We start from the raw sequence: 72,089 nt of genomic DNA on the forward strand, positions 1-72,089 counted from the left end.
AACTTTCAATCCAATTAATTTTTCGAGTGCTACCTCTTTACTGATATTAATTACTTTCAGTTCCTCATTTTTACAAGTCCCTTGGTCCCCTTGTATTTCTGGTAGATTTTCTCTATCTTCTTCCATGAAGACAGACAAAAAAATATTGTTTAGTTTCTCTCTCACTTTATGTCTCTCCCTCTGTATCTCTCAGTGCTCTCTCTCCCTGTCTGTATCTTTCAGTGCTTTCTCTGTCTGAATCCCTCTATGTTTTTCTCTCTCAGTGTCTCACTTTCTCTGTCACAGAGTGATACAGCACTGAAACAGGCCCTTCGGCCCACCGAGTCTGTGCTGACCATCAACCACCCATTTATACTAATCCTACATTAATCCCATATTCCCTACCACATCCCCTCAATTCTCCTGTCACCAACCTACACTAGGGGCAATTTACAATGGCCAATTTACCTATCAACCTGCAAGTCTTTGGCTGTGGGAGGAAACTGGAGCACCCGGCGGAAACGCACGCGGTCACAGGGAGAACTTGCAAACTCTGCAGGCAGTACCCAGAACTGAACCCGGGTTGCTGGAGCTGTGAGGCTGCGGTGCTAACCACTGCGCCACTGTGCCCTGTCACTCTCAGTGTATCCCTCTCTCTCTCTCTCTCAGTGTCTCCCTCTCTTTGTCTGTCTCTGTCAGTGTCTCTCTCTTTCTCTCACTGTCTCCCTCTCTCTCTCTCTCTGTGTCTCTCTGTGTCTCTCTCTCTGCCTCTCTCAGTGTGTGTGTCTCTCTTTCTCACTGTCTCCTTCTCGCTGTCTGTCTCTCTCAGTCTCTCTCCCTCTCTCTCTCTCTCTCAGTGTCTCCCTCTCTCTCTGTATCTCTGTGTATCTCTCTCTGCCTCTCTCAGTTTGTGTGTTTTTCTCTCTCTCAGTGTCTCCCTCTCTGTCTCTCTCACTGTCTCCCTCTCTCTCTCACTGTCTCCCTCTCTCTCTCTCTCTGTACCTCTGTGTGTCTCTCTCTGAATCTTTCAGTTTGTGTGTTTCTCTCTCTCTCAGTGTCTCCCTCTCTCCATCTCTCTCAGTCTCTCTCTCTCTGTATCCCTCAGTCTCTCTCTCACTGTCTCCCTCTCTCTGTCTGTCTCTCTGTCTCTCTCTCAGTGTCTCCCTCTCTCTCACTGTCTCCCTCTCTTTGTATCTCTCTCTCACTGTCTCCCTCTCTCTGTCTGTCTCTCTCAGTCTCTCTCTCACTGTCTCCCTCTCTCTCTGTATCTCTGTGTGTCTCTCTCTGCCTTTCTCAGTTTGTATGTTTCTCTCTCTCTCACTGTCTCCCTCTCTCTGTATCTCTGTGTGTCTCTCTCTCTGTATCTCTCTCTCTCTCTCACTGTCTCGCTCTCTCAGTCTCTCTCTCTCAACGGGTGCTCTGGTTTCCTCCCACATGTCAAAGACTTGCAGGTTGATAGGTAAATTGGCCATTATAAATTGCCCCTAGTATAGGTAGGTGGTAGGGAAATATAGGGACAGGTTGGGATGTGAGAGGGAAATGGGATTAATGTAGGGTTAGTATAAATGGGTGGTTGATGGTCGGCACAGACTCGGTGGGCCGAAGGGCCTGTTTCAGTGCTGTATGACTCTATGAATCTCTGTCTCTCTGCCTCTCTCAGTCTCACTGTCTCTCTCAGTCTCTCTCAGCCTCTCAGTCTCTCCGTCTGTCTCTCTCAGTGTCTCTCTCTCTCTCTCTGTCTCTCTCTCTTTCTCTCTGCCTCTCTCAGTCTCTCTCTCAGTGTCTCTTTTTCTTTGTATCTCTCTCCAGTCTCTCTCTCAATCTCCCTCTCTCACTGTCTCCCTCTCTCTCTGTCTCTCTCAGTCTCTCTCTCTCTGTATCTCTCAGTCTCTCTCTCTTTCTCTCACTGTCTCCCTCTCTCTCAGTCTCCCTCTCCGTCTCTCTGCCTCTCTCAGTGTCTCTCATCTCTCTCTCTCTCCCCCTCTCTCTCTTTCTCTCTCAGTCTCTCTCTCTCTCTCACTGTCTCCCTCTCTCTCTGCCTCTCTCTGCCTCTCTCTCTCTGTCTCTCTTTCTCTCAGTCTCTCTGTCTCTCTCTCTGCCTCTCTGTCTCTCTCTTTCTCCCTCTCTCAAAGTCTCTCTTCCTCTCTCTCTGTATCCCTCAGTCTCTCTCTCTCTCTCTGCCTGTCTCAGTCTCTCTCTCTGCCTCTCTGTCTCTCTCTGCCTCTCTCCCTCTCTCTCTCAGTCTCCCTCTCTCTCTCTCTGTATCCCTCAGTTTCCCTCCCTCTCTCTGTATCTCTCAGTCTCCCTCTCTCTCTCTCTCTGCCTGTCTCAGTCTCTCTCTCTCTGTCTCTCTGCCTCTCTCCCTCTCAGTCTTCCTCTCTCTCTCTCTGTATCTCTCAGTCTCTCTCTGCCTCTCTCTCTCTCTCAGTCTCCCTCTCTCTCTGTATCTCTCAGTCTCCCTCTCTCTCTCTCTCTGCCTGTCTCAGTCTCTCTCTCTGTCTCTCTGCCTCTCTCCCTCTCAGTCTTCCTCTCTCTCTCTCTGTATCTCTGTCTCTCTCTGCCTCTCTCTCTCTGTGTCTCTCAGTGTCTCTCCCTCTCTCTGTATCTCTCAGTGTCTCTCCCTCTCTCTCTCTGTATCTCTCAGTGTCTCTCCCTCTCTCTCTCTGTATCCTTCAGTCTCCCTCTCTCTGCCTCTCTCTCTTCCTCTCTCTCTGTATCCTTCAGTCTCCCTCTCTCTCTCTCAGTCTCCCTCTCTCTCTGTATCTCTCAGTGTCTCTCCCTCTCTCTCTGTATCCTTCAGTCTCCCTCTCTCTCTCTCTCTCTCTCTCAGTCTCCCTCTCTCTCTCTGTATCTCTCAGTGTCTCTCCCTCTCTCTCTCTCTGTATCCTTCAGTCTCCCTCTCTCTCTGTATTTCTCAGTGTCCCTCTCTCTCTCTCTCTCTCAGTCTCCCTCTCTCTCTCTGTATCTCTCAGTGTCCCTCTCTCTCTCTCTCTCTCAGTCTCCCTCTCTCTCTGTATCTCTCAGTGTCCCTCTCTCTCTCTCTCTCAGTCTCCCTCTCTCTCTCTGTATCTCTCAGTGTCTCTCCCTCTCTCTCTCTCTGTATCCTTCAGTCTCCCTCTCTCTCTGTATCTCTTAGTGTCCCTCTCTCTCTCTCTCTCTCTCAGTCTCCCTCTCTCTCTGTATCTCTCAGTGTCCCTCTCTCTCTCTCTCTCTCTCTCTCAGTCTCCCTCTCTCTCTCTGTATCTCTCAGTGTCCCTCTCTCTCTCTCTCTCTCAGTCTCCCTCTCTCTCTGTATCTCTTAGTGTCCCTCTCTCTCTCTCTCTCAGTCTCCCTCTCTCTCTCTCTGTCTCTCCCTCTCTCTCTCTCTGTATCCCTCAGTCTCCCTCTCTCTCCCTCTCTCTCTTCCTCTCTCTCTGTATCCCTCAGTCTCCCTCTCTCTCTGTATCTCTCAGTGTCCCTCTCTCTCTCTCTCTCTCAGTGTCCCTCTCTCTCTCTCTTCAAAAAATGCTTCAAAGAAGAACAAAGAACAAAGAAAATTACAGCACAGGAACAGGCCCTTTGGCCCTCCAAGCCTGCGCCGATCCAGATCCTCTATCTAAACATGTTGCCTATTTTCTAAGGGTCTGTATCTCTTTTCTTCCTGCCTATTCATGTATCTGTCCAGATACATCTTAAAAGACGCTATCGTGCCCGCGTCTACCACCTCCGCTGGCAACGTGTTCCAGGCACCCACCACCCTCTGCGTAAAGAACTTTCCACGCATTTCCCCCCTAAACTTTTCCCCTCTCACTTTGAACTCGTGACCCCTAGTAATTGAATCCCCCACTCTGGGAAAAAGCTTCTTGCTATCCACCCTGTCTATACCTCTCATGATTTTGTACACCTCAATCAGGTCCCCCCTCAACCTCCGCCTTTCTAATGAAAATAATCCTAATCTGCTCAACCTCTCTTCATAGCTAGCGCCCTCCGTACCAGGCAACATCCTGGTGAACCTCCTCTGCACCCTCTCCAAAGCATCTACATCCTTTTGGTAATGTGGCGACCAGAACTGTACGCAGTATTCCAAATGTGGCCAAACCAAAGTCTTATACAACTGTAACATGACCTGCCAACCCTTGTACTCAATACCCCGTCCGATGAAGGAAAGCATGCCGTATGCCTTCTTGACCACTCTATTGACCTGCATTGCCACCTTCAGGGAACAATGGACCTGAACACCCAAATCTCTCTGTACATCAATTTTCCCCAGGACTTTGGGGCGGCACAGTGGCGCAGTGGTTAGCACCGCAGCCTCACAGCTCCAGGGACCCGGGTTCGATTCCGGGTACTGCCTGTGTGGAGTTTGCAAGTTCTCCCTGTGTCTGCGTGGGTTTTCTCCGGGTGCTCCGGTTTCCTCCCACAAGCCAAAAGACTTGCAGGTTGATAGGTAAATTGGCCATTATAAATTGTCACTAGTATAGGTAGGTGGTAGGGAAATATAGGGACAGGGTGGGGATGTTTGGTAGGAATATGGGATTAGTGTAGGATTAGTATAAATGGGTGGTTGATGTTCGGCACAGACTCGGTGGGCCGAAGGGCCTATTTCAGTGCTGTATCTCTAATCTAATCTAATCTAATCTTTTCCATTTACTGTATGGTTCACTCTTGAATTGGATCTTCCAAAATGCATCACCTCGCATTTGCCCTGATTGAACTCCATCTGCCATTTCTCTGCCCAACTCTCCAATCTATCTATATTCTGCTGTATTCTCTGACAGTCCCCTTCACTATCTGCTACTCCACCAATCTTAGTGTCGTCTGCAAACTTGCTAATCAGACCACCAATACTTTCCTCCAAATCATTAATGTATATCACAAACAACAGTGGTCCCAGCACGGATCCCTGTGGAACACCACTGGTCACACGTCTCCATTTTGAGAAACTCCCTTCCACTGCTACTCTCTGTCTCCTGTTGCCCAGCCAGTTCTTTATCCATCTAGCTAGTACACCTTGGACCCCATGCGACTTCACTTTCTCCATCAGCCTACCATGGGGAACCTTATCAAACGCCTTACTGAAGTCCATGTATATGACATCTACAGCCCTTCCCTCATCAATCAACTTTGTCACTTCCTCAAAGAATTCTATTAAGTTGGTAAGACATGACCTTCCCTGCACAAAACCATGTTGCCTATCACTGATAAGCCCATTTTCTTCCAAATGGGAATAGATCCTATCCCTCAGTATCTTCTCCAGCAGCTTCCCTACCACTGACGTCAGGCTCACCAGTCTATAATTACCTGGATTATCCCTGCTACCCTTCTTAAACAAGGGGACAACATTAGCAATTCTCCAGTCCTCCGGGACCTCACCCGTGTTTAAGGATGCTGCAAAGATATCTGTTAAGGCCCCAGCTATTTCCTCTCTCGCTTCCCTCAGTAACCTGGGATAGATCCCATCCGGACCTGGGGACTTGTCCACCTTAATGCCTTTTAGAATACCCAACACTTCCTCCCTCCTTATGCCGACTTGACCTAGAGTAATCAAACATCTCTCCCTAACCTCAACATCCGTCATGTCCCTCTCCTCGGTGAATACCGATGCAAAGTACTCGTTTAGAATCTCACCCATTTTCTCTGACTCCACGCATAACTTTCCTCCTTTGTCCTTGAGTGGGCCGATCCTTTCTCTAGTTACCCTCTTGCTCCTTATATATGAATAAAAGGCTTTGGGATTTCCCTTAACCCTGTTTGCTAAAGATATTTCATGACCCCTTTTAGCCCTCTTAATTCCTCGTTTCAGATTGGTCCTACATTCCCGATATTCTTTCAAAGCTTCGTCTTTCTTCAGCCGCCTAGACCTTATGTATGCTTCCTTTTTCCTCTTAGCCAATCTCACTATTTCACCTGTCATCCATGGTTCCCTAATCTTGCCATTTCTATCCCTCATTTTCACAGGAACATGTCTCTCCTGCACGCTAATCAACCTCTCTTTAAAAGCCTCCCACATATCAAATGTGGATTTACCTTCAAACAGCTGCTCCCAATCTACATTTCCCAGCTCCTGCCGAATTTTGGTATAGTTGGCCTTCCCCCAATTTAGCACTCTTCCTTTAGGACCACTCTCGTCTTTGTCCATGAGTATTCTAAAACTTACAGAATTGTGATCACTATTCCCAAAGTAGTCCCCTACTGAAACTTCAACCACCTGGCCGGGCTCATTCCCCAACACCAGGTCCAGGATGGCCCCTTCCCGAGTTGGACTATTTACATACTGCTCTAGAAAACCCTCCTGGATGCTCCTTACAAATTCTGCTCCATCTAGACCTCTAACACTAAGTGAATCCCAGTCAATGTTGGGAAAATTAAAATCTCCTATCACCACCACCCTGTTGCTCCTACATCTTTCCATAATCTGTGTACATATTTGTACCTCTATCTCACGCTCGCTGTGGGAAGCCTGTAGTACAGCCCCAACATTGTTACCGCACCCTTCCTATTTCTGAGTTCTGTCCATATTGCCTCACTGCTCGAGTCCTCCATAGTGCCCTCCTTCAACACAGCTGTGATATCCTCTTTGACAAGTAATGCAACTCCTCCACCCCTTTTACCTCCCTCTCTATCCCACCTGAAACATCGATATCCTGGAATATTTAGTTGCCAATCATGCCCTTCCCTCAACCAAGTCTCAGTAATAGCAATAACATCAGCCTCCCAGGTACTAATCCAAGCCCTAAGTTCATCTGCCTTACCTACTGCACTTCTTGCATTAAAACAAATGCACCTCAGACCACCGTCCCTTTACATTCATCATCTGCTCCCTGCCTACTCTTCCCCTTAGTCACGCTGACTTCATTATCTAGTTCCTTACATTGGCTGTGAAGCACTTTGGGACAACCTGTGGTGGTTAAAGGCGCTAGAGAAATGCAAAGTTCTTCCGTCTGCCAGTCTGTTGTCTGGCACCTTTGAGGAAATAATTCCAAGAATGGAAAGGAGTGTTTCGGAAACTGCAGCAATTGTTCTGCACAAGCACAACTGTAACCGGTCAGTATCGACAGTTCCTGCACCATCACACCTTGGTACAGTAGTCCACAGGAGGAGGCCATTCAGCCCATCGTACCTGTGCCAGCTGAAAAACTAGCTGCCCAATCTGATCCCACCTTCCAGCACCTGGTCCGTAGCCTTGCAGGGTTCCAGCACTTCAGGTGCATGTCCAGGTACCTTTTCAAAGAATTGAGGGTTTCTGCCTCCACCACCGATCCGGGAAGTGAATTCCAGGCACTCACCACCCTCTGGGTGAAAATGTTTTTCCTCCTGTCCCCTCTAATCCTTCTACCAATCACCTTAAATCTGTGCCCCCTGGTAATTGACCTCTCCGCCAGGGGAAACAGGTCCTTCCTGCCTACTCTATCCTGGCCCCTCATAACTTTGTAGACCTCAGTTAAGTCACCCCCTCAGCCTCCTCTGTTCTAAGGAAAACAACCCGAGCCTATCCAATCTTTCCTCACAGCTGCAACTTTCGAGCCCTGGTAACATTCTTGTAAATCTCCTCTGTACTCTCTCCAGAACAATTATGTCCTTCCTGTAATGTGGTGACCAGAACTGTACACAATACTCCAGCTGTGTCCTAACCAGTGTTTGATACAGTTCCAGCATTACATCCCTGCTTTTGTATTCTATACCTCGGTCAATAAAGGAAATCATTCCATGTGCCTTCTTCACCACTCTATCTACCTGTCCTGCCACCTTCAGGGACCTGTGGACATGTACCCCAAGGTCTCTCACTTCTTCTACCCCTCTCAATATCCTCCCGTTTATTGTCTATTCCCTCGCTTTATTTGCCCTCCCCAAATGCATTACCTCACACTTTTCTGGATTGAATTCTATTTGCCACTTTTCCGCCCACTCAACCAAACCATTGATTTCATTCTGGAATCTACAGCTATCCTCTTCACTATCAACTACACGGACAATTTTTGTGCCATCAGCAAATTTCCCAATCATACCTCCCACATTTAAGTCCAAAATATTAATATATACCACAAACAGCAAGGGACCCAACACTGAGCCTTGTGGAACACCACTGGAAACAGCTTTCCATTCACAAAACATCCATCGATTACTACCCTTTGTTTCTTGTCACTGAGCCAATGTTGGATCCAACTTGCCACATTCCCCTGTATCCCACTGGCTTTCATTTTCCTGACCAGTCTGCCATGTGGGACCTTGTCAAATGCCTTACTAAAATCCATGTAGACCACATCCACTACACTACCCTCATCAATCCTCCTTGTTACTTCCTCAAAAACCTCCATTAAGTTAGTAAGACATGACCTTTCCTTAACAAATACATGCTGACTATCCCTGATTAATCCCCCTCTCGTTGGGCTTGTTACGTGTGAGCTAAAAAAGTTCTCTTGAATGCAGTTCAAGAATTATGTGCCCTCTGTGCCCTTCACACTGTTTGTATCCCAGTTGCTATTGGGGTAGTTGAAATCCCCAACTATTATTGCCCTGTAGTTTTTGCACTCAGAAATGTGCCTACATGTTTGTTCCTCTACCTGCCTCTCACTATTTGACGGTCTATAGTACACTCCTAGTACTGTGGCTTCCCCCTTTTAAATTTTGATCTCCACCGATATGGCCTCATTTGATGACTCATTTTGCATTTCATCCCTCCTCACAGCTGTTATTGATTTCTTACCCAATAATGTTACAGCCTCTCCTTTTGTTGATCCCCCTCTCTATCCTGCCGGAAAACTCTATATCCAGGGATGTTGAGCTGCCATTCTAGACCCACTTTAAGCCAAGTTTCTTTGATAACAATATCGTGTTGCCATGTGTCTATCTGTGCCCTCAGCTCATCGACTTTGTTTACTATACTCCTTGCATTTAAATAAATATCCTTGAACACTGCCAAATTCCTGTGCTGCACACTTTTTAACCTTTGCTTCTTCTGTCTTTCAGAGTCACTCGCTAATTTTCTGCCTCCCGTTCCCTGCCGTGAAATTGTCCTATCTGAAACTGCCCTCGGGTTCACATCCCCCTGTCAAACTAGTTTAAACCATCCCCAACAGCACGAGCGACCCTTCCTGCAAGGATATTTGTCCCAGTCCTGTTCAGGTGCAGACATCCGGCTTGTACAGGTCCCACCTTCCCCAGAACCGGTCCCAGTGCCCCAGAAATCTGAAGCCCTCCCTCCTGCACCATCTCTCCAGCCACGCATTCATATGGTGTATTCTCCGAATTCAATACTCACTAGCACATGGCCTTGGGAGTAATCCGGAGATTACTACCTTTGACGTCCTGCTTGCTAATCTCCTTCCTAACTCCCTAAACTCAGCCTGCAGGACCTCATCCCTCTTTCTTCCTCTATCGTCGATTCCCCTTCCAGTATTTCTCCAATTCCCCCCTTTTGAAAGTTACTATTGAATCTGCTTCCACCGCCCTTTCAGGCAGCGCGTTCCAGATCACAACAACTCACTGCATCAAAAAAATTCTCCTCTTCTCCCCCCCCCCCCCCCCCCACCCTCTGGTTCTTTTACCCATTATCCTCAATCTGTGTCCCTCTGGTTACCGACCCTCCTACCACTGGGAACTGTTTCTCCTCATTTACTCCATCAAAACCCCCTCATGATTTTGAACGCCTCGATTAAATCTCCCCCTTAACCTTCTCTGCTCTAAGGAGAACAATCCCAGCTTCTCCCAGTCTCTCCACATTAACTGAAGTCCCTCATCCCTGGGACTATTCCAGTTAAACCTCCCTCCGCACCCTCTCCCAGGACTCGGCGCCCGTCCTAAAGTGTGTGGCGACCGGAATCGGACGCAGTTCTCCAGCTGGGGACTGACCGGTGGTTTGTGCAGGGTTTAGCAACACGACCGGGATCATTCTGGTAAGAGCCAGACCTAATGATCCAGTGTAAAAAAAAACACTTTGAATCCCCAACGGGGCATTCTGAGAATTTAGAATTCGGTTTGAAAAAAAGCTGGTCTCAGTAAAAGTATGAGGATGTCATTCTCAGAAAAACCTCAACGAGCTCAGTAATGCCCCTTTAGGGGAGAAGAGCTGCCTTCTTTGCCCGGTCTGGGCCTAAGTGACCCAGGCATGAACTACCCGCAGAAGTGGCCTCTCATTTTGCATCAAAACTAGCGGTTCAAGAAGACGGCTCACCGCCACCTTCTCAAGGGCAATGAGGGACGGGTAACAAATGCCGGGCCTAGTCAGCGGAACCCACATCCCGGGAATGAATGGAATAAATAATAGGCTCCGGTCTTGGCATCGTTCAGGAGCCCCAGATATTGTTTTAAGCTCAGGATTTGGGAACTGCTAAATCTTCAGGAATTGCCCAGAGAATTTGGGAATTTAAATTCAATCTTCAGAACAGTAGAGCCAATGAGAGATCACCGAGGCTCAGTAAACGGTAACGTACCGCTTCAAGCTGGATAGACTTTGAGGGAAGCGGTCATTGGTCCAACATCCGGAACACGTCCAAACAGAGTTGGCGACTCTCTCAGGACCTCAAATTAAAGAGGTAAAGGGTTTCAGCCAATCAGGTTTGACATTCCAGTGACTCAGTAATGGGTTTGAGTCACAATCCAGAGACTGGAGCAGGAAATCTGGGCCGACACTCCCAGTTGCAGTACTGAGGGAGTGCCGCACTGTCAGAGGGTCAGTACTGAGGGAGTGCCGCACTGTCGGAGGGTCAGTACTGAGGGAGTGCCGCACTGTCGGAGGGTCAGTACTGAGGGAGTGCCGCACTGTCGGAGGGTCAGTACTGAGGGAGTGCCGCACTGTCAGAGGGTCAGTACTGAGGGAGTGCCGCACTGTCAGAGGGTCAGTACTGAGGGAGTGCCGCACTGTCGGAGGGTCAGTACTGAGGGAGTGCTGCACTGTCAGAGGGTCAGTACTGAGGGAGCGCCGCACTGTCGGAGGTGCCGTCTTTCAGATGAGTCATTAAACCGAGGCCCCCCGTCTACCCTCTCGGGTGGGTGTAAAAGATCCCACGGCCACTATTTGGAAGAAGAGCGGGGGGTGGGGGGGTGGGGGGAGTTCTCCCCGGTGTCCTGGGAACAATATTTATCCCTCAACCAACATCACTAAAAAAAAAACAGACGATCTGGGTCATTATCGCATCGCTGTTTGTGGGATCTTGCTGTGCACAAATCGGCTGCCGCGTTCCCTAGATTACCACAGTGAGCACACTTCATGGGCTGTGGGGCTCTTGGGGACGTGCTGAGGTGGGGAAAGGCGGGAGTGAAATGCACATCTTTTATTTGCTTGCACCCGGTGATCTGAAATAGGGTTGCCCCTGGTTACCTGTGACAAAGTGAGGGCAGGTAACATTATTGTTCTATTCTAAACAAATGTTTTTACAGCAGTACAGGGTGTTAATTCATCTCCGTCACTCCTCAATTCCTACAAGATTAAAGTCATTGATCAAACAAACAGCACCCGGAAGAGCTGTATCTCTGTCAAAGCCCCCGTGATGTTTGAGCTGATCAGAATGTTAACTCCATCTCCCCGCCTTGGTTCTGTAACCCTTAATCCCCTCACCCAGCAAAAATCCATCAATCTCAGGTTTGAAATTTCCAATTGACCCCCGGCCTCGAGAGCTTTTTTGGGGGGAGAGAGTTCCAGATTCCCACTCCCCTTTGTGTGAAGAAGTGATTCCTGACATCGCCCCTGAACGGCCTGGCTCCGATATTAAGGTTCTGCCCCCTTGTTCTGGACTCCCCCTCCCCCCACCAGAGGAAATAGTTTCTCTCTATCGACCCGATCGAATCCTTTAATCATCTCAAACCCCCCTCGATTCGATCACCCCCTTAATCTTCTACACTCGAGGGGAGAGAAGCCCAGTCTGTGCAACCCGTCCTCGTAATTTCACCCTTTCCGCCCCGGAGTCATTCTGGTGAATGTGCACTGCACCCCGCCACCAGGGACAGTATATCCTTCCTGAGGGGCAGGGGACCCGGAACTGAATGCGGTCATTCCAGATGGTGAATGGACCAGAATAATCCTGGGAATTGAGCCCATCAGCAGGAGGGGCTGAGGGGGCTGGATGAGCTTTAACGGGTCAGCTCTGGAAATGTTTGATTTAATCTTGTGGAAAGACCGCTTTTCAAAGTCTTCATGTGCGGCGCTTAGAGAGTGTTCACGTGGCTAAGGGGCAGGGAGGGAAGGGTTGGTGGGGGGGGAGGTGGAGTGTGGGGGGGGGAGGGACAAACGGCCCCAAGGCAGTATGCGTTGCAAATCATACTGCCTTGCGGCTGTCCGTCTGGTCTAACCAAGGTATATGGAGACTGGAACTGTGCACAGTGCTCCGAGTGTGGTCTAACCAAGGTGTATGGAGACTGGAACTGTGCACAGTGCTCCGAGTGTGGTCTAACCAAGGTATATGGAGACTGGAACTGTGCACAGAGCTGCAAGTGTGGTCTAACCAAGGTATATGGAGACCAGAACTGTACACAGTGCTCCAGGTGTGATCTAACCAAGGTATATGGAGACCAGAACTGTACACTGTGCTCCAGGTGTGATCTAACCAAGGTATATGGAGACCAGAACTGTGTACAGAGCTCCGAGTGTGGTCTAACCATGGCATATGGAGACCGGAACTGTACACAGTGCTCCAGGTGTGATCTAACCAAGGTATATGGAGACCAGAACTGTGCACAGTGCTCCAGGTGTGGTCTAACCAAGGTATGTGGAGACCGGAACTGTGCACAGAGCTCCGAGTGTGGTCTAACCAAGGTATATGGAGACCAGAACTGTGCACAGTGCTCCAGGTGTGGTCTAACCAAGATATATGGAGACCGGAACTGTGCACAGAGCTCGGAGTGTGGTCTAACCAAGGGATATGGAGACCGGAACTGTGCACCGTGCTCCGAGAGTGGTTTAACTGAGGAGATTAAATGTGTGAGGTTAAATCCACGAGAGACAAGAACGTACAATGGGTTTGAAGGGCTGCATGGTCTTGTCTCATCCCATGATGCCCCCAGTTAGACAACAGAGAGAGAGGGGGAGAAAGAGTGGAGAATGAGGGAGAGAGAGAGAGAAAGAGAGTGAATGCAACTTCAGACTGAGAGCTGGATTATCTGTTCAGTGATACGTCTCTCACTCGACCTGTTGAGAGTGCGAGAGAGAGAGAGAGAGACAGAGAGAGCTACCCTCACAGACTGCCTGGCCCGTGGGAACGAGATCGTGCGGCAATTTCACAGATTAATTTAAATGTAAACATTGCGTATGGATAATGAGATAACATAACATTGCCTGCTCGTGTGTTTTTGTGGAAACCGGGAAAATGATTATGTAATAGTGTGAGCAATGTTGCAATTTGTGTTGCTCCCTGTGTATCTGTAATGCTGTATGACATGAATTTAATAAAAAGCCCTGTTGACTTTCGTGTGACAATAACTCTTCATTGTTGATTACAGCAGAGGATTGATAAGTGTCTATTAATTCCCCTTTGGCCATATATTAATACTGCCTGCACATCAGTTTCACATGGGATGATGACTGTCTCCTGAACCGAGTTGCTTCTTGTGTTGTTTAGTTGTGTTTAGATGTGCCCTGCGGGTCCTTCGACACGTCGGGCTGCTTGATCGATTTGCATTCCTGTCGTGCGGTCGCTGTTGCAATGCGGGAAACACGACCACCCATTTTGCAGATCCGCCAGGATTACGCGAACGAGCGGGACTTGAGCAGCCGCACTCCCTCCAATCCCGGCCTCTCTCCCGTTCCCCCCCGATTCCCATCGCTCCACCATTGGCGGCCGTGCCTTCAGCTGCCTGGGGGGGCCCTTGAGCTCTGGAATTCCCTCCCTCAACCTCTCCGCCTCTCTCTCTCTCTCTCTCTCTCTCCTCCTTTCAGACACTCCTTAAAAAGCACAATAAATTGCCAGATTAAAAAGCAATAAAGTTTGGCATTTCACATCATTAAAGCAACTGGAAAGGTGTGCGGTACTGCAGGTCTCACAAAAAAAAAGCTGATATGCAAGTTACTGTTTGAGAAAGTATTTGTGTTTGACTTGCCAGCTGTCATTGTTATCTTTGGCACTTATTAATATTTACTCATTTTAGTGCTGGGGAGGTGGGGTTAGATAACGATTCGGTTCGACAGCGATTAAGTTAGACTTCCATTAACAATCTATAATTATTGGCACTCCATGCTTTAAGCAGGGCAATTGTTTGTGGAACCCAGCAAAGCAAGATCCCAAACACCCGTCCCTCTTCTTTTTGTCGCGTCTCTCTCTCTCTCTCTCTTCGATTTGTACGTACTCACTCTCTCCCCGTCCTCGACCTTCCTCGCTAAGATATTCCTTGCTCAAGGTAATAGATCTCTGACCCAGAAAACAACAGGGTCCACACTTTCGAAAGGCACATACTCGGCGTGAAGGTCTTTAGGACAACCTAGGAGAGGCAATAAGGTGTAATGTCAAATTTATCTTCGTTCCTCCCTTCCATCCATCCTTGGAGTGGGCACAATGCTTCGTAGCATGGAGTTACAGTGAATCTCCAGCACAGAAACAGGCCATTTGGCCCATCTGCTCCATGCTCCACATGAACCTCCTCCCACCCCCTCTCTCCACCTCACCCTATCACCATATCCTTCTATTCCTTTCTCCCTCATGTGTTTATCCAGCTTCCCCCTTAAATACATCGATACTGTTCACCTCGACCACTCCCTGTGGGAGCGAGTTCCACATTCTCACCACTCTCTGGGGAAAGAGGTTTCTCCGGAATTCCCCATCGGATTTATCAGTGACTGTCTTATATTGATGGCCCCGATATTTTGAATGAACCGCAATTGAAAGATGATTCATAAACACTCGTGATTGCAAACTCAAGAGGGGCAAAGGTCAAACTATACAAGGAACTCACCTGCAATAGGACCATTCTCCAAATATGGGTGCAACAGCCCTGTAGGCAAATCCTGAATAATGTAATGTTTACTTAAGGTCACTGATGCAAATAGAGAAGTAATTGTTGAGGGAGCTCGGGGAGCAGAGACAATCAAAAGACATTTTCTGCAACCAGGCAGTCATCAGCTGTAATCTAATCTGTTAATGATAAGGGTATCATTGGGGCTGTTTGAGTATCCAGAGCCTCGACAAACTGTCAGTGTAGAAATCGAGAGCAAGCTCGGAGACCAGCACAGCCTCATTGCTGGAGGGATGGAGTCGCAAAGCAGGGACGTCACCTGGAACTTGTATCGGACATTGTCTGGGCCACACCTGGAGCACTGTGCACAGTTCCAGTCTCCACATACCTTGGTTAGACCACACTCGGAGCACTGTGCACAGTTCCGGTCTCCACATACCATGGTTAGACCACACTCGGAGCACTGTGCACAGTTCCGGTCTCCATATACCTTGGCTAGACCACACTCGGAGCACTGTGCACAGTTCCGGTCTCCACACACCTTGGTTAGACCACACTCGGAGCACTGTGCACAGTTCCGGTCTCCACATACCTTGGTTAGACCACACTCGGAGCACTGTGCACAGTTCCGGTCTCCATATACCTTGGTTAGACCACACTCGGAGCACTGTGCACAGTTCCGGTCTCCATATACCTTGGTTAGACCACACTCGGAGCACTGTGCACAGTTCCGGTCTCCATATACCTTGGTTAGACCACATTCGGAGCACTGTGCACAGTTCCGGTCTCCATATACCTTGGTTAGACCACACTTGGAGCACTGTGCACAGTTCCAGTCTCCATATACCTTGGTTAGACCACACTCGGAGCACTGTGCACAGTTCCGGTCTCCATATACCTTGGTTAGACCACACTTGGAGCACTGTGCACAGTTCCGGTCTCCATATACCTTGGTTAGACCACACTTGGAGCACTGTGCACAGTTCTGGTCTCCATATACCTTGGTTAGACCACACTTGGAGCACTGTGCACAGTTCCAGTCTCCATATATCTTTGGTTAGACCACACTCGGAGCACTGTGCACAGTTCCGGTCTCCATATACTTTGGTTAGACCACACTTGGAGCACTGTGCACAGTTCCAGTCTCCATATACCTTGGTTAGACCACACTCGGACCACTGTGCACAGTTCCAGTCTCCATATACCTTGGTTAGACCACACTCGGACCACTGTGCACAGTTCCAGTCTCCATATATCTTTGGTTAGACCACACTCGGAGCACTGTGCACAGTTCCAGTCTCCATATACCTTGGTGAGACCACACTTGGAGCACTGTCCACAGTTCCGGTCTCCATATACCTTGGTGAGACCACACTTGGAGCACTGTGCACAGTTCCAGTCTCCATATACCTTGGTTAGACCACACTCGGAGCACTGTGCACAGTTCCGGTCTCCATATACCTTGGTTAGACCACACTTGGAGCACTGTACACAGTTCCGGTCTCCATATACCTTGGTTAGACCACACTCGGAGCACTGTGCACTGTTCCGGTCTCCATATACCTTGGTTAGACCACACTCGGAGCACTGTGCACAGTTCCGGTCTCCATGTACCTTGGTTAGACCACACTCGGAGCACTGTGCACTGTTCCGGTCTCCATATACCTTGGTTAGACCACACCCGGAGCACTGTGCACAGTTCCGGTCCCCATAAACCTTGATTAGACCACACTCGGAGCACTGTGCACAGTTCCGGTCTCCATAATACCTCGGTTAGACCACACTCGGAGCACTGTGCACAGTTCCAGTCTCCATATACCTTGGTTAGACCACACTCGGACCACTGTGCACAGTTCCAGTCTCCATATATCTTTGGTTAGACCACACTCGGAGCACTGTGCACAGTTCCAGTCTCCATATACCTTGGTGAGACCACACTTGGAGCACTGTCCACAGTTCCGGTCCCCATAAACCTTGATTAGACCACACTCGGAGCACTGTGCACAGTTCCGGTCTCCATAATACCTCGGTTAGACCACACTCGGAGCACTGTGCACAGTTCCGGTCTCCATATACCTCGGTTAGACCACACTTGGAGCACTGTGTACAGTTCCGGTCTCCATATACCTTGGTTAGACCACACTTGGAGCACTGTGCACAGTTCCAGTCTCCATATACCTCGGTTAGACCACACTTGGAGCACTGTGTACAGTTCCAGTCTCCATATACCTTGGTTAGACCACACTTGGAGCACTGTGTACAGTTCCGGTCTCCATATACCTTGGTTAGACCACACTTGGAGCACTGTGCACAGTTCCGGTCTCCATATACCTTGGTCAGACCACACTTGGAGCACTGTGCACAGTTCCGGTCTCCATATACCTTGGTTAGACCACACTTGGAGCACTGTGCACAGTTCCAGTTTCCATATACCTTGGTCAGACCACACTTGGAGCACTGTGCACAGTTCCAGTCTCCATATACTTTGGTTAGACCACACTTGGAGCACTGTGCACAGTTCCAGTTTCCATGTACCTTGGTCAGACCACACTTGGAGCGCTGTGCACAGTTCCGGTCTCCATATACCTTGGTTAGACCACACTTGGAGCACTGTACACAGTTCCGGTCTCCATATACCTTGGTTAGACCACACTTGGAGCACTGTGTACAGTTCCGGTCTCCTTATACCTTGGTTAGACCACACTTGGAGCACTGTGTACAGTTCCAGTCTCCATATACCTTGGTTAGACCACACTTGGAGCACTGTGTACAGTTCCGGTCTCCATATACCTTGGTTAGACCACACTTGGAGCACTGTGCACATTTCCGGTCTCCATATACCTTGGTCAGACCACACTTGGAGCACTGTGCACAGTTCCGGTCTCCATATACCTTGGTTAGACCACACTTGGAGCACTGTGCACAGTTCCAGTTTCCATATACCTTGGTCAGACCACACTTGGAGCACTGTGCACAGTTCCAGTCTCCATATACTTTGGTTAGACCACACTTGGAGCACTGTGCACAGTTCCAGTTTCCATGTACCTTGGTCAGACCACACTTGGAGCGCTGTGCACAGTTCCGGTCTCCATATACCTTGGTTAGACCACACTTGGAGCACTGTACACAGTTCCGGTCTCCATATACCTTGGTTAGACCACACTTGGAGCACTGTGTACAGTTCCGGTCTCCTTATACCTTGGTTAGACCACACTTGGAGCACTGTGTACAGTTCCGGTCTCCTTATACCTTGGTTAGACCACACTTGGAGCACTGTGCACAGTTCCGGTCTCCGTATACCTTGGTTAGACCACACTCGGAGCATTGAGCACAGTTCCAGTTTCCATATTATAAAAAGGATGTAGTGGTATTTGAGAGGCAGCACAGTGGCGCAGTGGTTAGCACCGCAGCCTCACAGCTCCAGCGACCCGGGTTCAATTCCGGGTACTGCCTGGGCGGAGTTTGCAAGTTCTCCCTGTGACCGAGTGGGTTTCCTCCGGGTGCTCTGGTTTCCTCCCTCAGCCAAAGACTTGCCGGTTGATATGTAAATTGGCCATTGTAAATTGTCTCTAGTATAGGTTGGTGGTAGGAGAATTGAGGGAAGATGGGGATGTGGTAGGGAAGATGGGGATGTGGTAGGGAAGATGGGGATGTGGTAGGGAATATGGGATTAATGCAGGGTTCGAATAAATGGGTGGTTGATGGTTGGCACAGAGTCGATGGGCCGAAGGGCCTGTTTCAGTGCTGTAACTCTCTAAGAGTCTCGAAGTTGCAAAAACAATGTACAAGGATGATCCCAGAACTGAGAGATTATAACTATCAGGAAAGACTGAACAATCTGGGGGTCTTTTCTCTAGAAAAGAGAAGGCTGAGGGGTGACCTGATTGAGGTCTTTAAAATGATGACGGGGTTTCAATCGGGTAGACGTAGAGAAGATGTTTCCACTTGTGGGGGGAGAGACCAGAACTCGGGGGCCATCAATATAAGACAGTCACTAATAAATCCAATGGGGAATTCCGGAGAAACCTCTTTCCCCAGAGAGTGGTGAGAATGTGGAACTCGCTCCCACAGGGAGAAGTCAAGGGAAAAACTTAATAACCTTCGTTTCAGAAATGTTGAGTTAACAATGTAAAAGGCAGTGGCAGTGTTAATCTTCCAGAACAGGTCAGAGTGTGCCGCGATCTGCGAAGATTTATGGTGAATTCCTTGTAAAAGCAGGTACACAGTACTGAGACCGTGTGGGAGCATCAGGAGGGACTGAACAAAGGGAGAAACACTGCCAGCCCTTTCCAGTAATGCAAGATAAATCTCCTGCACACTGCAGACACAGTGCAGAGATATACCACAGGGCACTTAATACATGAGCCTTTTCTTTCAAAGCGGAACAGGCGAGGGATATTTTCTCCAGAGGAGACAGGGCTGAAGGCTGATCTCATCCAACCAGTCATCATACAGACAGCACCATTCGGCCCATGCCAGCCTTTAGAATTATTGATGCTGACAGAACAGTGCCACTAATGAGGGTCAGTACTGAGGGAGTGCCGCACTGTTGGAGGGTCAGTACTGAGGGAGTGCCGCACTGTCGGAGGGTCAGTACTGAGGGAGTGCCGCACTGTCGGAGGGTCAGTACTGAGGGAGTGCTGCACTGTCGGAGGGTCAGTACTGAGGGTGTGCCGCACTGTCGGAGGGTCAGTACTGAGGGAGTGCTGCACTGTCGGAGGGTCAGTACTGAGGGAGTGCCGCACTGTAGGAGTGTCAGTACTGAGGGAGTGCTGCACTGTCGGAGGGTCAGTACTGAGGGAGTGCCGCACTGTCGGAGGGTCAGTACTGAGGGAGTGCCGCACTGTCGGAGGGTCAGTACTGAGGGAGTGCTGCACTGTCGGAGGGTCAGTACTGAGGGAGTGCTGCACTGTCGGAGGGTCAGTACTGAGGGAGTGCCGCACTGTAGGAGTGTCAGTACTGAGGGAGTGCCGCACTGTAGGAGTGTCAGTACTGAGGGAGTGCTGCACTGTTGGAGGGTCAGTACTGAGGGAGTGCCGCACTGTAGGAGGGTCAGTACTGAGAGAGTGCCGCACTGTAGGAGTGTCAGTACTGAGGGAGTGCTGCACTGTAGGAGTGTCAGTACTGAGGGAGTGCTGCACTGTCGGAGGGTCAGTACTGAGGGACTGCTGCACTGTCGGAGGGTCATACTGAGGGTTTGCTGCACTGTCGGTGGGTCAGTACTGAGAGAGTGCCGCACTGTCGGTGGGTCAGTACTGAGGGAGTGCTGCACTGTCGGAGGGTCAGTACTGCGGGAGTGCCGCACTGTCGGAGGGTCAGTACTGCGGGAGTGCTGCACTGTCGGAGGGTCATACTGAGGGTTTGCTGCACTGTCGGAGGGTCAGTACTGAGAGAGTGCCGCACTGTCGGTGGGTCAGTACTGAGGGAGTGCTGCACTGTCGGAGGGTCAGTACTGCGGGAGTGCCGCACTGTCGGAGGGTCAGTACTGAGGGAGTGCTGCACTGTCAGAGGTCCCATCTTTCAGATGAGACATTAAACCGAGGCCCCCGTCTGCCCTCTCAGGTGGGTGTAAAAGATCCCACGGCCACTATTTGGAAGAAGAGCAGGGAGGGGAGTTCTCCCCGGTGTCATGGGGACAATATTTATCACTCAACCAACATTACTAAAAAAAACAGATGATCTGGGTCATTATCACATTGCTGTTTGTGGGGTCCTGCTGTGCACAAATTGGCTGCTGCGTTTCCTACATCAGCCTCACAGCTCCAGCGACCCGGGTTCGATTCTGGGTACTGCATTGTGCGGAGTTTGCAAGTTCTCCCTGTGACCGCGTGGGTTTCCTCCGGGTGCTCCGGTTTCCTCCCACAGCCCAAAAGACTTGCAGGTTGATCGGTAAATTGGCCATTATAAATTGATCCTAGTTTGGATGGTGGTCGGAGAATTGAGGGAAGGTGGCGATGTGGTAGGGAATATGGGATTAATGTAGGATTAGTATAAATGGATGGTTGATGGTCGGCACAGACTCAGTGGGCCGAAGGGCCTGTTTCAGTGCTGTATCATTCGATATAAAAAAAATTACAGCAGTGACCACACTTCAAAATAAGTCCTTCATTGCCTGTTAATCCCCTCTGGAGTTGTACCCAGGTCAAGTTGAACTCCCGGAACTCTATCAGCTGCATGTTTCCTCCGGTTACCGACCCTCCTGCCACTGGGAACAGTTTCTCCTCATTTACTCCATCGAAACCCCCCTCGTGATTTTGAACGCCTACGATTCAATCTCCCCCTTAACCTTAAATTCACGGGGCCATTGGGAGAGAGCAGAGAGGACTAATTTGAAAAGTTTCCACCAATGTGTGTTTGTTTTTCAGCTGTGTGTTTGCACTTGTGTCTTTCTGTGCGTGTTGCTGTGAACAGATCGCCTCTGCACGTCAGACTGACAGGCCATGTCCAGCCTTCAGTTCTCCTCCAGTCCAGTACCTGAAACAAGCTGACACCTCCAGGGATCACACAGAACAGCAGGAAGCAAAATTAAAGGCACAGAGATTCCGAGGTTGCTTCATCGCCAGCATTTTGAGAATGCCTACCTGGCGGATAGGGCAAGCCATTGTCTGCAGGCAGGTAAATACCGTCTGCTTGTTTTAAGCAAAGCAAACTGCAGAAAACGTTTGCAATGAAATGAAATGAATCTTTCAGGTTACTTGTCTGTTGGAGATAGGATTTCACTTTGCCAACATAGTTTTATTTTTAATCTGCTGTCTGTGGGTGTGTGAGGGAGGCGAAGATTCAAGTTTAATGAGGTGCTTGTGGCTCTCCTGTTTTCACTGTTTCTGGCAAGTGTGTTTCTGTATCTGTGTTCCTCGTGTGTGTGTGTGTATTTCTGTGTCTGTGTTTTTCTCTGTATATGTTTCTGTGTGTATGTTTATTTGTCCGTGTGTTTCTGTGTGTAGGCTTATGTGTGTATGTTTCTGTGTCCGTGTGTTTCTGTGTATATGTTTCTGTGTCTGTGTGTTTCTATGTATATGTTTCTGTGTGTATGTTTATTTGTCCGTGTGTTTCTGTGTATAGGCTTATGTGTGTATGTTTCTGTGCCCGTGTGTTTCTGTGTATATGTTTCTGTGTCCGTGTGTTTCTGTGTATATGTTTCTGTGTCTGTGTGTTTCTATGTATATGTTTCTGTGTGTATGTTTATTTGTCTGTGTGTAAGTTTCTGTGTGTATGTTTCTGTGTCCGTGTGTTTCTATGTATATGTTTCTGTGTATATGTTTCTGTGTCTGTGTGTTTCTATGTATATGTTTCTGTGTCTGTGTGTTTCTGTGTCTGTGTGTTTCTATGCATATGTTTCTGTGTGTATGTTTATTTGTCTGTGTGTTTCTGTGTGTAAGTTTCTGTGTGTATGTTTCTGTGTCCGTGTGTTTCTATGTATTTGTTTCTGTGTATATGTTTCTGTGTCTGTGTGTTTCTGCGTCTGTGTGTTTCTATGTATATGTTTCTGTGTCTGTGCGTTTCTGTGTCTGTGTGTTTCTATGTATATGTTTCTGTGTGTATGTTTATTTGTCTGTGTGTTTCTGTGTGTAAGTTTCTATGTGTATGTTTCTGTGTCCATGTGTTTCTATGTATATGTTTCTGTGTATATGTTTCTGTGTCTGTGTGTTTCTATGTATATGTTTCTGTGTATATGTTTCTGTGTCTGTGTGTTTCTATGTATATGTTTCTGTGCATATGTTTCTGTGTCTGTGCGTTTCTGTGTCTGTGTGTTTCTATGTATATGTTTCTGTGTATATGTTTCTGTGTCTGTGTGTTTCTGTGTATATGTTTCTGTGTCTGTTTCTGTGTGTCTGTTTCTGCGATTCTGTGAGTGTGTGTGTGTGAGAGTGTGTGTGTCTGTGTATGTTAGTGTGTGTGTGTGAGTGTGTGTCTGTGAGTGTGAGTGTCTGTGTGTGAGTGTGTGTTTGTGAGTGTGTGTGTGAGTCTGTGAGTGTGCGTGTGTGTGTCTGGAAGTGTGTGTCTGTGAGTGTATGTCTGTGAGTGTGTGTGTGTGTGTCTGAGAGTGTGTGTGTGTGTCTGTGAGTGTGTGTGAGAGTCTGTGTGTGTCAGTGAGTGTGTGTCTGTAAGTGTGTGTCTGTGAGTGTGTGAGTGTGTGTGTCTGTGAGTGTGTGTGAGTGTGTGTCTGTAAGTGTGTGTTTGTGAGTGTGTGTGTGTCTGTGAGTCTGTGTGTGAGTGTGTGCATGTATATGATTGTGTGTGTCTCTGTGTGTCTGTGTGTGAGTGTGTGTCTGTGAGTGTGTGTCTGTAAGTGTGTGTTTGTGAGTGTGTGTGTGTCTGTGAGTGTGTGTGTGAGTGTGTGTGTGTGAGTGTGTGCATTTATGTGATTGTGTGTGTCTCTGTGTGTCTGTGTGTGAGTGTGTGTCTGTGAGTGTGTGCATGTATGTGAGTGTGTGTCTGTGAGTGTGTGTGGCTCTGTGCGTCTGTATGTGAGTGTGTGTCTCTGTGTGTCTGTGTGTGAGTGTGTGTGTGTGAGTGTGTGCATGTAAGTGTGTGTCTGTGAGTGTGTGCGCCTCTGTGAGTCTGTATGTGAGTGTGTGTCTGTGAGTGTGTGTCTGTGAGTGTGTGTCTGTGCGTGAGTGTGTGTCTGTGAGTGTGTGCATGTATGTGAGTGTGTGTCTGTGAGTGTGTGTCTGTAAGTGTGTGTCTGTGAGTGTGTGTGTCTCTGTGTGTCTGTGCGTGAGTGTGTGTCTGTGAGTGTGTGTCTGTGAGTGTGTGTCTGTAAGTGTGTGTCTGTGAGTGTGCGTGCCAGTGCGGTGAATCAAATAGCAGTGAAAAATAATAATATCTTTCATATTTATCCAGGATATTCATTTGCAGAACGGCGATACAATGATGAACGTCATTGTATAAGAGTGGAGTAGAGAACAGGTGAGGATAGATCTGTATAGACCAGTACAGTACTGGTGGGGACTGGTTTGTCACTGTATAACACTGGGGTACAGTACTGGTGGGGACTGGTCTGTCACTGTATAACACTGGGGTACAGTACTGGTGGGGACAGGTCTGTCACTGTATAACATTGGGGTACAGTACAGGTGGGGACAGGTCTGTCTCTGTATAACACTGGGGTACAGTACTGGTGGGGACAGGTCTGTCACTGTATAACACTAGGGTACAGTACTGGTGGGGACAGGTCTGTCACTGTATAACACTGGGATACAGTACTGGTGGAGACAGGTCTGTCACTGTATAACACTAGGGTACAGTACTGGTGGGGACAGGTCTGTCACTGTATAACACTGGGATACAGTACTGGTGAGGACAGGTCTGTCATTGTATAACACTAGGGTACAGTACTGGTGGAGACAGGTCTGTCACTGTATAACACTGGGGTACAGTACTGGTGAGGACAGGTCTGTCATTGCAAAACACTAGGGTACAGTACTGGTGGAGACAGGTCTGTCACTGTATAACACTGGGAGACATTACTGGTGGAGACAGGTCTGTCACTGTATAACACTAGGGTACAGTACTGGTGCAGACAGGTCTGTCACTGTATAACACTGGGGTACAGGACTGGTGAGGACAGGTCTGTCACTGTATAACACTGGGATACAGTACTGGTGGGGACAGGTCTGTCACTGTATAACACTGGGATACAGTACAGGTTGGGACAGGTCTGTCACTGTATAACACTGGGGTACAGTACTGGTGGGGACAGGTCTGTCACTGCATAACACTGGGGTACAGTACTGGTGGAGACAGGTCTGTCACTGTATAACACTGGGGTACAGTACTGGTGAGGACAGGTCTGTCACTGTATAACACTAGGGTACAGTACTGGTGGAGACAGGTCTGTCACTGTATAACACTGGGGTACAGTACTGGTGGGGACAGGCCTGTCACTGTATAACACTGGGGTACAGTACTGGTGGGGACAGGTCTGTCTCTGTGTCACACTGGGGTACAGTACTGGTTGGGACAGGTCTGTCACTGTATAACACTAGGGTACAGTACTGGTGGGGACAGGTCTGTCACTGTATAACACTGGGATACAGTACATGTTGGGACAGGTCTGTCACTGTATAACACTGGGGTACAATACAGGTTGGGACAGGTCTGTCACTGTATAACACTGGGGTACAGTACTGGTGGAGACAGGTCTGTCACTGTATAACACTGGGATACAGTACAGGTTGGGACAGGTCTGTCACTGTATAACACTGGGGTACAGTACTGGTGGGGACAGGTCTGTCACTGCATAACACTGGGGTACAGTACTGGTGGAGACAGGTCTGTCACTGTATAACACTGGGGTACAGTACTGGTGAGGACAGGTCTGTCACTGTATAACACTAGGGTACAGCACTGGTGGGGACAGGTCTGTCACTGTATAACACTGGGATACAGTACAGGTGGAGACAGGTCTGTCACTGTATAACACTGGGGTACAGTACTGGTGAGGACAGGTCTGTCACTGTATAACACTAGGGTACAGCACTGGTGGGGACAGGTCTGTCACTGTATAACACTGGCAAACAGTACAGTTTGGGACAGGTCTGTCACTGTATAACACTGGGGTAAAGGACTGGTGGGGACAGGTCTGTCACTGTATAACACTGGGATACAGTACTGGTGGGGACAGGTCTCTCACTGTATAACACTGGGGTACAGTACTGGTGGGGACAGGTCTCTCACTGTATAACACTGGGTACAGTACTGGTGGGTACAGGTCTGTCACTGTATAACACTGGGGTACAGTACTGGTGGGGACAGGTCTGTCACTGTATAACACTGGGGTACAGTACTGGTGGGGACAGGTCTCTCACTGTATAACACTAGGATACAGTACTGGTGGGGACAGGTCTGTCACTGCATAACACTGGGGTACAGTACTGGTGGGACAGGTCTGTCACTGTATAACACTGGGATACAGTACTGGTGGGGACAGGTCTGTCATTGTATAACACTGGGGTACAGTACTGGTGGGTACAGGTCTGTCACTGTACAACACTGGGGTACAGTACTGGTGGGTACAGGTCTGTCACTGTATAACACTGGGGTACAGTACTGGTGGGGACAGGTCTGTCATTGTATAACACTAGGGTACAGTACTGGTGGAGACAGGTCTGTCACTGTATAACACTGGGAGACATTACTGGTGGAGACAGGTCTGTCACTGTATAACACTAGGGTACAGTACTGGTGGAGACAGGTCTGTCACTGTATAACACTGGGGTACAGGACTGGTGAGGACAGGTCTGTCACTGTATAACACTGGGGTACAGTACTGGTGGGGACAGGTCTGTCTCTGTGTCACACTGGGGTACAGTACTGGTTGGGACAGGTCTGTCACTGTATAACACTAGGGTACAGTACTGGTGGGGACAGGTCTGTCACTGTATAACACTGGGGTACAGTACTGGTGGGGACAGGTCTGTCACTGTATAACACTGGGATACAGTACAGATTGGGACAGGTCTGTCACTGTATAACACAGGGGTACAGTCCTGGTTGGGACAGGTCTGTCACTGTATAACACTAGGGTGCAGTACTGGTTGGGACAGGTCTGTCACTGTATAACACTAGGATACAGTACTGGTGGGTACAGGTCTGTCACTGTATAACACTGGGGTACAGTACTGGTGGGGACAGGTCTGTCACTGTATAACACTGGGGTACAGTACTGGTGGGGACAGGTCTCTCACTGTATAACACTTGGGTACAGTACTGGTGGGGACAGGTCTCTCACTGTATAACACTAGGATACAGTACTGGTGGGGACAGGTCTGTCACTGTATAACACTGGGGTACAGTACTGGTGGGACAGGTCTGTCACTGTATAACACTGGGGTACAGTACTGGTGGGGACAGGTCTGTCACTGTATAACACTGGGATACAGTACAGGTTGGGACAGGTCTGTCACTATAACACTGGGGTACAATACAGGTTGGGACAGGTCTGTCACTGTATAACACTGGGGTACAGTACTGGTGGAGACAGGTCTGTCACTGTATAACACTGGGATACAGTACAGGTTGGGACAGGTCTGTCACTGTATAACACTGGGGTACAGTACTGGTGGGGACAGGTCTGTCACTGCATAACACTGGGGTACAGTACTGGTGGAGACAGGTCTGTCACTGTATAACACTGGGGTACAGTACTGGTGAGGACAGGTCTGTCACTGTATAACACTAGGGTACAGCACTGGTGGGGACAGGTCTGTCACTGTATCACACTGGGATACAGTACAGGTGGAGACAGGTCTGTCACTGTATAACACTGGGGTACAGTACTGGTGAGGATAGGTCTGTCACTGTATAACACTAGGGTACAGCACTGGTGGGGATAGGTCTGTCACTGTATAACACTGGCATACAGTACAGTTTGGGACAGGTCTGTCACTGTATAACACTGGGGTACAGGACTGGTGGGGACAGGTCTGTCACTGTATAACACTGGGATACAGTACAGATTGGGACAGGTCTGTCACTGTATAACACAGGGGTACAGTCCTGGTTGGGACAGGTCTGTCACTGTATAACACTAGGGTGCAGTACTGGTTGGGACAGGTCTGTCACTGTATAACACTAGGATACAGTACTGGTGGGTACAGGTCTGTCACTGTATAACACTGGGGTACAGTACTGGTGGGGACAGGTCTGTCACTGTATAACACTGGGGTACAGTACTGGTGGGGACAGGTCTCTCACTGTATAACACTTGGGTACAGTACTGGTGGGGACAGGTCTCTCACTGTATAACACTAGGATACAGTACTGGTGGGGACAGGTCTGTCACTGTATAACACTGGGGTACAGTACTGGTGGGACAGGTCTGTCACTGTATAACACTGGGATACAGTACTGGTGGGTACAGGTCTGTCACTGTATAACACTGGGTACAGTACTGGTGGGTACAGGTCTGTCACTGTATAACACTGGGGTACAGTACTGGTGGGGACAGGTCTGTCACTGTATAACACTGGGGTACAGTACTGGTGGGGACAGGTCTCTCACTGTATAACACTAGGATACAGTACTGGTGGGGACAGGTCTGTCACTGCATAACACTGGGGTACAGTACTGGTGGGACAGGTCTGTCACTGTATAACACTGGGATACAGTACTGGTGGGGACAGGTCTGTCATTGTATAACACTGGGGTACAGTACTGGTGGGTACAGGTCTGTCACTGTACAACACTGGGGTACAGTACTGGTGGGTACAGGTCTGTCACTGTATAACACTGGGGTACAGTACTGGTGGGGACAGGTCTGTCATTGTATAACACTAGGGTACAGTACTGGTGGAGACAGGTCTGTCACTGTATAACACTGGGAGACATTACTGGTGGAGACAGGTCTGTCACTGTATAACACTAGGGTACAGTACTGGTGGAGACAGGTCTGTCACTGTATAACACTGGGGTACAGGACTGGTGAGGACAGGTCTGTCACTGTATAACACTGGGGTACAGTACTGGTGGGGACAGGTCTGTCTCTGTGTCACACTGGGGTACAGTACTGGTTGGGACAGGTCTGTCACTGTATAACACTAGGGTACAGTACTGGTGGGGACAGGTCTGTCACTGTATAACACTGGGGTACAGTACTGGTGGGGACAGGTCTGTCACTGTATAACACTGGGATACAGTACAGATTGGGACAGGTCTGTCACTGTATAACACAGGGGTACAGTCCTGGTTGGGACAGGTCTGTCACTGTATAACACTAGGGTGCAGTACTGGTTGGGACAGGTCTGTCACTGTATAACACTAGGATACAGTACTGGTGGGTACAGGTCTGTCACTGTATAACACTGGGGTACAGTACTGGTGGGGACAGGTCTGTCACTGTATAACACTGGGGTACAGTACTGGTGGGGACAGGTCTCTCACTGTATAACACTTGGGTACAGTACTGGTGGGGACAGGTCTCTCACTGTATAACACTAGGATACAGTACTGGTGGGGACAGGTCTGTCACTGTATAACACTGGGGTACAGTACTGGTGGGACAGGTCTGTCACTGTATAACACTGGGGTACAGTACTGGTGGGGACAGGTCTGTCACTGTATAACACTGGGATACAGTACAGGTTGGGACAGGTCTGTCACTATAACACTGGGGTACAATACAGGTTGGGACAGGTCTGTCACTGTATAACACTGGGGTACAGTACTGGTGGAGACAGGTCTGTCACTGTATAACACTGGGATACAGTACAGGTTGGGACAGGTCTGTCACTGTATAACACTGGGGTACAGTACTGGTGGGGACAGGTCTGTCACTGCATAACACTGGGGTACAGTACTGGTGGAGACAGGTCTGTCACTGTATAACACTGGGGTACAGTACTGGTGAGGACAGGTCTGTCACTGTATAACACTAGGGTACAGCACTGGTGGGGACAGGTCTGTCACTGTATCACACTGGGATACAGTACAGGTGGAGACAGGTCTGTCACTGTATAACACTGGGGTACAGTACTGGTGAGGATAGGTCTGTCACTGTATAACACTAGGGTACAGCACTGGTGGGGATAGGTCTGTCACTGTATAACACTGGCATACAGTACAGTTTGGGACAGGTCTGTCACTGTATAACACTGGGGTACAGGACTGGTGGGGACAGGTCTGTCACTGTATAACACTGGGATACAGTACAGATTGGGACAGGTCTGTCACTGTATAACACAGGGGTACAGTCCTGGTTGGGACAGGTCTGTCACTGTATAACACTAGGGTGCAGTACTGGTTGGGACAGGTCTGTCACTGTATAACACTAGGATACAGTACTGGTGGGTACAGGTCTGTCACTGTATAACACTGGGGTACAGTACTGGTGGGGACAGGTCTGTCACTGTATAACACTGGGGTACAGTACTGGTGGGGACAGGTCTCTCACTGTATAACACTTGGGTACAGTACTGGTGGGGACAGGTCTCTCACTGTATAACACTAGGATACAGTACTGGTGGGGACAGGTCTGTCACTGTATAACACTGGGGTACAGTACTGGTGGGACAGGTCTGTCACTGTATAACACTGGGATACAGTACTGGTGGGTACAGGTCTGTCACTGTATAACACTGGGTACAGTACTGGTGGGTACAGGTCTGTCACTGTATAACACTGGGGTACAGTACTGGTGGGGACAGGTCTGTCACTGTATAACACTGGGGTACAGTACTGGTGGGTACAGGTCTCTCACTGTATAACACTGGGGTACAGTACTGGTGGGGACAGGCCTGTCACTGTATAACACTGGGGTACAGTACTGGTGGGGACAGGTCTGTCACTGTATAATACTGGTGTACAGTACTGGTGAGGGCAGGTCTGTCACTGTATAACACTGGGGTACAGTACTGGTGTGGACAGGTCTGTCACTGTATAACACTGGAATACAGTACTGGTGAGGGCAGGTCTGTCACTGTATAACACTGGGGTACAGTACTGGTGGGGACAGGTCTGTCACTATAACACTAGGGTACAGTACTGGTGGGGACAGGTCTGTCACTGTATAACACTGGGGTACAGTACTGTTGGAGACAGGTCTGTCACTGTATAACACTGGGGTACAGTACTGGTGGAGACAGGTCGGTCACTGTGTAACACTGGGATACAGTACTGGTGGGTACAGGTCTGTCACTGTATAACACTGGGTACAGTACTGGTGGGTACAGGTCTGTCACTGTATAACACTGGGGTACAGTACTGGTGGGGACAGGTCTGTCACTGTATAACACTGGGGTACAGTACTGGTGGGTACAGGTCTCTCACTGTATAACACTGGGGTACAGTACTGGTGGGGACAGGTCTGTCACTGTATAACACTGGGGTACAGTACTGGTGGGGACAGGTCTGTCACTGTATAACACTGGGGTACAGTACTGGTGGGGACAGGTCTGTCACTGTATTACACTGGGATACAGTACTGGTGGGGATAGGTCTGTCACTGTATAACACTGGGATACAGTACTGGTGGAGACAGGTCTGTCACTGTATAACACTGGGGTACAGTACTGGTGGAGACAGGTCTGTCACTGTATAACACTGGGGTACAGTACTGGTGGGGACAGGTCTGTCACTGTATAACACTGGGGTATAGTACTGGTGGGGACAGGTCTGTCACTGTATAACACTGGGGTACAGTACTGGTGGGGACAGGTCTGTCACTGTATAACACTGGGGTACAGTACTGGTGGAGACAGGTGTGTCACTGTATAACACTGGGGTACAGTACTGGTGGGGACAGGTCTGTCACTGTATAACACTGGGGTACAGTACTGGTGGAGACAGGTCTGTCACTGTATAACACTGGGGTACAGTACTGGTGGAGACAGGTCTGTCACTGTATAACACTGGGATACAGTACTGGTGGAGACAGGTCTGTTACTGTATAACACTGGGGCATAGTACTGGTGGAGACAGGTCTGTCACTGTATAACACTGGGGTATAGTACTGGTGGGGACAGGTCTGTCACTGTATAACACTGGGGTACAGTACTGGTGGGGACAGGTCTGTTACTGTATAACACTGGGGCATAGTACTGGTGGAGACAGGTCTGTCACTGTATAACACTGGGGTATAGTACTGGTGGGGACAGGTCTGTCACTGTATAACACTGGGGTACAGTACTGATGGGTGCAGGTCTGTCTCTGTATAACACTGGGGTACAGTACTGGTGGGGACAGGTCTGTCACTGTATAACACTGGGGTACAGCACTGGTGAGGACAGGTCTGTTACTGTATAACACTGGGGCATAGTACTGGTGGAGACAGGTCTGTCACTGTATAACACTGGGGTATAGTACTGGTGGGGACAGGTCTGTCACTGTATAACACTGGGGTACAGTACTGGTGGGGACAGGTCTGTTACTGTATAACACTGGGGCATAGTACTGGTGGAGACAGGTCTGTCACTGTATAACACTGGGGTATAGTACTGGTGGGGACAGGTCTGTCACTGTATAACACTGGGGTACAGTACTGATGGGTGCAGGTCTGTCTCTGTATAACATTGGGGTACAGTACTGGTGAGGACAGGTCTGTCACTGTATAACACTGGGGTATAGTACTGGTGGGGGCAGGTCTGTCTCTGTATAACACTGGGGCACAGTACTGGTGGGGACAGGTCTGTCACTATATAACACTGGGGTATAGTACTGGTGGGGACAGGTCTGTCACTGTAGAACACTGGGGTATAGTACTGGTGGAGACAGGTCTGTCACTGTATAACACTGGGGTACAGTACTGGTGGGGACAGGTCTGTCACTGTATAACACTGGGGTACAGTACTGGTGGGGACAGGTCTGTCACTGTATAACACTGGGGTACAGTACTGATGGGTGCAGGTCTGTTACTGTATAACACTGGGGTACAGTACTGGTGGGGACAGGTCTGTCACTGTATAACACTGGGGTATAGTACTGGTGGGGGCAGGTCTGTCTCTGTATAACACTGGGGTATAGTACTGATGGGTGCAGGACTGTCACTGTATAACACTGGGGTACAGTACTGGTGAGGACAGGTCTGTCACTGTATAACACTGGGGTATAGTACTGGTGGGGACAGGTCTGTCACTGTATAACACTGGGGTATAGTACTGATGGGTGCAGGACTGTCACTGTATAACACTGGGGTACAGTACTGGTGGGGACAGGTCTGTCACTGTATAACACTGGGGTACAGTACTGATGGGTGCAGGACTGTCACTGTATAACACTGGGGTACAGTACTGGTGGGGACAGGTCTGTCACTGTATAACACTGGGGTACAGTACTGATGGGTGCAGGACTGTCACTGTATAACACTGGGGTACAGTACTGGTGGGGACAGGTCTGTCACTGTATAACACTGGGGTACAGTACTGATGGGTACAGGTCTGTCACTGTATAACACTGGGGTACAGTACTGATGGGTGCAGGACTGTCACTGTATAACACTGGGGTACAGTACTGGTGGGGACAGGTCTGTCACTGTATAACACTGGGGTATAGTACTGGTGGGGACAGGTCTGTCAGTGTATAACACTGGGCTACAGTACTGATGGGTGCAGGACTGTCACTGTATAACACTGGGGTACAGTACTGGTGGGGACAGGTCTGTCACTGTATAACACTGGGGTATAGTACTGATGGGTGCAGGTCTGTCACTGTATAACACTGGGGTACAGTACTGGTGGGGACAGGTCTGTCACAGTATAACACTGGGGTATAGTACTGGTGGGGACAGGTCTGTCAGTGTATAACACTGGGCTACAGTACTGATGGGTGCAGGACTGTCACTGTATAACACTGGGGTACAGTACTGGTGAGGACAGGTCTGTCACTGTATAACACTGGGGTATAGTACTGATGGGTGCAGGACTGTCACTGTATAACACTGGGGTACAGTACTGGTGGGGACAGGTCTGTCACTGTATAACACTGGGGTATAGTACTGATGGGTGCAGGACTGTCACTGTATAACACTGGGGTACAGTACTGGTGGGGACAGGTCTGTCACTGTATAACACTGGGGTATAGTACTGGTGGGGACAGGTCTGTCACTGTATAACACTGGGGTATAGTACTGATGGGTGCAGGACTGTCACTGTATAACACTGGGGTACAGTACTGGTGAGGACAGGTCTGTCACTGTATAACACTGGGGTATAGTACTGGTGGGGGCAGGTCTGTCTCTGTATAACACTGGGGTACAGTACTGGTGGAGACAGTTCTGTCACTGTATAACACTGGGGTACAGTACTGGTGGAGACAGGTCTGTCACTGTATAACACTGGGGTACAGTACTGGTGGGGACAGGTCTGTCACTGTATAACACTGGGGTACAGTACTGGTGGAGACAGGTCTGTCACTGTATAACACTGGGGTACAGTACTGGTGGGGACAGGTCTGTCACTGTATAACACTGGGGTACAGTACTGGTGGGGACAGGTCTGTCACTGTATAACACTGGGGGACAGTACTGGTGGGGACAGGTCTGTTACTGTATAACACTGGGTACAGTACTGGTGGAGACAGGTCTGTCACTGTATAACACTGGGGTACAGTACTGGTGGAGACAGGTCTGTCACTGTATAACACTGGGGTACAGTACTGGTGGAGACAGGTCTGCCACTGTATAACACTGGGGTACAGTACTGGTGGGGACAGGTCTGTCACTGTATAACACTGGGGGACAGTACTGGTTGGGACAGGTCTGTCACTGTATAACACTGGGGTACAGTACTGGTGGAGACAGGTCTGTCACTGTATAACACTGGGGTACAGTACTGGTGGGGACAGGTCTGTCACTGTATAACACTGGGGTACAGTACTAGTGGGGACGGGTATGTCACTGTATAACACTGAGGTACAGTACTGATGGGGACAGGTCTGTCACTGTATAACACTGGGGTACAGTACTGGTGGAGACAGGTCTGCCACTGTATAACACTGGGGTACAGTACTAGTGGGGACAGGTCTGTCACTGTATAACACTGGGGGACAGTACTGGTTGGGACAGGTCTGTCACTGTATAACACTGGGGTACAGTACTGGTGGAGACAGGTCTGTCACTGTATAACACTGGGGTACAGTACAGTTTGGGACAGGTCTGTCTCTGTATAACACTGGGGTACAGTACTGGTGGGGACAGGTCTGTCACTGTATAACACTGGGGTACAGTACTGGTTGGGACAGGTCTGTCACTGTATAACACTGGGGTACAGTACAGTTTGGGACAGGTCTGTCACTGTATAACACTGGGGTACAGTACTGGTGGAGACAGGTCTGTCACTGTATAACACTGGGGTACAGTACTGGTGGAGACAGGTCTGTCACTGTATAACACTGGGCTACAGTACTGATGGGTGCAGGTCTGTTACTGTATAACACTGGGGTACAGTACTGGTGGAGACAGGTCTGTCACTGTATAACACTGGGGTACAGTACTGGTGGGGACAGGTCTGTCACTGTATAACACTGGGGTACAGTACTGGTGGGGACAGGTCTGTCACTGTATAACACTGGGAGACATTACTGGTGGAGACAGGTCTGTCACTGTATAACACTAGGGTACAGTACTGGTGGAGACAGGTCTGTCACTGTATAACACTGGGGTACAGGACTGGTGAGGACAGGTCTGTCACTGTATAACACTGGGGTACAGTACTGGTGGGGACAGGTCTGTCTCTGTGTCACACTGGGGTACAGTACTGGTGGGGACAGGTCTGTCACTGTATAACACTGGGATACAGTACAGGTTGGGACAGGTCTGTCACTATAACACTGGGGTACAATACAGGTTGGGACAGGTCGGTCACTGTATAACACTGGGGTACAGTACTGGTGGAGACAGGTCTGTCACTGTATAACACTGGGATACAGTACAGGTTGGGACAGGTCTGTCACTGTATAACACTGGGGTACAGTACTGGTGGGGACAGGTCTGTCACTGCATAACACTGGGGTACAGTACTGGTGGAGACAGGTCTGTCACTGTATAACACTGGGGTACAGTACTGGTGAGGACAGGTCTGTCACTGTATAACACTAGGGTACAGCACTGGTGGGGACAGGTCTGTCACTGTATCACACTGGGATACAGTACAGGTGGAGACAGGTCTGTCACTGTATAACACTGGGGTACAGTACTGGTGAGGACAGGTCTGTCACTGTATAACACTAGGGTACAGCACTGGTGGGGACAGGTCTGTCACTGTATAACACTGGCATACAGTACAGTTTGGGACAGGTCTGTCACTGTATAACACTGGGGTACAGGACTGGTGGGGACAGATCTGTCACTGTATAACACTGGGATACAGTACAGATTGGGACAGGTCTGTCACTGTATAACACAGGGGTACAGTCCTGGTTGGGACAGGTCTGTCACTGTATAACACTAGGGTGCAGTACTGGTTGGGACAGGTCTGTCACTGTATAACACTAGGATACAGTACTGGTGGGTACAGGTCTGTCACTGTATAACACTGGGGTACAGTACTGGTGGGGACAGGTCTGTCACTGTATAACACTGGGGTACAGTACTGGTGGGGACAGGTCTCTCAGTGTATAACACTGGGGTACAGTACTGGTGGGGACAGGTCTCTCACTGTATAACACTAGGATACAGTACTGGTGGGGACAGGTCTGTCACTGTATAACACTGGGGTACAGTACTGGTGGGACAGGTCTGTCACTGTATAACACTGGGATACAGTACTGGTGGGTACAGGTCTGTCACTGTATAACACTGGGTACAGTACTGGTGGGTACAGGTCTGTCACTGTATAACACTGGGGTACAGTACTGGTGGGGACAGGTCTGTCACTGTATAACACTGGGGTACAGTACTGGTGGGTACAGGTCTCTCACTGTATAACACTGGGGTACAGTACTGGTGGGGACAGGCCTGTCACTGTATAACACTGGGGTACAGTACTGGTGGGGACAGGTCTGTCACTGTATAATACTGGTGTACAGTACTGGTGAGGGCAGGTCTGTCACTGTATAACACTGGGGTACAGTACTGGTGTGGACAGGTCTGTCACTGTATAACACTGGGATACAGTACTGGTGAGGGCAGGTCTGTCACTGTATAACACTGGGGTACAGTACTGGTGGGGACAGGTCTGTCACTATAACACTGGGGTACAGTACTGGTGGGGACAGGTCTGTCACTGTATAACACTGGGGTACAGTACTGTTGGAGACAGGTCTGTCACTGTATAACACTGGGGTACAGTACTGGTGGAGACAGGTCGGTCACTGTGTAACACTGGGATACAGTACTGGTGGGTACAGGTCTGTCACTGTATAACACTGGGTACAGTACTGGTGGGTACAGGTCTGTCACTGTATAACACTGGGGTACAGTACTGGTGGGGACAGGTCTGTCACTGTATAACACTGGGGTACAGTACTGGTGGGTACAGGTCTCTCACTGTATAACACTGGGGTACAGTACTGGTGGGGACAGGTCTGTCACTGTATAACACTGGGGTACAGTACTGGTGGAGACAGGTCGGTCACTGTGTAACACTGGGATACAGTACTGGTGGAGACAGGTCTGTCACTGTATAACACTGGGTACAGTACTGGTGGGGACAGGTCTGTCACTGTATAACACTGGGATACAGTACAGGTTGGGACAGGTCTGTCACTATAACACTGGGGTACAATACAGGTTGGGACAGGTCTGTCACTGTATAACACTGGGGTACAGTACTGGTGGAGACAGGTCTGTCACTGTATAACACTGGGGTACAGTACTGGTGGGGACAGGTCTGTCACTGTATAACACTGGGGTACAGTACTGGTGGAGACAGGTCTGTCACTGTATAACACTGGGGTACAGTACTGGTGGGGACAGGTCTGTCACTGTATAACACTGGGGTACAGTACTGGTGGGGACAGGTCTGTCACTGTATAACACTGGGGGACAGTACTGGTGGGGACAGGTCTGTTACTGTATAACACTGGGTACAGTACTGGTGGAGACAGGTCTGTCACTGTATAACACTGGGGTACAGTACTGGTGGAGACAGGTCTGTCACTGTATAACACTGGGGTACAGTACTGGTGGAGACAGGTCTGCCACTGTATAACACTGGGGTACAGTACTGGTGGGGACAGGTCTGTCACTGTATAACACTGGGGGACAGTACTGGTTGGGACAGGTCTGTCACTGTATAACACTGGGGTACAGTACTGGTGGAGACAGGTCTGTCACTGTATAACACTGGGGTACAGTACTGGTGGGGACAGGTCTGTCACTGTATAACACTGGGGTACAGTACTAGTGGGGACGGGTATGTCACTGTATAACACTGAGGTACAGTACTGATGGGGACAGGTCTGTCACTGTATAACACTCGGGTACAGTACTGGTGGAGACAGGTCTGCCACTGTATAACACTGGGGTACAGTACTAGTGGGGACAGGTCTGTCACTGTATAACACTGGGGGACAGTACTGGTTGGGACAGGTCTGTCACTGTATAACACTGGGGTACAGTACTGGTGGAGACAGGTCTGTCACTGTATAACACTGGGGTACAGTACAGTTTGGGACAGGTCTGTCTCTGTATAACACTGGGGTACAGTACTGGTGGGGACAGGTCTGTCACTGTATAACACTGGGGTACAGTACTGGTTGGGACAGGTCTGTCACTGTATAACACTGGGGTACAGTACAGTTTGGGACAGGTCTGTCACTGTATAACACTGGGGTACAGTACTGGTGGAGACAGGTCTGTCACTGTATAACACTGGGGTACAGTACTGGTGGAGACAGGTCTGTCACTGTATAACACTGGGCTACAGTACTGATGGGTGCAGGTCTGTTACTGTATAACACTGGGGTACAGTACTGGTGGAGACAGGTCTGTCACTGTATAACACTGGGGTACAGTACTGGTGGGGACAGGTCTGTCACTGTATAACACTGGGGTACAGTACTGGTGGGGACAGGTCTGTCACTGTATAACACTGGGAGACATTACTGGTGGAGACAGGTCTGTCACTGTATAACACTAGGGTACAGTACTGGTGGAGACAGGTCTGTCACTGTATAACACTGGGGTACAGGACTGGTGAGGACAGGTCTGTCACTGTATAACACTGGGGTACAGTACTGGTGGGGACAGGTCTGTCTCTGTGTCACACTGGGGTACAGTACTGGTGGGGACAGGTCTGTCACTGTATAACACTGGGATACAGTACAGGTTGGGACAGGTCTGTCACTATAACACTGGGGTACAATACAGGTTGGGACAGGTCTGTCACTGTATAACACTGGGGTACAGTACTGGTGGAGACAGGTCTGTCACTGTATAACACTGGGATACAGTACAGGTTGGGACAGGTCTGTCACTGTATAACACTGGGGTACAGTACTGGTGGGGACAGGTCTGTCACTGCATAACACTGGGGTACAGTACTGGTGGAGACAGGTCTGTCACTGTATAACACTGGGGTACAGTACTGGTGAGGACAGGTCTGTCACTGTATAACACTAGGGTACAGCACTGGTGGGGACAGGTCTGTCACTGTATCACACTGGGATACAGTACAGGTGGAGACAGGTCTGTCACTGTATAACACTGGGGTACAGTACTGGTGAGGACAGGTCTGTCACTGTATAACACTAGGGTACAGCACTGGTGGGGACAGGTCTGTCACTGTATAACACTGGCATACAGTACAGTTTGGGACAGGTCTGTCACTGTATAACACTGGGGTACAGGACTGGTGGGGACAGATCTGTCACTGTATAACACTGGGATACAGTACAGATTGGGACAGGTCTGTCACTGTATAACACAGGGGTACAGTCCTGGTTGGGACAGGTCTGTCACTGTATAACACTAGGGTGCAGTACTGGTTGGGACAGGTCTGTCACTGTATAACACTAGGATACAGTACTGGTGGGTACAGGTCTGTCACTGTATAACACTGGGGTACAGTACTGGTGGGGACAGGTCTGTCACTGTATAACACTGGGGTACAGTACTGGTGGGGACAGGTCTCTCAGTGTATAACACTGGGGTACAGTACTGGTGGGGACAGGTCTCTCACTGTATAACACTAGGATACAGTACTGGTGGGGACAGGTCTGTCACTGTATAACACTGGGGTACAGTACTGGTGGGACAGGTCTGTCACTGTATAACACTGGGATACAGTACTGGTGGGTACAGGTCTGTCACTGTATAACACTGGGTACAGTACTGGTGGGTACAGGTCTGTCACTGTATAACACTGGGGTACAGTACTGGTGGGGACAGGTCTGTCACTGTATAACACTGGGGTACAGTACTGGTGGGTACAGGTCTCTCACTGTATAACACTGGGGTACAGTACTGGTGGGGACAGGCCTGTCACTGTATAACACTGGGGTACAGTACTGGTGGGGACAGGTCTGTCACTGTATAATACTGGTGTACAGTACTGGTGAGGGCAGGTCTGTCACTGTATAACACTGGGGTACAGTACTGGTGTGGACAGGTCTGTCACTGTATAACACTGGGATACAGTACTGGTGAGGGCAGGTCTGTCACTGTATAACACTGGGGTACAGTACTGGTGGGGACAGGTCTGTCACTATAACACTGGGGTACAGTACTGGTGGGGACAGGTCTGTCACTGTATAACACTGGGGTACAGTACTGTTGGAGACAGGTCTGTCACTGTATAACACTGGGGTACAGTACTGGTGGAGACAGGTCGGTCACTGTGTAACACTGGGATACAGTACTGGTGGGTACAGGTCTGTCACTGTATAACACTGGGTACAGTACTGGTGGGTACAGGTCTGTCACTGTATAACACTGGGGTACAGTACTGGTGGGGACAGGTCTGTCACTGTATAACACTGGGGTACAGTACTGGTGGGTACAGGTCTCTCACTGTATAACACTGGGGTACAGTACTGGTGGGGACAGGTCTGTCACTGTATAACACTGGGGTACAGTACTGGTGGAGACAGGTCGGTCACTGTGTAACACTGGGATACAGTACTGGTGGAGACAGGTCTGTCACTGTATAACACTGGGTACAGTACTGGTGGGGACAGGTCTGTCACTGTATAACACTGGGATACAGTACAGGTTGGGACAGGTCTGTCACTATAACACTGGGGTACAATACAGGTTGGGACAGGTCTGTCACTGTATAACACTGGGGTACAGTACTGGTGGAGACAGGTCTGTCACTGTATAACACTGGGATACAGTACAGGTTGGGACAGGTCTTTCACTGTATAACACTGGGGTACAGTACTGGTGGGGACAGGTCTGTCACTGCATAACACTGGGGTACAGTACTGGTGGAGACAGGTCTGTCACTGTATAACACTGGGGTACAGTACTGGTGAGGACAGGTCTGTCACTGTATAACACTAGGGTACAGCACTGGTGGGGACAGGTCTGTCACTGTATCACACTGGGATACAGTACAGGTGGAGACAGGTCTGTCACTGTATAACACTGAGGTACAGTACTGGTGAGGACAGGTCTGTCACTGTATAACACTAGGGTACAGCACTGGTGGGGACAGGTCTGTCACTGTATAACACTGGCATACAGTACAGTTTGGGACAGGTCTGTCACTGTATAACACTGGGGTACAGGACTCGTGGGGACAGGTCTGTCACTGTATAACACTGGGATACAGTACAGATTGGGACAGGTCTGTCACTGTATAACACAGGGGTACAGTCCAGGTTGGGACAGGTCTGTCACTGTATAACACTAGGGTGCAGTACTGGTTGGGACAGGTCTGTCACTGTATAACACTAGGATACAGTACTGGTGGGTACAGGTCTGTCACTGTATAACACTGGGGTACAGTACTGGTGGGGACAGGTCTGTCACTGTATAACACTGGGGTACAGTACTGGTGGGGACAGGTCTGTCACTGTATAACACTGGGGTACAGTACTGGTGGGGACAGGTCTCTCACTGTATAACACTAGGATACAGTACTGGTGGGGACAGGTCTGTCACTGTATAACACTGGGGTACAGTACTGGTGGGACAGGTCTGTCACTGTATAACACTGGGATACAGTACTGGTGGGTACAGGTCTGTCACTGTATAACACTGGGTACAGTACTGGTGGGTACAGGTCTGTCACTGTATAACACTGGGGTACAGTACTGGTGGGGACAGGTCTCTCACTGTATAACACTGGGGTACAGTACTGGTGGGGACAGGCCTGTCACTGTATAACACTGGGGTACAGTACTGGTGGGGACAGGTCTGTCACTGTATAATACTGGTGTACAGTACTGGTGAGGGCAGGTCTGTCACTGTATAACACTGGGGTACAGTACTGGTGTGGACAGGTCTGTCACTGTATAACACTGGGATACAGTCCTGGTGAGGGCAGGTCTGTCACTGTATAACACTGGGGTACAGTACTGGTGGGGACAGGTCTGTCACTATAACACTGGGGTACAGTACTGGTGGGGACAGGTCTGTCACTGTATAACACTGGGGTACAGTACTGTTGGAGACAGGTCTGTCACTGTATAACACTGGGGTACAGTACTGGTGGAGACAGGTCGGTCACTGTGTAACACTGGGATACAGTACTGGTGGGTACAGGTCTGTCACTGTATAACACTGGGTACAGTACTGGTGGGTACAGGTCTGTCACTGTATAACACTGGGGTACAGTACTGGTGGGGACAGGTCTGTCACTGTATAACACTGGGGTACAGTACTGGTGGGTACAGGTCTCTCACTGTATAACACTGGGGTACAGTACTGGTGGGGACAGGTCTGTCACTGTATAACACTGAGGTACAGTACTGGTGGGGACAGGTCTGTCACTGTATAACACTGGGGTACAGTACTGGTGGGGACAGGTCTGTCACTGTATTACACTGGGATACAGTACTGGTGGGGATAGGTCTGTCACTGTATAACACTGGGATACAGTACTGGTGGAGACAGGTCTGTCACTGTATAACACTGGGGTACAGTACTGGTGGAGACAGGTCTGTCACTGTATAACACTGGGGTACAGTACTGGTGGGGACAGGTCTGTCACTGTATAACACTGGGGTATAGTACTGGTGGGGACAGGTCTGTCACTGTATAACACTGGGGTACAGTACTGGTGGGGACAGGTCTGTCACTGTATAACACTGGGGTACAGTACTGGTGGAGACAGGTGTGTCACTGTATAACACTGGGGTACAGTACTGGTGGGGACAGGTCTGTCACTGTATAACACTGGGGTACAGTACTGGTGGAGACAGTTCTGTCACTGTATAACACTGGGGTACAGTACTGGTGGAGACAGGTCTGTCACTGTATAACACTGGGGTATAGTACTGGTGGAGACAGGTCTGTCACTGTATAACACTGGGGTATAGTACTGGTGGGGACAGGTCTGTCACTGTATAACACTGGGGTACAGTACTGGTGGGGACAGGTCTGTCACTGTATAACACTGGGGTACAGTACCGATGGGTGCAGGTCTGTTACTGTATAACACTGGGGTACAGTACTGGTGAGGACAGGTCTGTCACTGTATAACACTGGGGTATAGTACTGGTGGGGGCAGGTCTGTCTCTGTATAACACTGGGGTACAGTACTGGTGGGGACAGGTCTGTCACTGTATAACACTGGGGTATAGTACTGGTGGGGACAGGTCTGTCACTGTATAACACTGGGGTACAGTACTGGTGGGACAGGTCTGTCACTGTATAACACTGGGATACAGTACTGGTGGGTACAGGTCTGTCACTGTATAACACTGGGTACAGTACTGGTGGGTACAGGTCTGTCACTGTATAACACTGGGGTACAGTACTGGTGGGGACAGGTCTGTCACTGTATAACACTGGGGTACAGTACTGGTGGGTACAGGTCTCTCACTGTATAACACTGGGGTACAGTACTGGTGGGGACAGGCCTGTCACTGTATAACACTGGGGTACAGTACTGGTGGGGACAGGTCTGTCACTGTATAATACTGGTGTACAGTACTGGTGAGGGCAGGTCTGTCACTGTATAACACTGGGGTACAGTACTGGTGGGGACAGGTCTGTCACTGTATAACACTGGGGTATAGTACTGGTGGGGACAGGTCTGTCACTGTATAACACTGGGGTACAGTACTGGTGGGGACAGGTCTGTCACTGTATAACACTGGGGTACAGTACTGGTGGAGACAGGTGTGTCACTGTATAACACTGGGGTACAGTACTGGTGGGGACAGGTCTGTCACTGTATAACACTGGGGTACAGTACTGGTGGAGACAGTTCTGTCACTGTATAACACTGGGGTACAGTACTGGTGGAGACAGGTCTGTCACTGTATAACACTGGGGTATAGTACTGGTGGAGACAGGTCTGTCACTGTATAACACTGGGGTATAGTACTGGTGGGGACAGGTCTGTCACTGTATAACACTGGGGTACAGTACTGGTGGGGACAGGTCTGTCACTGTATAACACTGGGGTACAGTACCGATGGGTGCAGGTCTGTTACTGTATAACACTGGGGTACAGTACTGGTGAGGACAGGTCTGTCACTGTATAACACTGGGGTATAGTACTGGTGGGGGCAGGTCTGTCACTGTATAACACTGGGGTACAGTACTGGTGTGGACAGGTCTGTCACTGTATAACACTGGGATACAGTACTGGTGAGGGCAGGTCTGTCACTGTATAACACTGGGGTACAGTACTGGTGGGGACAGGTCTGTCACTATAACACTGGGGTACAGTACTGGTGGGGACAGGTCTGTCACTGTATAACACTGGGGTACAGTACTGTTGGAGACAGGTCTGTCACTGTATAACACTGGGGTACAGTACTGGTGGAGACAGGTCGGTCACTGTGTAACACTGGGATGCAGTACTGGTGGGTACAGGTCTGTCACTGTATAACACTGGGTACAGTACTGGTGGGTACAGGTCTGTCACTGTATAACACTGGGGTACAGTACTGGTGGGGACAGGTCTGTCACTGTATAACACTGGGGTATAGTACTGGTGGGGACAGGTCTGTCACTGTATAACACTGGGGTACAGTACTGGTGGGACAGGTCTGTCACTGTATAACACTGGGATACAGTACTGGTGGGTACAGGTCTGTCACTGTATAACACTGGGTACAGTACTGGTGGGTACAGGTCTGTCACTGTATAACACTGGGGTACAGTACTGGTGGGGACAGGTCTGTCACTGTATAACACTGGGGTACAGTACTGGTGGGTACAGGTCTCTCACTGTATAACACTGGGGTACAGTACTGGTGGGGACAGGCCTGTCACTGTATAACACTGGGGTACAGTACTGGTGGGGACAGGTCTGTCACTGTATAATACTGGTGTACAGTACTGGTGAGGGCAGGTCTGTCACTGTATAACACTGGGGTACAGTACTGGTGTGGACAGGTCTGTCACTGTATAACACTGGGATACAGTACTGGTGAGGGCAGGTCTGTCACTGTATAACACTGGGGTACAGTACTGGTGGGGACAGGTCTGTCACTATAACACTGGGGTACAGTACTGGTGGGGACAGGTCTGTCACTGTATAACACTGGGGTACAGTACTGTTGGAGACAGGTCTGTCACTGTATAACACTGGGGTACAGTACTGGTGGAGACAGGTCGGTCACTGTGTAACACTGGGATGCAGTACTGGTGGGTACAGGTCTGTCACTGTATAACACTGGGTACAGTACTGGTGGGTACAGGTCTGTCACTGTATAACACTGGGGTACAGTACTGGTGGGGACAGGTCTGTCACTGTATAACACTGGGGTACAGTACTGGTGGGTACAGGTCTCTCACTGTATAACACTGGGGTACAGTACTGGTGGGGACAGGTCTGTCACTGTATAACACTGGGGTACAGTACTGGTGGGGACAGGTCTGTCACTGTATAACACTGGGGTACAGTACTGGTGGGGACAGGTCTGTCACTGTATTACACTGGGATACAGTACTGGTGGGGATAGGTCTGTCACTGTATAACACTGGGATACAGTACTGGTGGAGACAGGTCTGTCACTGTATAACACTGGGGTACAGTACTGGTGGAGACAGGTCTGTCACTGTATAACACTGGGGTACAGTACTGGTGGGGACAGGTCTGTCACTGTATAACACTGGGGTATAGTACTGGTGGGGACAGGTCTGTCACTGTATAACACTGGGGTACAGTACTGGTGGGGACAGGTCTGTCACTGTATAACACTGGGGTACAGTACTGGTGGAGACAGGTGTGTCACTGTATAACACTGGGGTACAGTACTGGTGGGGACAGGTCTGTCACTGTATAACACTGGGGTACAGTACTGGTGGAGACAGGTCTGTCACTGTATAACACTGGGGTACAGTACTGGTGGAGACAGGTCTGTCACTGTAGAACACTGGGATACAGTACTGGTGGAGACAGGTCTGTCACTGTATAACACTGGGGTATAGTACTGGTGGAGACAGGTCTGTCACTGTATAACACTGGGGTATAGTACTGGTGGGGACAGGTCTGTCACTGTATAACACTGGGGTACAGTACTGATGGGTGCAGGTCTGTTACTGTATAACACTGGGGTATAGTACTGGTGGGGGCAGGTCTGTCTCTGTATAACACTGGGGTATAGTACTGGTGGGGGCAGGTCTGTCTCTGTATAACACTGGGGTACAGTACTGGTGGGGACAGGTCTGTCACTGTATAACACTGGGGTATAGTACTGGTGGGGACTGGTCTGTCACTGTAGAACACTGGGGTATAGTACTGGTGGAGACAGGTCTGTCACTGTATAACACTGGGGTACAGTACTGGTGGGGACAGGTCTGTCACTGTATAACACTGGGGTACAGTACTGGTGGGGACAGGTCTGTCACTGTATAACACTGGGGTACAGTACTGATGGGTGCAGGTCTGTTACTGTATAACACTGGGGTACAGTACTGGTGAGGACAGGTCTGTCACTGTATAACACTGGGGTATAGTACTGGTGGGGGCAGGTCTGTCTCTGTATAACACTGGGGTACAGTACTGGTGGAGACAGTTCTGTCACTGTATAACACTGGGGTACAGTACTGGTGGAGACAGGTCTGTCACTGTATAACACTGGGGTACAGTACTGGTGGGGACAGGTCTGTCACTGTATAACACTGGGGTACAGTACTGGTGGAGACAGGTCTGTCACTGTATAACACTGGGGTACAGTACTGGTGGGGACAGGTCTGTCACTGTATAACACTGGGGTACAGTACTGGTGGGGACAGGTCTGTCACTGTATAACACTGGGGGACAGTACTGGTGGGGACAGGTCTGTTACTGTATAACACTGGGTACAGTACTGGTGGAGACAGGTCTGTCACTGTATAACACTGGGGTACAGTACTGGTGGAGACAGGTCTGTCACTGTATAACACTGGGGTACAGTACTGATGGGGACAGGTCTGTCACTGTATAACACTGGGGTACAGTACTGGTGGAGACAGGTCTGCCACTGTATAACACTGGGGTACAGTACTGGTGGGGACAGGTCTGTCACTGTATAACACTGGGGGACAGTACTGGTTGGGACAGGTCTGTCACTGTATAACACTGGGGTACAGTACTGGTGGAGACAGGTCTGTCACTGTATAACACTGGGGTACAGTACAGTTTGGGACAGGTCTGTCTCTGTATAACACTGGGGTACAGTACTGGTGGGGACAGGTCTCTCACTGTATACACTGGGGTACAGTACTGGTTGGGACAGGTCTGTCACTGTATAACACTGGGGTACAGTACAGTTTGGGACAGGTCTGTCACTGTATAACACTGGGGTACAGTACTGGTGGAGACAGGTCTGTCACTGTATAACACTGGGGTACAGTACTGATGGGTGCAGGTCTGTTACTGTATAACACTGGGGTACAGTACTGGTGGAGACAGGTCTGTCACTGTATAACACTGGGGTACAGTACTGGTGGGGACAGGTCTGTCACTGTATAACACTGGGATACAGTACTGGTGGGGACAGGTCTGTCACTGTATAACACTGGGGTACAGTACTGGTGGGGACAGGTCTGTTACTGTATAACACTGGGGTACAGGACTGGTGGGGACAGGTCTGTCACTGTATAACACTGGGGTACAGTACTGGTGGGGACAGGTCTGTCACTGTATAACACTGGGGTACAGTACTGGTGGGGACAGGTCTGTTACTGTATAACACTGGGGTACAGGACTGGTGGGGACAGGTCTGTCACTGTATAACACTGGGGTACAGTACTGGTGGAGACAGGTCTGTCACTGTATAACACTGGGGTACAGTACAGGTGGAGACAGGTCTGTCACTGTATAACACTGGGGTACAGTACTGGTGGGTACAGGTCTGTCACTGTATAACACTGGGATACAGTACAGGTGGAGACAGGTCTGTCACTGTATAACACTGGGATACAGTACTGGTGGGGACAGGTCTGTCACTGTATAACACTGGGGTACAGGACTGGTGGGGACAGGTCTGTCACTGTATAACACTGGGGTACAGTACTGGTGGGGACAGGTCTGTCACTGTATAACACTGGGGTACAGTACTGATGGAGACAGGTCTGTCACTGTATAACACGGGTACAGTACTGGTGGAGACAGGTCTGTCACTGTATAACACTGGGTACAGTACATTTACTCTGGTCGTATTAAAGGCATTAAGGGCACATTACTGAGACACATAGTCGCATCAGGACATATTCAAACAAGTGACATAATCCTAAATCAAAGAGGTTGGTTTTAAGGTGAATCTGAAAGGAACGGTGAGAGAGGCTGAAGGAGGGTATTCCAGAGCTTAGGGCCCCCGGGCAGCTGAAGGCACGGCCGCCAATGGTGGAGCGATGGGAATCGGGGGATGGGCAAGAGGCCGGAATTGGAGGAGCGCAGAGATCTCGGAGGGTTGTAGGGGCTGGAGGAGGTTACAGAGACAGGGAGGGTTGTAGGGGCTGGAGGAGGTTACAGAGATAGGGAGGGTTGTAGGGGCTGGAGGAGGTTACAGAGATAGTCAGGGTTGTAGGGGCTGGAGGAGGTTACAGAGATAGGGAGGGTTGTCGGGGCTGGAGGAGGTTACAGAGATTGGGAGGGTTGTAGGGGCTGGAGGAGGTTATAGAGATAGGGAAGGTTGTAAGGGCTGGAGGAGGTAACAGAGATAGGGAGGGTTGTCGGGGCTGGAGGAGGTTACAGACATTGGGAGGGTTGTAGGGTCTGGAGGAGGTTACAGAGATTGGGAAGGTTGTAGGGGCTGGAGGAGGTTACAGAGATTGGGAGGGTTGTAGGGGCTGGAGGAGGTTACAGAGATAGGGAGGATTGTAGGGGCTGGAGGAGGTTACAGAGATAGGGAAGGTTGTAAGGGCTGGAGGAGGTAACAGAGATAGGGAGGGTTGTCGGGGCTGGAGGAGGTTACAGAGATTGGGAGGGTTGTAGGGGCTGGAGGAGGTTACAGAGATAGGGAAGGTTGTAGGGGCTGGAGGAGGTTACAGAGATAGGGAGTGTTGTAGGGGCTGGAGGAGGTTACAGAGATGGGGAGGGTTGTCGGGGCTGGAGGAGGTTACAGAGATTGGGAGGGTTGTAGGGGCTGGAGGAGGTTACAGTGATTGGGAAGGTTGCAGGGGCTGGAGTAGGTGACTGAGATTGGGAGGGTTGTAGGGGCTGGAGGAGGTTATCGAGATAGGGAAGGTTGTAGGGGCTGGAGGAGGTTACAGAGATAGGGAGGGTTGTCGGGGCTGGAGGAGTTTACAGAGATTGGGAGGGTTCTAGGGGCTGGAGGAGGTTACAGAGATAGGGAAGGTTGTAGGGGCTGAAGGAGGTTACAGAGATAGGGAGGGTTGTCGGGGCTGGAGGAGGTTACAAGAGATTGGGAGGGTTGTAGGGGCTGGAGGACGTTACAGAGATTGGGAGGGTTGTAGGGGCTGGAGGAGGTTACAGAGGTAGGGAAGGTTGTTGGGGCTGGAGGAGGTTACAGAGATTGTGAAGGTTGTAGGGGCTGGAGGAGGTTACAGAGGTAGGGAAGGTTGTTGGGGCTGGAGGAGGTTACAGTGATAGAGAGGGTTGTAGGGGCTGGAGGAGGTTACAGAGATTGTGAAGGTTGTCGGGGCTGGAGGAGGTTACAGAGGTAGGGAAGGTAGTTGGGGCTGGAGGAGGTTACAGAGATTGGGAGGGTTGTCGGGGCTGGAGGAGGTTACAGAGATAGGGAAGGTTGTAGGGGCTGGAGGAGGTTACAGAGATTGGGAGGGTTGCCGGGGCTGGAGGAGGTTACAGAGATTGGGAGGGTTGTAGGGGCTGGAGGAGGTTACAGAGATTGGGAGGGTTGTAGGGGCTGGAGGAGGTTACAGAGATTGGGAGGGTTATAGGGGCTGGAGGAGGTTATAGAGATAGGGAAGGTTGCAGGGGCTGGAGGAGGTTACAGAGATTGGGAGGGTTGTAGGGGCTGGAGGAGGTTACAGAGATTGTGAAGGTTGTAGGGGCTGGAGGAGGTTACAGAGGTAGGGAAGGTTGTTGGGGCTGGAGGAGGTTACAGAGGTAGGGAAGGTTGTTGGGGCTGGAGGAGGTTACAGAGATAGGGAAGGTTGTCGGGGCTGGAGGAGGTTACAGAGATAGGGAGGGTTGTCGGGGCTGGAGGAGGTTACAGAGATTGGGAGGGTTGTAGGGGCTGGAGGAGGTTACAGAGATTGGGAGGGTTGAGGGGCTGGAGGAGGTTACAGAGATTGGGAGGATTGTAGGGACTGGAGGAGGTTATGGAGATAGGGAAGGTTGTAGGGGCTGGAGGAGGTTCCAGAGATTGGGAGGGTTGTAGGGGCTGGAGGAGGTTATAGAGATAGGGAAGGTTGTAGGGGCTGGAGGAGGTAACAGAGATAGGGAGGGTTGTCGGGGCTGGAGGAGGTTACAGAGATTGGGAGGGTTGTAGGGTCTGGAGGAGGTTACAGAGATAGGGAAGGTTGTAGGGGCTGGAGGAGGTTACAGAGATAGGGAGGGTTGTAGGGGCTGGAGGAGGTTACAGAGATAGGGAGGGTTGTCGGGGCTGGAGGAGGTTACATAGATTGGGAGGGTTGTAGGGGCTGGAGGAGGTTACAGTGATTGGGAAGGTTGTAGGGGCTGGAGGAGGTTACAGAGATTGGGAGGGTTGTAGGGGCTGGAGGAGGTTATAGAGATAGGGAAGGTTGTAAGGGCTGGAGGAGGTAACAGAGATAGGGAGGGTTGTCGGGGCTGGAGGAGGTTACAGAGATTGGGAGGGTTGTAGGGGCTGGAGGAGGTTACAGAGATAGGGAAGGTTGTAGGGGCTGGAGGAGGTTACAGAGATAGGGAGTGTTGTAGGAGCTGGATGAGGTTACAGAGATGGGGAGGGTTGTCGGGGCTGGAGGAGGTTACAGAGATTGGGAGGGTTGTAGGGGCTGGAGGAGGTTACAGTGATTGGGAAGGTTGCAGGGTCTGGAGTAGGTTACAGAGATAGGGAGGGTTGTAGGGGCTGGAGGAGGTTATAGAGATAGGGAAGGTTGTACGGGCTGGAGGAGGTTACAGAGATTGTGAAGGTTGTAGGGGCTGGAGGAAGTTACTGAGATAGTGAAGGTTGTCGGGGCTGGAGGAGGTTGCAGAGATAGGGAGGGTAGGGGGCGAGGAGGGAGTTGACCACAAGGTAAGATTGGGGAATTGTCCGGTGGATGGGAAAGTCAGTCTGATTTCGGAGGTACGTCGATCTCCTCGGTCCTCATTCACTGACCACCTTTCTCTGGCTCTGTTTTGTTTTCAGCTGACATTACCGAGCATGGCTTCCGACTCCTTCTCCGACAAGGTCCACATCGCCGTCTATGCCGTCGTGCTCCTGACCGGTCTGCCCTGCAATCTCTTGGCACTGTACGCCTTTCTGGGCAAGGCCAGGCGGAAGGCTGGACCCAGCGTTATCTTCCTTGTCAACCTCACCATCTCCGACCTCTTCTTCCTGCTCTTTCTGCCTTTCAAGATTCTGGAGTCTGTCAAGGGGAGCCTTTGGACCATCCCCTTGTCCCTGTGCCCATTCAGTGGCCTCTTCTACTTCAGCGCCATCTACAGCAGTATTCTCTTCCTCACTGCTGTCAGCGTGGATAGATACCTGGGGGTTGCGTTCCCCATCAAATACAACATGTACCGGAAGCCCATCTACGCTATTCTGGTCAGTTTCATGCTGTGGGTCTGCGCCTTCTCGCACTGCAGCATTGTGTACGTCACTGAGTACCAAAGAGTTAGCAACCTGAGCTCCAACATGACCGTGTGCTACAACAGGTTCTCCAAGAGTCAGCTCGATATCCTGCTGCCGTTCAGGCTGGAGCTGGCAATCGTGCTCTTCTGTGTCCCCTTCCTGGTCACCACGTTTTGCTACTCCAGTTTCATCCGCATCCTGCTTTCCTCCACGCACATCAGCAGGGAGAAGAAGCAGAGGGCGGTCGGCCTGGTGTTGACCACTTTGTTTGTCTTCCTCATTTGCTTTGCCCCGTACAACATCTCCCACGTTGTCGGCTTCATTCAGAAGCAGAACCCCTCCTGGCGGACCGATGCGCTGCTGCTGAGCACCTTCAACACCAGCCTGGACCCCATTATCTTCTACTTCTCCTCGTCTGCCGTCAAGCAGACCTGCAGGGGCTGCCTGTCCAGCCTGACCCACGAGATCAGCTCGCTGAAGCCCTTCCACATCTTGTCCACGTTCCTGCGCAAGAGGAACGAGGCACTCGGGGACCAATCAGTCAACCAGACCTAGTCCTCGAAAATATAGTTCCCCCATCCGAAGGGAGCCTTTCAATCATTTCCCATCGCTCCACCATTGGCGGCCATTACTTCAGCTGCCCGGGGGACCCGAAGCTCTGGAAATTCCCTCCCTAAACCTCTCCCCCTCTCTCCTCCTTTCAGACGCACCTCGTACCACCTATTAATGGGAATATTTTATCCTTGTCCACCCCTATGCAAACCTGCCCTAATCTTGTACACCTCTATCAAATCTCCCCTCAATCTCCGTCCCTCCAAGGGGAACAACCCCCAGCTTCTCCAACCTAACCTTGTGACTCCAATACAACATCCCTCGAACCATTCTGGTCAACCTCTTCCGCACCCGCTCAAGGACCCTCCCGCCCTTTCCTAAAATGCTCGGCCACTTCAGTTCCCGTTGTGGGACTGGAGTCACGTGTCGGCCCAGAACCGGGACTGCAGTTTTCTTTCCCCTCCCACCCCCCCCACCCCCACCCCCCCCCCCCCCCCCGAGGGGCATCAGTTGTGATTACTGTCGGCGGGACAGGTCCTGTGACACAACCCTTGTCGGGGAAGTCTTCATCTGCCTGCGACGGCCCTGAGGCGGCACGACGAAGAGACTGTTGGCTTTCTGATTGGCCGTGGCTGCGATGATGGACATGCCAGGCGACCAATGGTGGGAGAGCATGGGGGGGGGTGGGGGGGGCTGCGCGGGGCATAGTCGGAGGTGGGAACACAGCCCACCATAGTTGGTGACTGCACGTGCGGTCATTCTCTTGACCATTGAAATCTGGGCCTGGAGCGAGTGGGTCTTCAGAATCCATTCCGATTGTGTGACAGGTTTAACTGTTAATCGAGCAAAGGATGAGCTCACCAACAATGCAGTATAGTTTTTCATCGAACCGTTACTGACGTATGATGTGATAAATTGTCAAAATCCCTGTTAACACACCAAAAAGTGTTTGGAATTCAGTTGGCATCAGTGTCTGGCAGATCTGACAGGGCTGGGTCCTAAATCAGATTCAATTTCACGTGCAGAAACAGGCCGTTCGGCCCATCTGCTCCGTGCTGGTGGTTCCCACCCCCCCCCCCCCCACCCCTCTCCATCTCACCCTATCACCATATCCTTCTATTCCTTTCTCCCTCATGTGTTCATCCAGCTTCCCCCTTCAATACATCGATACTGTTCACCTCAACCACTCCCTGTGGGAGCGAGTTCCACATTCTCACCACTCTCTGGGGAAAGAGGTTTCTCCGGAATTCCCCATTGGATTTATTAGTGACTGTCTTATATTGATGGCCCCGAGTTCTGGTCTCTCCCCCCCCACAAGTGGAAACATCTTCTCTACGTCTACCCGATCGAAACCCCCTTCATCATTTTAAAGACCTCAATCAGGTCACCCCTCAGCCTTCTCTTTTCCAGAGAAAAGACCCCCAGATTGTTCAGTCTTTCCTGATAGTTATAACCTCTCAGTTCTTGTATCATTCCAGTAAACCTTTTTGCACCTTTCCCAGTGCCTCTCTATCCTTTTAGTAATACGGAAACCGGAACGGTGCACAGTGCTCCCAGTGTGGTCTAACCGAGGTATATGGAGACTGGAACTGTGCACAGTGCTCCGAGTGTGGTCTAACCAAGGGATATGGAGACTGGAACTGTGCACAGTGCTCCGAGTGTGGTCTAACCAAGGGATATGGAGACCGGAACTGTGCACAGTGCTCCGAGTGTGGTCTAACCAAGGGATAGGGAGACCGGAACTGTGCACAGTGCTCCGAGTGTGGTCTAACCAAGGGATATGGAGACCGGAACTGTGCACAGTGCTCCGAGTGTGGTCTAACCAAGGTATATGGAGACTGGAACTGTGCACAGTGCTCCGAGTGTGGTCTAACCAAGGGATATGGAGACCGGAACTGTGCACAGTGCTCCGAGTGTGGTCTAACCAAGGGATAGGGAGACCGGAACTGTGCACAGTGCTCCGAGTGTGGTCTAACCAAGGGATATGGAGACCGGAACTGTGCACAGTGCTCCCAGTGTGGTCTAACCAAGGGATATGGAGACCGGAACTGTGCACAGTGCTCCCAGTGTGGTCTAACCGAGGTATATGGAGACTGGAAAATTCCCAGCTGATTGCCCAGTGCCAAACAAAGGAAGTTTTTAAATGTTAAGTGAGAAGCTGGCTTCACGTTTCAGCTGCTTACTCCAGTGAACATGAAAGATCAGACGTCACAGTTGGAAGATGAGAGAGCAGGTCCATTCCGAGCCAACATTCCACCCTCATTTGCTACTCTCTGGGATCATGCTGTGCACAGTTTGCCCAGGTGACAATGAGTGCGTTTCAATAGTAATTCTTTTGTCTTCGGGAGGTATTTTGAGACTGTATGTGCAACTGCCAGAACCCACCTTTGCAAACTGGATTTTCAAGTTTTCTGGTAGGAGTGTGCTCACTGTCTTTAATGTTTGTTGTGAAATTGCATTGATGTTTCCTTTTTCACCAACGTCACAATTGTTGCTGGATTCCAAAGTAATTTACTGTACATCGAAGTCTTTGATTTGTTTACCAGGGACGTGACAATGTGCGAGTGATAAATGTTGAGCAATTTGTCAATCAGAAGTTATTCGTCTCATCAATCAGGCTGGTCCCATTTCCCAGAAATATCATACCCCAGCAAACCCTACAAATCCCAGCACGCTCCCGCAAATCCCAACAGCTCCTCCAAATCCCAACACTCCTCTACAAATTCCAACAGCTCCTCCAAATCCCAGCAGGCCCCTTCAAATCCCAACAGCTCTTCCAAATCCCAACAGCTCCTCCAATTCCCAGCAGGCCCCTTCAAATCCCAACAGCTCCTCCAAATCCCAACACTCCTCTACAAATTCCAACAGCTCCTCCAAATCCCAGCAGGCCCCTTCAAATCCCAACAGCTCTTCCAAATCCCAACAGCTCCTCCAAATCCCAGCAGGCCCCTTCAAATCCCAACAGCTCTTCCAAATCCCAACACTCCCCTTCAAATCCCAACAGCTCCTCCAAATCCCAACACTCCTCTACAAATTCCAACAACTCCTCCAAGTCCCGACACACTCCTTCAAATCCCAACAACTCCTCTAAATCCCAACAGGCCCCTTCAAATCCCAACAGATCCTCTCAATCCCAACAGCGCCTCAAATTCCCATTAGATCGTACAAATCCCAACAAGACCTTCAAATCCCAACAGCTCCTCTAAATTCTAACAGACCCCTTCAAATCCTGTCTGGCTCTGACAGGGGCTGTCTGGTCTGACCAAGTCTGTCTGGGCTGACCACGGCTGATTGGGGCTGTCTGGGTCTGACTCGGGCTGACTGGAGCTGTCTGGACTGTCTGGTCTGATAGAGTCTGTCTGGGCTGAACAGGTATATGGAGACCGGAACTGTGCACAGTGCTCCAAGTGTGATCTAACCACGAGATGATTCAGGCCTTCAGCGCGGGTAAAACAACAACAACAAACTGCATTTATATAGTGCCTTTAATGCATTAGAACCTTCCAAGATGCTTCACAGGAGTGGAAATCAGAGAACAATTTGACTCCTTGTCAAATCAGGAGATATTAGGGACAGGTGACCAAAAGCTCGGTCAAAGAGGTCGGTTTTTAAGGAGAGAGAGAGACGGAGAGGTTTAGGGAGGGAATTCCAGAGTTTAGGGCCCCAGGCAGCTGAAGGCACGGCCGCCAATGGTGGAGAGATGGGAATCGGGGGATGGGCAAGAGGGCGGAATTGGAGGAGCACAGAGATCTCGGAGGGTTGTAGGGGCTGGAGGAGGTTACAGAGATAGGGAGGGTTGTAGGGATGGAAGGAGGTTACAGAGATAGGGAGGGTTGTCGGGGCTAGAGGAGGTTACAGAGATAGGGAGGGTTGTAGGAGCTGGAGGAGGTTACAGAGATAGAGAGGGTTGTCGGGGCTGGAGGAGGTTACAGAGATAGGGAGGGTTGTCGGGGCTGGAGGAGGTTACAGAGATAGGGAGGGTTGTAGGGGCTGGAGGAGGTTACAGAGATAGGGAAGGTTGTCGGGGCTGGAGGAGGTTACAGAGATAGGGAGGGTTGTCGGGGCTGAAGGTGGTTACAGAGATAGAGAGGGTTGTCGGGGCTGGAGGAGGTTACAGAGATAAGGAGGGTTGTCGGGGCTGGAGGAGGTTACAGAGATAGAGAGGGTTGTCGGGGCTGGAGGAGGTTACAGAGATAGGGAGGGTTGTCGGGGTTGGAGGAGGTTACAGAGATAGGGAGGGTTGTCGGGGCTGGAGGAGGTTACAGAGATAGAGAGGGTTGTTGGGGCTGGAGGAGGTTACAGAGATAGGGAGGGTTGTCGGGGCTGGAGGAGGTTACAGAGATAGGGAGGGTTGTCGGGGTTGGAGGAGGTTACAGAGATAGGGAGGGTTGTCGGGGCTGGAGGAGGTTACAGAGATAGAGAGGGTTGTTGGGGCTGGAGGAGGTTACAGAGATAGGGAGGGTTGTCGGGGCTGGAGGAGGTTACAGAGATAGGGAGGGTTGTCGGGGCTGGAGGAGGTGACAGAGATAGAGAGGGTTGTCGGGGCTGGAGGAGGTTACAGAGATAGGGAGGGTTGTCGGGGCTGGAGGAGATTACAGAGATAGGGAGGGTTGTCGGGGCTGGAGGAGGTTACAGAGATAGAGAGGGTTGTAGGGGCTGGAGGAGGTTACAGAGATAGGGAGGGTTGTTGGGGCTGGAGGAGGTTACAGAGATAGGGAGGGTTGTCGGGGCTGGAGGAGATTACAGAGATAGGGAGGGTTGTCGGGGCTGGAGGAGGTTACAGAGATAGAGAGGGTTGTCGGGGCTGGAGGAGGTTACAGAGATAGGGAGGGTTGTCGGGGCTGGAGGAGGTTACAGAGATAGGGAGGGTTGTCGGGGCTGGAGGAGGTTACAGAGATAGAGAGGGTTGTTGGGGCTGGAGGAGGTTACAGAGATAGAGAGGGTTGTCGGGGCTGGAGGAGGTTTCAGAGATAGGGAGGGTTGTAGGGGCTGGAGGAGGTTACAGAGATAGGGAGGATTGTCGGGGCTGGAGGAGGTTACAGAGATAGGGAGGGTTATCGGGCCTGGAGGAGGTTACAGAGATAGGGAGGGTTGTCGGGGCTGGAGGAGGTTACAGAGATAGAGAGGGTTGTCGGGGCTGGAGGAGGTTACAGAGGTAGAGAGGGTTGTCGGGGCTGGAGGAGGTTACAGAGATAGGGAGGGTTGTCGGGGCTGGAGGAGGTTACAGAGATAGGGAGGGTTGTAGGGGCTGGAGGAGGTTACAGAGATAGGGAGGGTTGTCGGGGCTGGAGGAGGTTACAGAGATAGAGAGGGTTGTTGGGGCTGGAGGAGGTTACAGAGATAGAGAGGGTTGTCGGGGCTGGAGGAGGTTACAGAGATAGGGAGGGTTGTCGGGCCTGGAGGAGGTTACAGAGATAGGGAGGGTTATCGGGCCTGGAGGAGGTTACAGAGATAGGGAGAGTTGTCGGGGCTGGAGGAGGTTACAGAGATAGAGAGGGTTGTCGGGGCTGGAGGAGGTTACAGAGGTAGAGAGGGTTGTCGGGGCTGGAGGAGGTTTCAGAGATAGGGAGGGTTGTAGGGGCTGGAGGAGGTTACAGAGATAGGGAGGATTGTCGGGGCTGGAGGAGGTTACAGAGATAGGGAGGGTTGTCGGGCCTGGAGGAGGTTACAGAGATAGAGAGGGTTGTAGGGGCTGGAGGAGGTTACAGAGATAGGGAGGGTTGTCGGGGCTGGAGGAGGTTACAGAGATAGAGAGGGTTGTCGGGGCTGGAGGAGGTTACAGAGATAGGGAGGGGAATGGGCTGAATTTGAAAATGAGGATGACAATTTTAAAATCAAGGATTAAAGGGACAATGCGGGCTGAGGGAAATCAGGTTAATGATTCACATAAGTTGGGATCTGTTTCTGGCTTTTTGTTTTCATCGCACCTGCTGATATCTTTGCACAAACCATGTCACTGCCTCCTGTCTCACCATGAAAATGAGGGTCAATATTAACAGAAGGGCTGTTTGTTTCAACTTTAATAGAATAGCTGAATCATTAGCTGCATTTGTTTTCCCATTTCTCGATCCTTCTTGTAATATCCAATGTAGCAGGGAGACAAGTTTGAAAGAGAAATCATTTGGCCCGTTTTCTGTTGTTATGATAACTTCCGATTTATTTCGCGATTATATCGGCCGTTCCTTCATCGTCACTGGGTCAAAATCCTGGATCTCCCTCCCTAACGGCAACGTGGGAGCACCTTCACCACACGGGACTGAAACGGTTCAAGAAGACCCAGCACCACCTTCACAAGGGGCATCTCGGGATGGACAATAAATACCAGCCTTGTCAGTGACACCCACATCTCAGGAATTAATATATCATTTTAAAATGAGGCAGCTGATTCCTTCCACTGCTTTTACACCCAGTAGATTGTGCTCCGCAAGCAATTGCCTTTTTATAGGGATAGGGAGAGTGACAGAAATAACATGGGGGTTCCTTGGAGAGTGTCAGTATTTACAGAGAGTTCCCGGGAGTGTGTCAGTATTTACAGAGGGTTCCCGGGGAGTGTGTCAGTATTTACAGGGGGTCCCCGGGGAGTGTGTCAGTATTTACAGGGGCTCCCCGGGGAGTGTGTCAGTATTTACAGGGGGTCCCCGGGAGTGTGTCAGTATTTACAGAAAGTTCCCGGGAGTGTGTCAGTATTTACAGAGGGTTCCCGGGGAGTGTGTCAGTATTTACAGGGGCTCCCCGGGGAGTGTGTCAGTATTTACAGGGGCTCCCCGGGGAGTGTGTCAGTATTTACAGGGGGTCCCCGGGAGTGTGTCAGTATTTACAGAGAGTTCCCGGGGAGTGTGTCAGTATTGACAGGGGGTCACCGGGGAGTGTGTCAGTATTTACAGAGAGTTCCCGGGGAGTGTGTCAGTATTTACAGGGGGTCCCCGGGGAGTGTGTCAGTATTTACAGGGGGTCCCCGGGAGTGTGTCAGTATTTACAGGGGTCCCAGGAGTGTGTCAATATTTACAGGGGGTCCCCGGGAGTGTGTCAATATTTACAGGGGGTCCCCAGGAGTGTGTCAGTATTTACATGGTGTCCCCGGAGTGTGTCAATATTTACAGGGGTCCCCAGGAGTGTGTCAATATCTACAGAGGGTCCCCGGGAGTGTGTCAGTATTTACAGGGTGTCCCCGGGAGTGTGTCAGTATTTACAGAGGGTCCCCGGGAGTGTGTCTGTATTTACTGGAGGTCCCTGGGAGTGTGTCAGTATTCACAGGGTGTCCCCGGGAGTGTGTCAGTATTTACAGGAGGACCCCGGGAGTGTGTCAGTATTGACAGAGGGTTCCCGGGAGTGTGTCAGTATTTACAGAGAGTACCCGGGAGTGTGTCAATATTTACAGAGAGTTCCCGGGAGTGTGTCAGTATTTACAGGGGATCCCCGGGAGTGTGTCAATATTTACAGGGGGTCCCCAGGAGTGTGTCAGTATTTACATGGTGTCCCCGGAGTGTGTCAATATTTACAGGGGTCCCCAGGAGTGTGTCAGTATTTACAGAGGGTCCCCGGGAGTGTGTCTGTATTTACTGGAGGTCCCTGGGAGTGTGTCAGTATTTACAGGGTGTCCCCGGGAGTGTGTCAGTATTTACAAAGGGTCCCAGGGAGTGTGTCAGTATTTACAGGGTGTCCCCGGGAGTGTGTCAGTATTTACAGAGGGTCCCCGGGAGTGTGTCTGTATTTACTGGAGGTCCCTGGGAGTGTGTCAGTATTTACAGGGTGTCCCCGGGAGTGTGTCAGTATTTACAGGAGGTCCCCGGGAGTGTGTCAGTATTTACAGAGGGTCCCCGGGGAGTGTGTCAGTATTTACAGGGGGTCCCCGGGAGTGTGTCAGTATTTACAAAGGGTCCCAGGGAGTGTGTCAGTATTTACAGGGGGTCCCCGGGGAGTGTGTCAGTATTTACAGGGGGTCCCCGGGGAGTGTGTCAGTATTTACAGAGGGTCCCCGGAGTGTGTCAGTATTTACAGGGTTCCCCGGGAGTGTGTCAGTATTTACAGGGGGTCCCCGGGGAGTGTGTCTGTATTTACTGGAGGTCCCTGGGAGTGTGTCAGTATTTACAGGGTGTCCCCGGGAGTGTGTCAGTATTTACAGGGGTCCCCGGGAGTGTGTCAATATTTACAGGGTGTCCCCAGGAGTGTGTCAGTATTTACAGGGTGTCCCCGGGAGTGTGTCAGTATTTACAGGGTGTCCCCGGGAGTGTGTCAGTATTTACAGAGGGTCCCCGGGGAGTGTGTCAGTATTTACAGGGGGTCCCCGGGAGTGTGTCTGTATTTACTGGAGGTCCCTGGGAGTGTGTCAGTATTTACAGGGTGTCCCCGGGAGTGTGTCAGTATTTACAGGAGGTCCCCGGGAGTGTGTCAGTATTTACAGAGAGTACCCGGGAGTGTGTCAATATTTACAGAGAGTTCCCGGGAGTGTGTCAGTATTTACAGAGGGTTCCCGGGAGTGTGTCAGTATTTACAGAGAGTACCCGGGAGTGTGTCAATATTTACAGAGAGTTCCCGGGAGTGTGTCAGTATTTACAGGGGGTCCCCGGGAGTGTGTCAGTATTTACAGGGGGTCCCCGGGGAGTGTGTCAGTATTTACAGGGGGTCCCCGGGGAGTGTGTCAGTATTTACACGGTGTCCCCGGAGTGTGTCAATATTTACAGGGGTCCCCGGGAGTGTGTCAGTATTTACAGAGGGTCCCCGGAGTGTGTCAGTATTTACAGGGTTCCCCGGGAGTGTGTCAGTATTTACAGGGGGTCCCCGGGGAGTGTGTCAGTATTTACACGGTGTCCCCGGAGTGTGTCAATATTTACAGGGGTCCCCGGGAGTGTGTCAATATTTACAGGGGGTCCCCAGGAGTGTGTCAATATTTATAGGGGGTCCCCGGGAGTGTGTCAATATTTACAGGGGATCCCCGGGAGTGTGTCAGTATTTACAGGAGGTCCCCGGGAGTGTGTCAGTATTAACAGAGGGTCCCCGGAGTGTGTCAATATTTACAGGGGTCCCCGGGAGTGTGTCAGTATTAACAGAGGGTCCCCGGAGTGTGTCAATATTTACAAGGGGTCCACGGGAGTGTGTCAGTATTTACAGGGTTCCCCGGGAGTGTGTCAGTATTTACAGGGGGTCCCCGGGGAGTGTGTCAGTATTTACACGGTGTCCCCGGAGTGTGTCAATATTTACAGGGGTCCCCGGGAGTGTGTCAATATTTACAGGGGGTCCCCAGGAGTGTGTCAGTATTTACACGGTGTCCCCGGAGTGTGTCAATATTAACAGAGGGTCCCCGGGGGTGTGTCAATATTTACAGGAGGTCCCCGGGAGTGTGTCAGTATTTACAGGAGGTCCCCGGGAGTGTGTCAATATTTATAGGGGGTCCCCGGGAGTGTGTCAATATTTACAGGGGATCCCCGGGAGTGTGTCAGTATTTACAGGGGGTCCTGGGGAGTGTGTCAGTATTTACAGGGGGTCCCGGGGAGTGTGTCAGTATTTACAGGGGGGTCCCGGGGAGTGTGTCAGTATTTACAGGGTGTCCCCGGGAGTGTGTCAGTATTTACAGGGGGACCCGGGAGTGTGTCAGTATTAACAGAGGGTTCCCGGAGTGTGTCAATATTTACAGGGGTCCCCGGGAGTGTGTCAGTATTAACAGAGGGTCCCCGGAGTGTGTCAATATTTACAGGGGATCCCCGGGAGTGTGTCAGTATTTACAGGAGGTCCCCGGGAGTGTGTCAGTATTAACAGAGGGTCCCCGGAGTGTGTCAATATTTACAGGAGGTCCCCGGGAGTGTGTCAATATTTATAGGGGGTCCCCGGGAGTGTGTCAGTATATACACGGTGTCCCCGGAGTGTGTCAGTATTAACAGAGGGTCCCCGGGGGTGTGTCAATATTTACAGGGGGTCCCCGGGAGTGTGTCAATATTTACAGGAGGTCCCCGGGAGTGTGTCAGTATATACACGGTGTCCCCGGAGTGTGTCAGTATTAACAGAGGGTCCCCGGGTGTGTGTCAATATTTATAGGGGGTCCCCGGGAGTGTGTCAGTATTTACACGGTGTCCCCGGAGTGTGTCAGTATTAACAGAGGGTCCCCGGAGTGTGTCAATATTTACAGGGGGTCCCCGGGAGTGTGTCAATATTTACAGGGGGTCCCCAGGAGTGTGTCAGTATTTACACGGTGTCCCCGGAGTGTGTCAATATTTACAGGGAGCCACGGGAGTGTGTCAGTATTTACAGAGAGTTCCCGGGAGTGTGTCAGTATTTAAAGGGGGTCCCCGGGAGTGTGTCAGTATTTACACGGTGTCCCCGGAGTGTGTCAGTATTTACAGGGGGTCCCCGGGGAGTGTGTCAGTATTTACAGGGGGTCCCCGGGGAGTGTGTCAGTGTTTACAGGGGGTCCCCGGGGAGTGTGTCAGTATTTACAGGGGGTCCCCGGGAGTGTGTCAGTATTTACACGGTGTCCCCGGGGAGTGTGTCAGTATTTACAGGGGGTCCCCGGGAGTGTGTCAGTATTTACAGGGGGTCCCCGGGGAGTGTGTCAGTATTTACAGGGTGTCCCCGGGAGTGTGTCAGTATTTACAGGGGGTCCCCGGGGAGTGTGTTAGTATTTACAGGGGATCCCCGGGAGTGTGTCAATATTTACAGAGGGTCCTCGGAGTGTGTCAGTATTAACAGGGTTCCCCGGGAGTGTGTCAGTATTTACAGGGGGTCCCCGGAGTGTGTCAATATTTACAGGGGGTCCCCAGGAGTGTGTCAGTATTTACACGGTGTCCCCGGAGTGTGTCAATATTTACAGGGGGTCCCCAGGAGTGTGTCAGTATTTACAGGAGGTCCCCGGGAGTGTGTCAATATTTACAGGGGGTCCCCGGGTGTGTGTCAATATTTACAGGGGGTCCCCGGGGAGTGTGTCAGTATTTACAGAGGGTCCCCGGAGTGTGTCAATATTTACATGGGGTCCCCGGGAGTGTGTCAATATTTACAGGGGGTCCCCAGGAGTGTGTCAGTATTTACAGGGGGTCCCCGGAGTGTGTCAATATTTACAGGGGTCCCCGGGAGTGTGTCAATATTTACAGAGGGTCCTCGGAGTGTGTCAATATTTACAGGGGGCCCCTGGGGAGTGTGTCAGTATTTACAGAGGGTCCCCGGAGTGTGTCAATATTTACAGGGGGTCCCCAGGAGTGTGTCAATATTTACAGGGGGTCCCTGGGGAGTGTGTCAGTATTTACAGAGGGTCCCCGGAGTGTGTCAATATTTACAGGGGGTCCCCGGGAGTGTGTCAATATTTACAGAGGGTCCCCAGGAGTGTGTCAATATTTACAGGGGTCCCCGGGAGTGTGTCAATATTTACAGAGGATCCCCGGGAGTGTGTCAGTATTTACAGAGGGTTCCCGGGGAGTGTGTCAGTATTTACAGGGTGTCCCCGGGAGTGTGTCAGTATTTACAGGGGGACCCGGGAGTGTGTCAGTATTTACAGGGTGTCCCCGGGAGTGTGTCAGTATTTACAGGGGGACCCCGGGAGTGTGTCAGTATTTACAGGAGGTACCCGGGAGTGTGTCAGTATTTACAGGGTGTCCCCGGGAGTGTGTCAGTATTTACAGGGGGACCCCGGGAGTGTGTCAGTATTTACAGGGTGTCCCCGGGAGTGTGTCAGTATTTACAGGAGGTCCCCGAGAGTGTGTCAGTATTTACAGAGGGTCCCCGGGAGTGTGTCAGTATTTACAGAGGGTCCCAGGGAGTGTGTCAGTATTTACAGAGGGAACCAGGGAGTGTGTCAGTATTTACAGAGAGTTCCCGGGAGTGTGTCAGTATTTACAGGAGGTCCCCAGAGTGTGTCAATATTTACAGGGTTCCCCGGAAGTGTGTCAATATTTACAGGGGGTCCCCGGGGAGTGTGTCAGTATTTACAGGGGATCCCAGGGAGTGTGTCAGTATTTACAGAGGGTCCCAGGGAGTGTGTCAGTATTTACAGAGAGTTCCCGGGAGTGTGTCAGTATTTACAGGGTGTCCCCGGGAGTGTGTCAGTATTTACAGGAGGTCCCCGGGAGTGTGTCAGTATTTACAGAGGGTCCCCGGGAGTGTGTCAGTATTTACAGAGGGTCCCAGGGAGTGTGTCAGTATTTACAGAGAGTTCCCGGGAGTGTGTCAGTATTTACAGGAGGTCCCCGGAGTGTGTCAATATTTACAGGGTTCCCCGGAAGTGTGTCAATATTTACAGGGGGTCCCCGGGGAGTGTGTCAGTATTTACAGGGGATCCCCGGGAGTGTGTCAGTATTTACAGGGGGTCCCCGGGGAGTGTGTCAGTATTTACAGGGGGTCCCCGGGAGTGTGTCAGTATTTACAGGGGGTCCCCGGGAGTGTGTCAGTATTTACAGGGGGTCCCCGGGAGTGTGTCAATATTTACAGGGGGTCCCCGGGGAGTGTGTCAGTATTTACAGAGGGTCCCCGGAGTGTGTCAGTATTTACAGGGTTCCCCGGGAGTGTGTCAGTATTTACAGGGGGTCCCCGGGAGTATGTCAGTATTTACAGGGGGTCCCCGGGAGTGTGTCAGTATTTACAGGGGGTCCCCGGGAGTGTGTCAGTATTTACAGGGGGTCCCCGGGGAGTGTGTCAGTATTTACAGAGGGTCCCCGGAGTGTGTCAGTATTTACAGGGTTCCCCGGGAGTGTGTCAGTATTTACAGGGTGTCCCCGGGAGTGTGTCAGTATTTACAGGGGATCCCCAGGAGTGGGTCAATATTTACAGGGGGTCCCCGGGAGTGTGTCATTATTTACAGGGGGTCCCCGGGAGTGTGTCAGTATTTACAGGGGATCCCCAGGAGTGGGTCAATATTTACAGGGGGTCCCCGGGAGTGTGTCATTATTTACAGGGGGTCCCCGGGAGTGTGTCAGTATTTACAGGGGATCCCCGGGAGTGTGTCATTATTTACAGGGGGTCCCCGGGAGTGTGTCAGTATTTACAGGAGGTCCCCGGGAGTGTGTCAGTATTTACAGGGGATCCCCGGGAGTGTGTCATTATTTACAGGGGGTCCCCGGGAGTGTGTCATTATTTACAGGGGGTCCCCGGGAGTGTGTCAGTATTTACAGGGGATCCCCGGGAGTGTGTCATTATTTACAGGGGATCCCCGGGAGTGTGTCATTATTTACAGGGGGTCCCCGGGGAGTGTGTCAGTATTTACAGGAGGTCCCCGGGAGTGTGTCAGTATTTACAGGGGGACCCCGGGAGTGTGTCAGCATTTACAGGGTGTACCCGGGAGTGTGTCAGTATTAACAGAGGGTCCCCGGGTGTGTGTCAATATTTATAGGGGGTCCCCGGGAGTGTGTCAGTATTTACACGGTGTCCCCGGAGTGTGTCAGTATTAACAGAGGGTCCCCGGAGTGTGTCAATATTTACAGGGGGTCCCCGGGAGTGTGTCAATATTTACAGGGGGTCCCCAGGAGTGTGTCAGTATTTACACGGTGTCCCCGGAGTGTGTCAATATTTACAGGGAGCCACGGGAGTGTGTCAGTATTTACAGAGAGTTCCCGGGAGTGTGTCAGTATTTAAAGGGGGTCCCCGGGAGTGTGTCAGTATTTACACGGTGTCCCCGGAGTGTGTCAGTATTTACAGGGGGTCCCCGGGGAGTGTGTCAGTATTTACAGGGGGTCCCCGGGGAGTGTGTCAGTATTTACAGGGGGTCCCCGGGGAGTGTGTCAGTATTTACAGGGGGTCCCCGGGAGTGTGTCAGTATTTACACGGTGTCCCCGGAGTGTGTCAGTATTTACAGGGGGTCCCCGGGGAGTGTGTTAGTATTTACAGGGGATCCCCGGGAGTGTGTCAGTATTTACAGGGGATCCCCGGGGAGTGTGTCAATATTTACAGAGGGTCCTCGGAGTGTGTCAGTATTAACAGGGTTCCCCGGGAGTGTGTCAGTATTTACAGGGGGTGCCTGGGAGTGTGTCAGTATTTACACGGTGTCCCCGGAGTGTGTCAATATTTACAGGGGGTCCCCAGGAGTGTGTCAGTATTTACAGGAGGTCCCCGGGGAGTGTGTCAATATTTACAGGGGGTCCCTGGGAGTGTGTCAATATTTACAGGGCGTCCCCGGGGAGTGTGTCAATATTTACAGGGGGTCCCCGGGAGTGTGTCAATATTTACAGGGGGTCCCCAGGAGTGTGTCAGTATTTACAGGGGGTCCCCGGAGTGTGTCAATATTTACAGGGGTCCCCGGGAGTGTGTCAATATTTACAGAGGGTCCTCGGAGTGTGTCAATATTTACAGGGGGCCCCTGGGGAGTGTGCCAGTATTTACAGAGGGTCCCCGGAGTGTGTCAATATTTACAGGGGGTCCCCAGGAGTGTGTCAATATTTACAGGGGGTCCCTGGGGAGTGTGTCAGTATTTACAGAGGGTCCCCGGAGTGTGTCAATATTTACAGGGGATCCCCGGGAGTGTGTCAATATTTACAGAGGATCCCCGGGAGTGTGTCAGTATTTACAGAGGGTTCCCGGGGAGTGTGTCAGTATTTACAGGGTGTCCCCGGGAGTGTGTCAGTATTTACAGGGGGACCCGGGAGTGTGTCAGTATTTACAGGGTGTCCCCGGGAGTGTGTCAGTATTTACAGGGGGACCCCGGGAGTGTGTCAGTATTTACAGGAGGTACCCGGGAGTGTGTCAGTATTTACAGGGTGTCCCCGGGAGTGTGTCAGTATTTACAGGGGGACCCCGGGAGTGTGTCAGTATTTACAGGGTGTCCCCGGGAGTGTGTCAGTATTTATAGGAGGTCCCCGGGAGTGTGTCAGTATTTACAGAGGGTCCCCGGGAGTGTGTCAGTATTTACAGAGGGTCCCAGGGAGTGTGTCAGTATTTACAGAGGGAACCAGGGAGTGTGTCAGTATTTACAGAGAGTTCCCGGGAGTGTGTCAGTATTTACAGGAGGTCCCCAGAGTGTGTCAGTATTTACAGGGGGTCCCCGGGGAGTGTGTCAGTATTTACACGGTGTCCCCGGAGTGTGTCAATATTTACAGGGGTCCCCGGGAGTGTGTCAATATTTACAGGGGGTCCCCAGGAGTGTGTCAATATTTATAGGGGGTCCCCGGGAGTGTGTCAATATTTACAGGGGATCCCCGGGAGTGTGTCAGTATTTACAGGAGGTCCCCGGGAGTGTGTCAGTATTAACAGAGGGTCCCCGGAGTGTGTCAATATTTGCAGGGGTCCCCGGGAGTGTGTCAGTATTAACAGAGGGTCCCCGGAGTGTGTCAATATTTACAAGGGGTCCACGGGAGTGTGTCAGTATTTACAGGGTTCCCCGGGAGTGTGTCAGTATTTACAGGGGGTCCCCGGGGAGTGTGTCAGTATTTACACGGTGTCCCCGGAGTGTGTCAATATTTACAGGGGTCCCCGGGAGTGTGTCAATATTTACAGGGGGTCCCCAGGAGTGTGTCAGTATTTACACGGTGTCCCCGGAGTGTGTCAATATTAACAGAGGGTCCCCGGGGGTGTGTCAATATTTACAGGAGGTCCCCGGGAGTGTGTCAGTATTTACAGGAGGTCCCCGGGAGTGTGTCAATATTTATAGGGGGTCCCCGGGAGTGTGTCAATATTTACAGGGGATCCCCGGGAGTGTGTCAGTATTTACAGGGGGTCCTGGGGAGTGTGTCAGTATTTACAGGGGGTCCCGGGGAGTGTGTCAGTATTTACAGGGGGGTCCCGGGGAGTGTGTCAGTATTTACAGGGTGTCCCCGGGAGTGTGTCAGTATTTACAGGGGGACCCGGGAGTGTGTCAGTATTAACAGAGGGTTCCCGGAGTGTGTCAATATTTACAGGGGTCCCCGGGAGTGTGTCAGTATTAACAGAGGGTCCCCGGAGTGTGTCAATATTTACAGGGGATCCCCGGGAGTGTGTCAGTATTTACAGGAGGTCCCCGGGAGTGTGTCAGTATTAACAGAGGGTCCCCGGAGTGTGTCAATATTTACAGGAGGTCCCCGGGAGTGTGTCAATATTTATAGGGGGTCCCCGGGAGTGTGTCAGTATATACACGGTGTCCCCGGAGTGTGTCAGTATTAACAGAGGGTCCCCGGGGGTGTGTCAATATTTACAGGGGGTCCCCGGGAGTGTGTCAATATTTACAGGAGGTCCCCGGGAGTGTGTCAGTATATACACGGTGTCCCCGGAGTGTGTCAGTATTAACAGAGGGTCCCCGGGTGTGTGTCAATATTTATAGGGGGTCCCCGGGAGTGTGTCAGTATTTACACGGTGTCCCCGGAGTGTGTCAGTATTAACAGAGGGTCCCCGGAGTGTGTCAATATTTACAGGGGGTCCCCGGGAGTGTGTCAATATTTACAGGGGGTCCCCAGGAGTGTGTCAGTATTTACACGGTGTCCCCGGAGTGTGTCAATATTTACAGGGAGCCACGGGAGTGTGTCAGTATTTACAGAGAGTTCCCGGGAGTGTGTCAGTATTTAAAGGGGGTCCCCGGGAGTGTGTCAGTATTTACACGGTGTCCCCGGAGTGTGTCAGTATTTACAGGGGGTCCCCGGGGAGTGTGTCAGTATTTACAGGGGGTCCCCGGGGAGTGTGTCAGTGTTTACAGGGGGTCCCCGGGGAGTGTGTCAGTATTTACAGGGGGTCCCCGGGAGTGTGTCAGTATTTACACGGTGTCCCCGGATTGTGTCAGTATTTACAGGGGGTCCCCGGGGAGTGTGTCAATATTTGCAGAGGGTCCTCGGAGTGTGTCAGTATTAACAGGGTTCCCCGGGAGTGTGTCAGTATTTACAGGGGGTCCCCGGAGTGTGTCAATATTTACAGGGGGTCCCCAGGAGTGTGTCAGTATTTACACGGTGTCCCCGGAGTGTGTCAATATTTACAGGGGGTCCCCAGGAGTGTGTCAGTATTTACAGGAGGTCCCCGGGAGTGTGTCAATATTTACAGGGGGTCCCCGGGTGTGTGTCAATATTTACAGGGGGTCCCCGGGGAGTGTGTCAGTATTTACAGAGGGTCCCCGGAGTGTGTCAATATTTACATGGGGTCCCCGGGAGTGTGTCAATATTTACAGGGGGTCCCCAGGAGTGTGTCAGTATTTACAGGGGGTCCCCGGAGTGTGTCAATATTTACAGGGGTCCCCGGGAGTGTGTCAATATTTACAGAGGGTCCTCGGAGTGTGTCAATATTTACAGGGGGCCCCTGGGGAGTGTGTCAGTATTTACAGAGGGTCCCCGGAGTGTGTCAATATTTACAGGGGGTCCCCAGGAGTGTGTCAATATTTACAGGGGGTCCCTGGGGAGTGTGTCAGTATTTACAGAGGGTCCCCGGAGTGTGTCAATATTTACAGGGGGTCCCCGGGAGTGTGTCAATATTTACAGAGGGTCCCCAGGAGTGTGTCAATATTTACAGGGGTCCCCGGGAGTGTGTCAATATTTACAGAGGATCCCCGGGAGTGTGTCAGTATTTACAGAGGGTTCCCGGGGAGTGTGTCAGTATTTACAGGGTGTCCCCGGGAGTGTGTCAGTATTTACAGGGGGACCCGGGAGTGTGTCAGTATTTACAGGGTGTCCCCGGGAGTGTGTCAGTATTTACAGGGGGACCCCGGGAGTGTGTCAGTATTTACAGGAGGTACCCGGGAGTGTGTCAGTATTTACAGGGTGTCCCCGGGAGTGTGTCAGTATTTACAGGGGGACCCCGGGAGTGTGTCAGTATTTACAGGGTGTCCCCGGGAGTGTGTCAGTATTTACAGGAGGTCCCCGAGAGTGTGTCAGTATTTACAGAGGGTCCCCGGGAGTGTGTCAGTATTTACAGAGGGTCCCAGGGAGTGTGTCAGTATTTACAGAGGGAACCAGGGAGTGTGTCAGTATTTACAGAGAGTTCCCGGGAGTGTGTCAGTATTTACAGGAGGTCCCCAGAGTGTGTCAATATTTACAGGGTTCCCCGGAAGTGTGTCAATATTTACAGGGGGTCCCCGGGGAGTGTGTCAGTATTTACAGGGGATCCCAGGGAGTGTGTCAGTATTTACAGAGGGTCCCAGGGAGTGTGTCAGTATTTACAGAGAGTTCCCGGGAGTGTGTCAGTATTTACAGGGTGTCCCCGGGAGTGTGTCAGTATTTACAGGAGGTCCCCGGGAGTGTGTCAGTATTTACAGAGGGTCCCCGGGAGTGTGTCAGTATTTACAGAGGGTCCCAGGGAGTGTGTCAGTATTTACAGAGAGTTCCCGGGAGTGTGTCAGTATTTACAGGAGGTCCCCGGAGTGTGTCAATATTTACAGGGTTCCCCGGAAGTGTGTCAATATTTACAGGGGGTCCCCGGGGAGTGTGTCAGTATTTACAGGGGATCCCCGGGAGTGTGTCAGTATTTACAGGGGGTCCCCGGGGAGTGTGTCAGTATTTACAGGGGGTCCCCGGGAGTGTGTCAGTATTTACAGGGGGTCCCCGGGAGTGTGTCAGTATTTACAGGGGGTCCCCGGGAGTGTGTCAATATTTACAGGGGGTCCCCGGGGAGTGTGTCAGTATTTACAGAGGGTCCCCGGAGTGTGTCAGTATTTACAGGGTTCCCCGGGAGTGTGTCAGTATTTACAGGGGGTCCCCGGGAGTATGTCAGTATTTACAGGGGGTCCCCGGGAGTGTGTCAGTATTTACAGGGGGTCCCCGGGAGTGTGTCAGTATTTACAGGGGGTCCCCGGGGAGTGTGTCAGTATTTACAGAGGGTCCCCGGAGTGTGTCAGTATTTACAGGGTTCCCCGGGAGTGTGTCAGTATTTACAGGGTGTCCCCGGGAGTGTGTCAGTATTTACAGGGGATCCCCAGGAGTGGGTCAATATTTACAGGGGGTCCCCGGGAGTGTGTCATTATTTACAGGGGGTCCCCGGGAGTGTGTCAGTATTTACAGGGGATCCCCAGGAGTGGGTCAATATTTACAGGGGGTCCCCGGGAGTGTGTCATTATTTACAGGGGGTCCCCGGGAGTGTGTCAGTATTTACAGGGGATCCCCGGGAGTGTGTCATTATTTACAGGGGGTCCCCGGGAGTGTGTCAGTATTTACAGGAGGTCCCCGGGAGTGTGTCAGTATTTACAGGGGATCCCCGGGAGTGTGTCATTATTTACAGGGGGTCCCCGGGAGTGTGTCATTATTTACAGGGGGTCCCCGGGAGTGTGTCAGTATTTACAGGGGATCCCCGGGAGTGTGTCATTATTTACAGGGGATCCCCGGGAGTGTGTCATTATTTACAGGGGGTCCCCGGGGAGTGTGTCAGTATTTACAGGAGGTCCCCGGGAGTGTGTCAGTATTTACAGGGGGACCCCGGGAGTGTGTCAGCATTTACAGGGTGTACCCGGGAGTGTGTCAGTATTAACAGAGGGTCCCCGGGTGTGTGTCAATATTTATAGGGGGTCCCCGGGAGTGTGTCAGTATTTACACGGTGTCCCCGGAGTGTGTCAGTATTAACAGAGGGTCCCCGGAGTGTGTCAATATTTACAGGGGGTCCCCGGGAGTGTGTCAATATTTACAGGGGGTCCCCAGGAGTGTGTCAGTATTTACACGGTGTCCCCGGAGTGTGTCAATATTTACAGGGAGCCACGGGAGTGTGTCAGTATTTACAGAGAGTTCCCGGGAGTGTGTCAGTATTTAAAGGGGGTCCCCGGGAGTGTGTCAGTATTTACACGGTGTCCCCGGAGTGTGTCAGTATTTACAGGGGGTCCCCGGGGAGTGTGTCAGTATTTACAGGGGGTCCCCGGGGAGTGTGTCAGTATTTACAGGGGGTCCCCGGGGAGTGTGTCAGTATTTACAGGGGGTCCCCGGGAGTGTGTCAGTATTTACACGGTGTCCCCGGAGTGTGTCAGTATTTACAGGGGGTCCCCGGGGAGTGTGTTAGTATTTACAGGGGATCCCCGGGAGTGTGTCAGTATTTACAGGGGATCCCCGGGGAGTGTGTCAATATTTACAGAGGGTCCTCGGAGTGTGTCAGTATTAACAGGGTTCCCCGGGAGTGTGTCAGTATTTACAGGGGGTGCCTGGGAGTGTGTCAGTATTTACACGGTGTCCCCGGAGTGTGTCAATATTTACAGGGGGTCC

General features: G+C 50.9%; 1 protein-coding gene across 1 annotated transcript; it reads left to right on the forward strand.

Moving 5' to 3' along the window:
* Positions 1-21,331: 21,331 nt before the first annotated feature.
* On the forward strand, positions 21,332-53,108 carry LOC137352680 (free fatty acid receptor 2-like). Its single transcript, XM_068018397.1, has 3 exons — positions 21,332-21,450; positions 23,680-23,745; positions 51,076-53,108. The coding sequence occupies exon 3, from the start codon at positions 51,091-51,093 to the stop codon at positions 52,054-52,056; it is 966 nt and encodes a 321-aa protein (XP_067874498.1). The 5' UTR covers positions 21,332-21,450; positions 23,680-23,745; positions 51,076-51,090; the 3' UTR covers positions 52,057-53,108.
* The last annotated feature ends 18,981 nt before the right edge of the window (positions 53,109-72,089 follow it).

The sequence above is a fragment of the Heterodontus francisci genome, chromosome 39, assembly GCF_036365525.1.
Source record: "Heterodontus francisci isolate sHetFra1 chromosome 39, sHetFra1.hap1, whole genome shotgun sequence".
NCBI classification, from domain to species: domain Eukaryota; kingdom Metazoa; phylum Chordata; class Chondrichthyes; order Heterodontiformes; family Heterodontidae; genus Heterodontus; species Heterodontus francisci.

What these genes read in the sequence shown, in the direction of transcription:
- LOC137352680 (XM_068018397.1), top strand. Translation starts at nt 51,091, where the DNA reads ATGGCTTCCGACTCCTTCTCCGACAAGGTCCACATCGCCGTCTATGCC.